At 47.8% G+C, this 52,365-nt stretch overlaps 1 non-coding gene and 2 pseudogenes across 1 annotated transcript; 1 reads left to right on the top strand and 2 right to left on the bottom strand.

Moving 5' to 3' along the window:
* Window positions 1–5,003: 5,003 nt before the first annotated feature.
* On the bottom strand, window positions 5,004–5,137 carry LOC116906447. The gene has a single exon (XR_004388706.1). It is a non-coding gene; the product is annotated as a small nucleolar RNA SNORA17 (small nucleolar RNA).
* A 1,668-nt stretch (window positions 5,138–6,805) lies between these two features.
* LOC116906408 lies at window positions 6,806–6,872 on the top strand (annotated as a pseudogene).
* A 16,693-nt stretch (window positions 6,873–23,565) lies between these two features.
* LOC116905590 lies at window positions 23,566–23,907 on the bottom strand (annotated as a pseudogene).
* Between the last annotated feature and the right edge of the window lie 28,458 nt (window positions 23,908–52,365).

Genomic DNA, 52,365 nt, shown 5'->3' with positions numbered 1-52,365 from the left:
ATGGAATTGGGAAGGTAGGACAGGAATTATCTTCTTCCGTGGTTCAGATGGAACCTAGCTGAGAAAGTTAAGCTGTTTTCCCTTTAATGAGGCAAAGCAGGGCTGAGATGATGTGACAGTTAACTTTCCATCACTGTGACAAAAACGCCTCAACTTAGAACCATGGCCGCTGCCACTGCTGCTCCCGCTGCTGCTGCTGCTGCTGCTGCTGCTGCTGCTGCTGCCACTGCTGCTCCCGCTGCTGCTGCTGCTGCTGCTGCTGCTGCTGCTGCTGCTATGGCTTCACAGTCTTGTCCGTGTCGTGTTCAGGCTGTTAGTGGAGGAGAGCATCCTGGGGGCAGCAGGAGAAAGAACCAAACTCTTAGCCTCCAAGAAGCAAAGAGAACTTGCTTTTATAACCAGGCCCCTCCCCGCTCCCAAAACCATTAATCCATGAGGCCGTGAATGAATTCATCTATCCATGAAGTCAGAGCCCTCCCAATCCAATCACCACCAAAGGTCCCAACTCTTGAATACTGTTGCCTTGAATACCGTGCCTGCCACACGTGAGCTGTTACAGAATACTTATGATCTAGTCCACGGCTGGAGAGATGACACGACAATTAAGAGCTCTATCTAGCTGTTCTTTCAGAGGACTAGAGTTTAGTTCCCAGCACCCATGTTGAGCTGCCTACACCTCCAACTACAGAAAAGCCAGTGCCCTCTTCTGGCCTCTGCAAGCGCAGGTACTCATGTGTGCAAGAGGGCACACGCACCAGCACACACACACACACACACACACACATACACACACACACACACACACCCCAAAAACCTGACTGCTAACAGACAGGAATCCAGCCAGATCATAGTTTTTCTACCACATTCTCAGCTCAGTGAGGGTTGAAGAGTGTAGGAAGTGAAGCCATTACCTTAAAGGCTTATGCTGAGATGGGAAAAGTTGAGGGCCTTCTAATTTGATGTCCACACACTGCTATTCTTTTATTTGATCATCAAAAATGTTTTGAATATTACTTCAGGGTGCTTTTCCAATTGAGTTGCTTAGAACTGATGGATTTTCTGAGATGTTCAACATTCCGTGTTAAAACCAAACACTTCCAAGGAAAATTGGGGTGTTTGGTCAACCTAAAAAGCTTTGACCACTCATTCAATAAATATCAATATGGGCTGGGAATTTAGCTTAGTAGTAGAGCACCATTTGGTCCTCAGCTCCAGAAAGAAAAAAGAGAGAAAATAAAAACCAATAGCCTATCAGACATACCTCGATAAACTGACAGGCGAGGGAGGGAGGCACTCTCTACAGTGTCATGCTTAATAACTTATGCATTTTCTGTTGATCCAACAGATAGATCAAGTAAAATATAAGGAATTTGAGTTCATCTCACAGTTGCAGAGCTGGGAGTCTGAGAACATGGTTCCAGCACTCAGTGTGGTATAAGAACCTTCCGGCTCCCTCATAACGTGGTGGGGCTTCTCCTGGTGACGTAGGCCATGCACACTTGTTTGTTCCTATCTTCTTATAGAGCCACTAAATGCATCCTGATCTGATCTAATACTGACTACTTCCTGAAGTAGTAACATGGACTTGGGGGTTAAATGTCCACGTGTCAGTGTTCAGAAAGCCTATCCAACTCATAGTACACAGGAATGTGGCTAGAGGTGGGAGGGGGAGGGGCGCTTTAGGCCCCACGAGAAAGGACAACGGAATGGGAGGTGTGGTCATTGCCACAGCCAGCACCCATTATCTTCGGAGCAAATGTGCATCCCTCAGAGAGTAGGCTGAAGAAAGAGCTTACCGGTTGGTCATCTGAGCCAGGAATTCTCTGGTCCTGGGGAAACAGAGTAGCCTCGAAGGTGTGTATGCTGGGGTTTGATCTAGGTAGGAAAGTGCCCCTCGGTCCTGTGGGAGGGGGTGTCTACAGGAGGGCCAGAGCAGGACCTTCACAAGGTAGGCCCTATCTGGAAATCTTGAAAATGCTTCTGTCCTCTGCTCCTGGGGGTCCTAAAACAACCATATCCCAAACCAAAGTCATCACCTTCCAGTCTGGCCTGTCTTTTCTAGTTTCCCCCGTCACTCCCCGTAAAACATCCGTGTGTTTGTGCCTGTCTTTGCTACTGTTGCTCCGTTTTCTTTCTACTCAATGCTGGCTCACTTGGCCCAAGCAAGGCTGACTCCCCCATCCCTACAATGTTTTTCTAACTCCACCAGCCCTGCCTCATGAGCCCAAAGAGAAATAATCATTTTCTCAAAATATCTTTTAAATGCAAATGAATGAGAAATGAAGAAGGGATTTTAAGAGGTTGGAGGGGGGGATGGGACAGAGGGAAGACAATAATAGAAAGTAACAAAGCTCATGTGGGAGTCACTGGGAGGAAGAAAGGGACCAGCGGGAGAGGGAGGGAGCAGGAGAAATGGGAGGGGACTGTGGAGAAGGATGATTAAGATAAAGTATAATATCATGTGTATGAAGATGCCAAAATGAAAACCATCACTTTTCCTAAGACCATGATGCCTATGGCCCCAGGATTAGGAGGCAGAGACAAGCAGACCCTGGACATTCACTGGTCAGGCCACCCAACTGAAGCATGAGCCACAAAGGAAAGGGCAGAGTGACAGGGACACACAGAGACACATTTACTCACACACAGAGGAATGTACGTGTGCACACAGAAAAATCACTTTGTATGCTAACCCACAAAGTAGTTTCAAACAAAACAAGTTTGCCAGATACAATTGTGTACACCCCTCCCCCTCTTTATTTTTCTTGAACAGGGTCCCACTTTGTACCTCTGGCTGTCCTGGATCTTGCTATGTAGACCAGGCTGGCCTCAGACTCACAGAGATCCTCCTGCCTCAGAAGTGCTGGGAGTCCTGGAATCAAAGGCATGCACCACCCCACCCCACCTTTCCCAGGGTTTTTGTCTTTGTTGTTGTCGTCATCGTTGTTTGGTTTGTTTGGTTTGAGTTTTGTCATCGTGTGAGATGTTATTTTTAAATTTGGTGTTTTAATTGTTTTTGTGTCTAGTCTTATTTAGAGAATATATTAGCATCGTGAAATTAAGAATCAAAGCAGCCAACCACCGGATAATTAAGCTTAAACAAACTGTGCTTTCATTCTCTGAACGATTGCACAGAAAATGAGTGATTTTGTTATGTCACTGGCAGCAAATAAGGCTGCATGAGAGACGTGCCCCTCTGCAAAAGTACCTCAGAGTTTTACCTCATTTTCTTTGTAGTAGCTTGGGTTCGTTTGTTTGTTGGTTGGTGGGTTGGTTGGGTGGGTTGGTGGTGGGTGGGTGGGTGGGTGGGTTGGTGGGTTGGTTGGTGGGTTGGTTGGTTGGTTTGGTGGGGTGGTTGGTTGGTTGGTGGGTGGGTTGGTTGGTGGGTTGGTGGGTTGATTGGGTTGGTTGGTTGGTGGGTGTGTGGGTTGGTTGGTGGGTGGGTTGGGTGGGTTGGTGGGTGGGTGGGTGGGTTGGTTGATTGGTTGGTTGGTTGGTTGGTGGGTGGGGTGGGTGGGTTGGTGGGTTGGTTGGTTGGTGGGTGGGTGGTGGTTGGTTGGTTGGGGTGGGTTTGGTGGGTGGGTGGGTGGGTGGGTGGGGGGTGGGTGGGTGGGTGGGTTGGGGGTGGGTGGGTGGGGTGGGTGGGTGGTTGGTGGGTGGGTGGGTGGGTTGGGGGGGTTGGTTGTTGGTTGGGGGTTGTGGGTTGGTGGGTTGGTTGTTGGGTGGGTGGGTTGGTTGGTTGGTGTTGGTAAGTTGGTGATGGTGGGTGGGGGGTGGGGGGGTGGGTGGGTGGGTGGGTGGTGGGTGGGGGGTTGGTTGGTGGGGTGGGTGGGTTGGTGGGTGGTGGGTGGGTGGGTTGGTGGGTGGGTGGGTGGGTGGGTGGGTGGGTGGGTTGGTTGGTGGATGGGTGGGTGGGTTGGTTGGTGGGTGGGTGGGAGGTTGGTTGGTGGGTTGGTTGGTTGGTTGGTTGGTTGGTTGGGGGGTTGATTGGTTGGTTGGTTGGTTTGGTTTGGTTTAGCTTTTCATTGGTTCTTCATGAACCAATCATGATTTCACATCATGGACCCCAATCCCACTCATCTCTCTCTCTCCCCCTGTACCCCTACTCCACCCTTGAAACCTCCCCTTAATGAGAGAAGTCTTGTTGTGGAAGCTGTAGTGTTTCACAGTGTATCCCACAGTGTACCCCTTTGTCCACATTTCTCTGTAATGAGTCATTGCTCTGACTCTAGGCCTCTGGCTTCTGCTACTCTATCAATACTGGATCCTCATAGGGACTCTTCCCAGATACCCCTGTTATTACCCTGAGTCATAGAGTTCCTGTAGCTTTGGATCTGCAGGACCACCAGTTTGCCCATGGGGTAGATGTTGGTGTGGCCCAATTCAAAGCCCTGGATCTGGGCCTGAGAGATATCTGAGCTGGTCAGCCCACCAGCTCTCCTGCTCTCAGGCCCTCAGAGCCAGCTCGCCAGCAAGCCCAGCATTACAGCCAGCTCTATCCTGCTGCCCAGGTGAGGTGCAGAACCTGCTCTGTGAAGTGTCGCAACCAGTGAGGGACATTGCCTTCTCTCCTGCCTGCCATAGATGCTGAGGGATGAGGGACGGGAGAAGGGCAGGGCTCTCTTTCATCCACAGCAACCTCCCAGCAGAAGAGAGGCAAAGCTGGCTCTTGGCTCTCACTCTTTCAGGACCTGCTCATGTGCAGCGCCCCCTTTCCAGGGCCAGCTCTACTGTGCAGCCCAAGCAAGGTGCAGACCTTTTCAGGCTACCTCTCTGTCTGAGCCCCATGGCACCAGTCTGGTGGTCGTCTAGGGGCCTCACTCCTTTCCCAGCCCATTCAACTGGCCTCATTCAAGGGTTGTCTGTCTTGGGCTCATTCCTGCCTAGGGCCAGCAATGCCAGGCTGGGTTCTTCTCATCTCTGGCTTGCTCCCTGCCCTGGGAGCTCCTCTGGGCCTGTGTGGGGCTGGTCTGGGGGCTATCTCAGGCTCACTTTTTTCAGGGAATGTTTGGCTACTAATCATTCAGACGTTCACAGGTCAGAACACTGGGCGTAGTCATAGCCTCTCTCCTCTCTGCCATCTACTGACGCATACTCGAGCCACACCAGCCATACGTACAACACCCCTATGGGCAGGTTAGCTTGGTTTTTGATGCTTTAGACTGACGGGTAAAACTTGGGGTGTCTGTCCTCAAGACATGAAGTTGACATTTAGAGATAGCTCTCTTCTTTCTCCCTCTCACTGATGATCCAGCCGATCTTTCTAGGCTCCCCTTGTGGGAGTAGAGGGGATCACTGTCTGCTTTGAGAAGCTTTTAAACATTCTAACTGAACTGCCTTACATGGAGGAAGCATTGGTTTTGACTGTGGGTTTTCTTCCGTGCTCCCTTGATAGCGTTGCTTTTGGAATTGTGGTGAAGCACTATGTCATGACCTCGACAGCTCACAGCAAAGGACATCTGTTCACGTCATGCTGACACAGAGAAGAGGGCCTGGGTCAATGTCCCTCTCTGAATCGTTTCTGAAAGTGTTTTTTTTAGTTTCTATTTTTCTCCCCTAAGGTCTTATTTTACAAAAGTGTGTCTCTTTAGATTGTTTTTTCTTGTTTGTTTATTTCGGACAGGGTCTCACTATGTAACCTTAGCTAGCCTGGAACACACAGTGTAGAATAGGCTGGCCTCAAATTCATAGAAATTCACCTACCTCTGCCTCTTGAATGCTGGGACTAAATAGTTGCCCTTTTTATTTTAATTCTTTTAATTAGGTCAATGTATTAGTCAGGATTCTCTAGAGTCACAGAACTTACGCAGCGTCTTTATATATTAAGGGGAATTATTGGAATGGGTTAAAGTCTGCAGTCCAACTAACCCAGCAATGGGCAGCTGTGAGTGGGAAGCCCAAGAGTCTGGTAGTTGCTCAGCCCCATGGAGCTGGTTGCCTGAGCTGGTCTTCTGTATAAGCTGGGATCCTGAAGAATTGGGTTCCACACATGTGCTGGCAGGTAAGTGCACTCAGGCGAAGAAGAGAGCCTTCCTCCTTCCGCTGTCCTCATGTAGGCCTCCAGCAGAAGGTATGGCCAGATTAAAGGTGTGCACCGCCAGCCTAGGCCTGAGCTTCACATGGCCACTCTCCCTCAAGATCCAGATGAAAGCACGCGTCATTGCATGTCAGGATCGAGATCAAAAGCCTGTGTCTCTCAGCCTCAAGCTCTGGATCACAGGTGAGCCCTCCATTTGTGGATGTGGCTCATTCCAGATGTCCTCAAGCTGACCACCAGGAACAGCCACCACACTCAATGTTTTCACTGTTTTGTGTTTATGACATTGCTATTTCTGCCTCCATGCACACCAGCCACACACTTTGCCAACTGAGCCCCAACCCCTAATCCCCAACCATATTTCTGCAAAACTCAGTAGCTTTCCTGTGAAATGTCTATACTCTAGGTTTGATTGTCTCCTCAGCGCATCAGTGGCTCTGTTGTTCTACTTCTCGTATTTCTGATAATCTGGGATATAGTTCTAAAACCCTGACAGGATCCGAGCCGAAGACCCCGGGAGAACATTTCACTCACACGCACTGTTTGTGTGTTCCACAGTCTGTAATGTAAGGAGCAGAGGAGAGCGTTGTCCCCTGGAACGATGGTAACGTCGATCACGTAAGATGGCAGACCACTGGATATACCTTCCACCTTTAATTAATAAGCAGTGTGTGCGGCAACACTCTGTCCCTGTGTAAATATCTTATTACTCTTTGCCTACTGATGCTCTTGTCTGTGAATGACTTGCCTAAGCCAATAATTACATCGTGGGTTAGAAAATGATGTCTCTCTGAGACATGCATGATGACTACAACATTGCGAGTCTGAGGTCCACATCATAATAAAAAAAGAAAACAGAGAGAGAAAATGAAGTCGCTCTATTATGGAACCACTCTGTATATTACCTAGAATTCGTGTAAAGAAGCACTTTCCTCAGCCCTCTCTTCTTTTATAAACATTGAGTGATGCAGCTCCCTCTCTCTCCCACTCCCCTATCAGTGTCATCGTTTTTGATGCTCAGGTCACCAGATCTGGCTGGTGTGAGCAGTTTGAATGAGCTCCTGTGTGTGTCTTTTTGCCGTGGCTCTACCAATTTTAGGGTTCTCCTTTGCTTTCTGGTACAAATGTTCCAAGTGCATTCTTGCATTCTCTCTGATCACTCCTGGGGCAGCCATCTTTTTCAAGGGTCCTCGGAGACTTCACAATGCATCTTCTTTTCCTCACTTTAAACGCATCTAGTCATTGCGTTCGACTACCTATAGGTTCTCGTCCTGCTCATCAGTGCTGGGCCGGCTTCTGCTGCTCCTCACAAACTTTCCGTAACACAGCCTTTATCCTGGCGCCTTGATCTCTCGGCGTTCTGTGTGGCCCTGAGGAGTTCTTTCAGTCTTTCCCCATGCCGTCTCATTTGAGGGACCCCTAAGCCCAACTGGAAAACAGTCTCACAAAGCCCGTGGGAAGCCGGTGAGAGGAGCCTTAGAGGGGCAGGACTTGGAGGAGGAAGCGGCATGACCTCATGAGCGGGCACATCAGAACTTCCTCTGCAGATACCTCATCTCCTCACCACTCAGTCCTCATCACATGGGCACTGCAGAGGGAACAGGGGCTGGGTTTTACTTTGGAGGTCAAGAAGTCATTTTTTTAATAGAAGAAAAGAATAGAATAGAAGTGGAAGTTTCTATTCTAAATGTAAATGTAAAAATAAATGTAAATACGAAACTAGACTAGACTATAATCCAAGGTAACATGTATGACTTAGGAATCCAGATTGTAAAAAGGTGTGTGTGTGTGTGTGTGTGTGTGTGTGTGTGTGTGTGTGTGTGTGTGTGCTGGTAATCTAAAAACTTTGAAGGTCAAGAATTAAATTCAAGGGCGGTTTTGTTGTTTGTTCTTTGTCTGGGGTTGTTTTGTTTTGGTGTGGGTTTGGGGGTGGGAAAGATGTCCCAGCAGCTAAGGGCAGTTGCTACTCCTGCAAAGGACCCAGGTTCAGTTCCTAATGTTCACATGGCAGCTCACCACTGTCTTGTCCAGTCCCTGGAGAGTCAAGCTCTTCTGGCCCCTGCGGGCACTGCGTGTAGTTACATGTAGGTAAGACACTCGCAGACGTTAAATCAAATGGAAAATTCATTGTTTTTAGAATACAGACACGGCTAATGAAGAGAAATAATCTCTTGTCACGTAGAAAGTAGAAATTAGTTCTGAGAGAGTTTGCTGAGAGTCAAACTAAAATCCTAAGTTTATGCATTGTTTGCAGATCCCACTAAAACAAGGTATTAGGTATTATGTTATATTTCTATATGGACTAATAAGCTGTCAGTGATCAGAAAAAAACAGTAATTTTATGTATGCTCTATGCTAAGTGTAGGAATGGACACCTACGAGATATTAAGACAAAGAAGATAACCAGAGACCTCCATCCAGGGACAGGTAATACCAGACTTTGTTAAAGATCATGGATGGAAGCCGGAGAAAGTATTGATCCTAAAATCCTGGCACTTGTGGGGCAGAGGCAGGAGATCACGACTTCAAGGCTAGCCTGGTCTACATAGTGAGTTTGAGTCCAGCCAAGGACCGTGTCTCAGAAGGAAAAGGATGACAAGCTAAGAACACAATTCCCAAATGAGCTACAAGTGGTCTTCACCAGAGAGCTTCCCGGAGCTGAGGCTTTCTTGAATAACGCATGACTTGCCCTGGAGGGTTAAGTAGCCGGTGTATAGGTACTGAAGCTTGCTCTGTTCTCCAGGCAGGCATGGAATGAATCCGGTGGAATACCTGGCTGTAAACGTGATCAGGAGTAAGGTTAGCTGGAACATGGAAGAAAGAGAATTACTTTTCACCAAAGAGAGAAATGATCAATTTGAATTCCTTGGGGGTTGAAGAGGGAAGGAGGAATGTGGGGTCTGAAGGGAAGCCTCGAATGCATGCCAGGCCGTCTCCAGGCCTCTCTTGCCTTCTGCCTCAAGGGCCCTTAAGACCTTAGCTTGCCTTGATTTCTTGTGCTAGTCTTGGCTGACTCATTCCTGAGGCATAACACATTCAAGAGTACATATTTTAACTATGTGTCTTTTACTACAGAATTATCGAAGCAGCTTAAAACCCTGGTGACAATAAATGTCAAAGGAGTTTGGACAGTGGCCCAGTTTAATTTGGACACCCAGGCCTTTTGTTAGAGATTGCTTTATTGTTCTCTGAACTAGCTGGAGACGGTGGCACAAGCTGGCAATCCCAGTTCCCAGAAGGCTGAGAGAGGGTGATAGCCCAAAGTTTGAGGCCAACCTGATCTACATAGCCAGTTCTAGGTTAGCCGGGGCTGTATAAAGAGATCATTTGAAGAAGATAGAAGCTAATTTGAAAAATAAAAATGAATTTAAAAACCGAAGGTTGTTACAGTGTAGACTGGACACGATGTTGCCATTAGCAGCTAGGACTCATTTCTTCTGAGACTGAAATTTGGTGATGAGTCTCAGTTACTGGAATTTTACATCTTTCATTCTGGAGCCCATAGTGCAATAAAATAACCACTCAAGGGACTTTCCTAGAGTGGTAGGAAGCTCTCTTCAGACATTAACATTTCTAGCCCTTCACACAACAGCTTTAATGTATTAAAGAACACCAACCTGCCTTGAGGGAATTGAATGAAATGGCCTTCCAAGGACCTTCCCAGCCCCAGCGCTCTGAAATACCCAACCTAGACACCACCATGTCCCCTGCCCCCACCCTTGTAGCATCTACTTTTGTGCACTGCAGCCCTTGGGGAAGTGCAGGGAACTGCTCTCCTGCAGGCTGCCTCTCCCTGCCCGGGTCTGCTCTGTGTAATTTTCTAAATTAAAAATGCAGTCTTTTTCATTCACCCCTGCCCCCCATCTCTGAGGGCAGTACATTGGTAGTTCAGCAGTAGGCAATGAGCTAAGTCTGTCAGTCTGTCACTATGCCACAAAAGCAAAGGTCAGGGACCAGTCCCTGCCGTGACCCACAGCAGCTCTCCGGCCTTTCGCAGCAATCTGTTGTGGAAAGCAGACACTTTAACAATTCCAAAGGGAAGCAGAATTACCATTGCAGTGATAAGCTGCCATGCAGGCAGACAGACATTCTCTTAGGATTCAGTGAGTGCAGGCCTTCAGAGGTTATGCATTCAGTCTCTGTGTTTATTAAAGAGAGTGACGACAGATAGATCAGAAAACAAATCCAACACTGCACATCAGAGAGGCCAAGCACAACAGAATAAACGTCCAATATTAATATACAGGCTCCATAACCCACAGGGCAAACCCATGTTTTATTCAAGAAAACAACAGATCAAGCGATCTCTCTCTAGAAAGCCATTTACAGCTCATTGGAAATTGGAGTCATAATCTTTAATAAAGGCTGTTTATACCCATGATGAAGGAGTTTTGAATAAATCAAACTGAAAGCAATGATAAATTAGCCCCTCGGCCTTTGTGTGTTTATTACACTGTAATCACTCAGACCCATGGAAGTCAAATTTGTTTTGCCAGTTTCCTAAATTCAACCCAAATGAGCTCATGGTTCTTACACAAAACCAATTCATATTGTCAAGTGACAGCAAGAAAAATTAATATTATACTGCCTCTCCTTCTCCAAGGGGACTTTACCAAGTGTGAGAAATAATGCACTCCACAGCCATCCCGAAGTCGATTGCTTAGATATAGATTCTAAACACATGCTCTGATCCTCTTAAAACGGCAATGAAACAAGCTGACCCTGGGGAACATGTCATACCCAATGAGACGCTAAAAAGGAAGCCCGGGGCCTTGCTTAGAACATAAAGAGCCAGGCTAGAATTTTATGGAAAAGTCCGGATGACAAAGCCCTTTCCAGTTAGCAATCACAGCTCGTCACCATCATGGAGTCAGTGGCTGGAAGCGGGTGGAGGGCTTGCTGTCTCTACTTGGCACTATCAGCTGCAAACCAGGGAGGAGGCTGTTTAACCAAGTCCCTGGAATGACAGGATTCTGCCTTGGCAGAGGCCCCATTTGGGCTGAACCTCCCTGCTTCCTGCCACAGGCCTTCCTACTGATCCACTCTCAGCTCCTGGGATGGCAGTTTCGCCAGGAAACACAAAAATACCTTCTTCTTGAGAGCTGCATTACACCCCTCCCCCCACCTTCCCCAGGGGAATGGACGAGGCTTCCAAGACACCGGGTCCTGCTCTGTCCACCTGACTAATTGACCGGACGGTATTTTTCTTCACTAGAATCTTTGCTGTTTGGAACGCTACCTGAGGCCACGTGGGACAGATTCGAGACAGGCTTTCTAACGGCCACGCACTTTCCTTCGTTCCACTCTGCCTTGTTTTCTGTTGAGAGGACTTAAGGGAACCGAGGCACGATGATTCCTCAGGGGGGAATGTGGGAGGATAGGTAAACAGTGCGTGTGAGCTGCCAAGAGCTGCCCAGGACCAAGAAAGGAGCATTCTCTCCAGCTCAGTCACGGGGCAAATATTTACCGAGCCGGGACTCTGCACAGCCCAGTACGCAGCTGGGAATGACTTTCAAGGACCTAGAGTTAGGACTCCCGAGGCTTTCGGCTTTTCGTCTGGTTGAGCGGGCATGGATAAGAAACAGATCTCAGAGGCAGGCGGCCCGAGTTGGTGCAACTCCCTCGGCAACACATAAATAGCTGTGGCCTTTGTGTAGCTTCTCTGAGATTCGATTTCCTCATCTACAGTGAAGGATAATAATGTTTATCTTGGAGTGTTACTAGAATGAGAGAGTTGGTGCACGTGGCTTGATACCAAGTCGCCCTCTCTCCACCACCCTGACCTCACGGTCCCAGACCTTATACGGATAGGACATTTGTCATCCGTCCAGGACTCTCCTTTCTCCAGGTAGTCCTGTTTCCACATCATTGTTGTGAGGCCCAAGAGAGCAGGGGCTGTAGCCTGCCAACTTGACAGCTCCGTATTTCCCTGCGGGGACCAGTGGCGGCTCCCTTTGGCTCCTCCACCATTCTGAAATGGAAGAGATACGCTCCTTCACTCTTTCCCGAGCTCCTCTCCTTTGCGTTCTCTGCTGCATTCCGGCTTGCAGCCAGCAAAAGCCCACAGTTCTCTCCTTGGTGTTTCTTATGCCTCCACACTCCTGAGCCATATGGAGGGAAGAAATCACGGCTATGATAACATCACGCTTCAGTAGCCCCAGCCGCCATCCACAGTCTCTTATGAGGAAGGGGACAGGCCATCCGCTGGAGTTTCCAGTTACTCTGCAGTATGTCCCCTCCCCTGGCATTAAACCAATGCAGTGTTCTGAAATTGATGGCATTTCCCAAGTACCATGCAGGCTTTTACAGAACTGAGCTAGCCTGGTCCTTCGAACCCAGACACAGGCTACATCCTGTTAGCTCCGGCTTACGAATGTAGAAACTGGGGTTCAGGAGGTTAAGGGGCTCCTCCAGGTCACATCCAGAAGGCACTTAGGCTGGTACTCAAGGAGCCCTGGCTGGCCTGAGCACAGGGCCCACCCCCTAGGCTTCAGCAGGCTTTCTAGCAGGTGGCAGGGAGGGAGGGAGCGCGTGGCTTTGCGTTCGCTCTTCCGTTCCTTCCGTTCTGTTTTCTGCCTTCACATTGCCTCAGCCTAATGAACCAATCACACGATGCGTTTCTCACTCTGCAGACATCTACTTGAGACTGGTTGCCTGCAAATCCAGAGTCGCAGCATTGCACTGACAGATTAACAGCCTGGCTTGGGGGTGAGCTTAAAATAGAATCCGCAATGATCTAAATCAAGGATCCTTAAGCAAAAGTTCAAGACAGGAGGCTTCTGGGGAGACCGCGGAGCCCTGAGTTGTAGGTACGCATACATCTGTATATGATCTTCCTAAGACACCGTCCAGAACCTTCCACCGGATCCTAAAGAGGTTGCGAACCCCAAAGGGTTAAGAACTGGCCGTGGTCTAGTTAAACCCAGAGCTCACACTGCCAGGTCTGCTCCTATGAAGCAGCACAATTTGTGGCAGAGACATCCCAGCGCTAAATACCAGAAGCAGAATCTGATCTCTGGATCTGGCAAATGTTTTAAAGACTCATGAATTATTAAAATGGCTAATTAAGTCAGCCCTCACCGGAGAGTATCTGCTTTTCCCTTCATCACTGAGCTCACAGCTGAAACTCGACTTCAATCCGTCCTGTGCTGCAGGGCCAGGTCACTTGGCTCCTTCCTTGCTAGTCTAAGGAGAACTGGGACCAGACCGCTGTGCTTGTACCTGCCTGCTGAGCCTGTGTACAGACCTGGAGCTCAGGCCCATTTTCTCTTCCCTGCCCACTATGATTCAGGCAATTCTCCAGGGAGCTCACTGCTACTCTGAGCCCACACCATCTCTTCTGTTGGGCGCACAGGCCCATGTCAATCATGAGCGTTCCTATATCTTTCTCTCTTGCCAAAATCACTCTCCTGACAGAACACCATAAATGAGCAGCCTGGAGCCAAAACTATTCTGTGGTCCTCAGGTAAGGCTGCGCTGGAAGGCCACGCTGCCTTTCCTTCGCTGGGTGACGAGGATCGTGCCCAATACTGCATTGGGAGCACGTTTCTCAGGACTTTGCTCACTCTCTCTCATTCTTCGTTCTTACTGCTTTCTGGTTCCCCTTCACTAGGGAAACAGCATTGTTTGCGCCTAGCCAGCTATACTTAAAAGCTAGATTAAACAAGAATCCTTTATTCTACCACTCCCCATCCCCAGTCTTCGAAGATGATCACTGTTCAAGAAGTTCTGTTGTAAAATGGTGAAGTAGAACCCACGGAGAATGAGAAACCACACGGTCATCTCTGAGCTTAGGCAGGACACACACATCACCAGCCACATGTGCGGAGGCATCTCCATCCCAGGACAGAGGAACACAGACCTCCTCCACTGTCACCCCCTAGTCACTTCCCCAAGTGAGGGGTGGCAGAAACCACAGCATAGGAAGAAGGGAAGAGGCCTGGCAGGGGACAGGATGTCGGGGAATAGGGAGAAGGAGGTCCTGACTCAGGACCACAAGAAAGTCAAGATTCCATTGTCCCCTTAGACTTCATTTGCAGAACACAAATACAAAGGCAATAATAAGAGTTCCCCGGTGGCAACCAGGCACGGTGGTGGTACACAGTTCATGATCACAGGCTTAGCGGACAGAGGCAGGAATACCAGAAATTCAACGCCATGCTCGTGCTGCAGAGCGACTTTGTGGCCAACCTGGGCTACCACGAGACTCCATCACAAAGCAAAAATAACAACAAAGAATTCAAGATGTCAACGGCAGAATTCTAAACCTCATGTGTTGCACTGATGGGGGGAAACCTGCATGCCCACTGTTGCCCCTGAAGACAACCTGCTTGCCAACCCATTCCCAGAGAACCGTGGCACAACTTCACCCTGTAAAAATTCTGAAGAATCTGAGGACTCAGAAAGTAACTTAGTGGTGATGGCTGCCACCCCTTACGGTACCCACATTCTTGCACAAACACAGGGTTGGTGCCTTAGAGATATAACCCCACAGATGTGAGGAGAAAGACCTCTGACCCGAATCATCATGGCCAAATTAATTAAAGCAAGATTTTGTTTATTCCTGTTCACGGGCCGTCTCTCCCTAAAGGCAGGGTTCAAGAGATCAGAATTAGATATGGATAAAATAAGGGCTTTTATAGTTGAGGAGCAGGGGGTTTCCGAATTTGGTAGGCGAATAGCGGAGGGTTACAGAAGCAGAAGAGCATAAGAAGTTGGTTGTAACAACCGCCTTGCAAACATGGTTGCAAGGTGGTCATAACAAGTTGTTCATAACAACTTTTGAAACAAAGGCACGGTGGGCATTTCCCAGAACAGGCACTTCAGAACCATTTGTAGTTAAGGTGACAGGTGGGTCATAGCCCAGTCCATGAGAAATAGTGGTTTAATCATAAACAGGGATGAATCGAGTTGGTCTTTACTATGAGATGGCTTCCAAGCCTAAAGCGGGGGCAGACTGGGTCATCAGAGACACATCTGTAGGCAGAGTAGTAAAACAAGCCAGGAAGGCACCTAGTGGACGTAATCAGACATAGCACCAGGAAATAGAAAGTTCTGGGCTGTTGAAAGTATGATTTAGCTGTAATTTGCCTCCCCACTCCCACTGGAGCCATTTTCCTTTTTATTTGCCATGAAAAAAAAAGATCTAATTTAAAAAACTTTTGTGAGAACAGCAATGGCTAAAACCAATCGTAGTGCATCCTGTCAGCCCACCCTCCCCGTGCATCCTGTCAGCCCACCCTCCCCGCAGCCCACCCCCCATGGAGGAGAGGCTGGGACCTCACACTTCTTCCGATGCACACATAGTGCTAACCACCAAAAGCTGTGGGCTTCTCTCCCTCACAGATCCTTGGGCCCTGGCCTGGAGCAGATCCCATAACGGATAACGCTGTTTGTTTTTGTTTTCACACAGGCGAATAGTCCTGGTCCTCCATTCGAAGGCTTTTGAATGAAGCCACTTCTCCTTAGGTTTTGGAGCTTGCCTGAGCAGAGGCTGCAGCCTGTTTGTACCGGTAATACCCGACGAAGAGAACTGGATACTTTGATTCTGAATTTCTCTTTTAACCATTTTGGGCACCAAGATGGCTCAGAGGTAGAAGGTTTGCCAACAGGCCTGATGCAGAGTTCGATTCCTTTTTTTTCTCTGTGGGTTGTTTCTCTAAGCGGATGAAGAATTAAGTTGCAAACTGAACTCCCATTGAGCCAATATTTGCTTCCCTTCTCCTTTGGTGGAAGGCAGAAATGAATCTCATTTTAGAGAGTCTTCCCTTTAGTCCCTCTGTTAATAAACCCACGGCCATTCCTGAAATTATATTAAATCATTCGAGTCCCCATCGTTTCAGAAGTTTGGCTTTGCCTTTCTTGAAGAAGCAGAAATTATTTCTCTTTTCCCTTCTAATGGACATGAAGCAAAGTCACAAAGGAGGAGTGGACAGGAAATGGTAGAAAACCTCGGTAGAATGGACTAGCTGTGTAGCCCCAGGTCTCTCGGAGCCTCAGCGCCTTTGTCGTGGAGAGTATCTGCAAAGGGCTCGGGATCCGCAGAGAGACCAGAGTTCTGTCTAAGGAAACTGGTTTATATTTTTGTTTTCTTTTGTTCTTGTTTTTGTTTGTTTTTTCAAGATAGGGTTTCTCTGTGTAGCTAGCCCTGGCTATCCTAGAACTTGCTCTGGAGACCAGGCTGGCCTCTAACTCAGGAATCCACCTGCCTTTGCCTCCCGAGTGCTAGGATTAAAGACATGGACCACCACCACCCAGCGGATTTTTTTTCTTCTTTCTTCATCCTCTATATTTCTTTTTTAAGTAGAATAGAACAAGATGAGCTCACACTATAAGGTCAGGTGCTTTCTAAACCACAGGACTCATTTCTGGAAGTTGCTGTCTTTTCTTTGAAAAACCCCAGCAATTACCATGTCAGGTCTCTGTGAAATAAGGAAAAGAGACAACTTTAGAGGAGGCAGTGACTGAGCCAGGCCAGGGCAACAATGGTGGCTGACAGGCACCTGTGCATGCTTCTCAGGATGTCACAATCGCTCCCTCCCTACTATATCCTCATGTGCAGAGCCCTTCCCAGGAACTAAGAAAACAAAATGCTATTGGCCAATCAACCCGTCAATCAACATTTTCAAGTAAGAATTAAGAGTAAAGAAATGCCCTCCCCCCACCTTATAATTTTAATGTCACAAATCTTAGTTCTCGAAATCAGAATGAGAAAACCATATTACCTGGATTTATCTGTTTATGTGTTTTGGGGGAGCATGAGTGTGAGGCATGTGTGTGGGGGTCAGAGGATAACTTTCAAGAGTCATTTCCTTTCACTGTAGATTTGGAGATAAAGCTCAGGTCATACAACCTAAGTAGCCTCATCATCATCGTCATCACCATCATCATCACCACCACCACCACCACCATCACCACCATCACCGTCATCATCACCACCGTCATCATCACCACCACCACCACCATCACCACCATCATCCCCACCATCATCACTACCATCACCACCATCACCATCACCACCACCACCACCACCATCACCACCATCACCACCACCACCACCATCACCACCATCATCCCCACCATCATCACTACCATCACCACCATCACCATCACCACCACCACCATCATCACCACCACCACCACCACCATCATCACCACCATCATCATAATCATCATTCTTATTATTATTACATTTTGAGACAGGGTCTATGTATCCCTAGGTGGCCTAGAACTCTTTATTCAGACCAGGCTGGTCTCTAACTTGTGAGTAAACGCTCTTGCATTTGCCAAGTGCTAAGATTATAGGTGTGTACCAGAACACCTAGCTGGTAACCAGGATTTAAAAACAATGGTTTCATAGGAAAAGGTGATCTCAGAAAACGGTAAAAATCAAGATCACAAACTTCACACTCATCACATCAGCTCTGCCCATGGCCCTCCATTCGCCGGCCGTGCAAGCTTTCAATGCCTCTGGCTTCAGTGTCTCAAAGGTGAAATGAAGAAATAAGACCCACCCCCACGAGCAGGGGAACCGAAATGAATTATGAAAAGTGCTTGGCACAGCGCCTGCCGCATAGTAAATGCTCAGTTGATTCAGTCATTATTAATAGTGACGTGGCATTAACAATTCATGAGAAAAGTGACCCTTAGACCCTAGCAGAGCAGCCGCTGCCCCAGGCTGGAGCAGAACGGAAAGAGCACTATGGCTGGTACTGTGTAGGGTGACATATTTCTCTGAAACATCTCAACTTACATTTTTGAAAAGTCGAGTTCTTCGGAGACACAGAGAGAAAAGAACCCAAGCAACTTGAAGAAGTGAGTTGCTTTAAAGACTGAGAGCTGTCTGGGTCCATTACTGATGCTCTGGGCTAGCCTGGACTCCTACTCTCAGCTGAGACTGGTGCTGTGGCTCTAGTCAATGGAAAGGGAGTGACTGACAAGCGGAAGGGAGGTCATGAGGACTGTCAGAGGCACCTACGGCCTGAAGATGCTCAGACCTCTGAAAGTATTTCTTCTTCTGTTGCCTCCACTCCCGTCCCTGGAAATCAGCCTGTGTTCGAGAGAGGGCCAGGGCAGAGGGCAGGTAGCCACTGATCCTGAACGGGGACAGTGTCCTAGGGGAACAGCAGCCCTTGTTTTTACTTTAGGCATTCACACTTCTTGTGGATTTGTGAGCCACAGCCAGTGGAGGGCTCCTGGTAGGCTTCGCTTATATTACTCAATGTACAGCAGATCCAATCTGGCCCCAACTCAGGCAGGACTTGCTAAGCACAGAAGTGCGAAATGGCTTTATCAGGCTGGCCAGGGTCCGAATGATGAGATGTCTCAGACTGGGATGCAGCTGGAGAAACTCCAGCCTGGCTGCCTGGATCCAGACAAAAGATGTGACGTAGAGAATTTACACATGAAGAAGTGAGGATAGCAGGAAGTGGGACCTGTGTGGCCCTTCCGGCACCTCGAGAGGTCATTTGAATAGGGGTGGGGAAGGAGGGAGGGAATGAGGGAAGGAGGGAGGGAGGGAGGGAGGGAGGAAGGAAGAGGAGGAGGGAGGGAGGGAAGGAGTCCCTAATCTAGCTGGCAGGAGGGAACACCCAGCAGAACAGGAAATGTGGATGTAAATCTAGGAAGCTTCCATTAATGGCTTCCCTGCACTTAGAGCAGAGATTTCAATTCCACTAATGGGGATCAAGGCCGTCGCTGTAGGAAGAAAGGATACCAGGTTAACCTCCTGTTGTTTCCCGACACAGCATCTAAGGGAAATGGCACAAGGGCAGCCTAGGTGAGAATTAACCTAAAAATACAGAGAACAAAATTTTGTTTAAAAATGAGCCTTAAAGGTAATGGCTCCCAGACTTGTATATTTGAATCATTTAGGGGGCACTTTTAAAACATTCAAAGTTGAGGCTACCGATCCAACCAAGTATGTCACACTCTCCAGAAGTGGTTCACGGACCTGAGAAATCCTCAAAGCCTTCCGTTCACTGCAGTGTGTTACAAGTTTGGAAACAGCAGCACATCTTTCCAGTTCCACATTATAGCACCAGAGAACACAGGCGGGTGGATTGAAAGTCCAAGCCGATCCTTGACTTCATAGTGAGTTCGGGGCCAGTCTCATCTACATAGCAAGTTGCAAGTGGGGGTACAAAGAGAAACCCATCAAACAACAGCAGAAACAAAAACCCAGCCCAAACAGGACAGGCTGCATGTCTCTTGTTTGTCCTTTCTTTTTAATGAATTTATTTTTATCTTAAGTGCACTGGTGTTTTGACTTCCTGTATATCTGGTTGACGGTGTCAGAAGCTCTGGAACCGGGGTTACAGACACGTGTGATCAGTCATGTGGGTGCTGGGAACTGAACCTGGGTCCTCTGGGAAAGCAGCCAGTGCTCTTAATCGCTGAGCCATCTCGCCTGCCACCCCTGTTTCTTGTTTTATTTATTTGTAATTTTAAAAGTGTTTATCATTGTTCAAGAAAAGTGGATGAAGAGACAGACCCATCCTTTAAAGCAATAAGAGGTAAATTCCAGTAATTACTGGGTGAGTACTTTGAGCTTGGTGTCGGGATGTGGGAGCTCACTGCTTTGTTTTTATGGATACAGTAATTTATAATTTTTTGCTTCATAGAATGCTCACATCCATGACATAATTTTAACTTGCATCTCTGTGCAGACAGAGAAAGTATTATTTTTCTCTTCTACTTCCACAGATGGGAAAACAGTCTCATGACTCGCTGAGCAATGCAGAGTGAAGCCAGCAGCAGGAATGGAAGCAGAAGCAGTGTGTGTGTGTGTGTGTGTGTGTGTGTGTGTGTGTGTGTGTGTTTGTGTGTGTGTGTGTGTGTGAGAGAGAGAGAGAGAGGAGGAGGAGGAGGAGGAAAGAGAGAGGGAGGGAGGATGAGGAGGAGGAGAGAGAGAGAGAGAGAGAGAGAGAGAAAGAAAGAGAGAGTGTGTGTGTGCATGTGTGTGTGTGTGAGAGAGAGAAAGAGAGAGAGAGAGAGAGAGGAGAGAGAGAGTGTGTGTGTGTGTGTGGGTGTGTTTGTGTGTGTGTGTGAGAGTGTGTGTGAGAGAGAGTGTGTGTGTGTGTGTGAGAGAGAGAGAGAAAGAGAGAGAGTGTGTGTGAGAGAGAGGGAGTGAGAGAGCGTGTGTGTGAGAGAGAGAGAGAGAAAAAGAGAGAGAGTGTGTGTGAGAGAGAGAGGGAGGGGGAGAGAGAGAGAGAAGGGAAGATTGCCAGTGATGGCCGAAACAATAAAAGATGACACCTGCAACCAAGAACATTCAGTTATTAGGGAGGAAAAGTCCAGAATGAATGTCAAGAGTCACATCAAGGTGGGAGCAAGAGCTGGCTGCTCGTCCTTGAGGATTCAGCATGCATACTGGCTGACCTTGACACAAAATCTGCATCCAAATTCCACTGGGGTGATAGACAGAGACAAGGTCACTAAAGTCACACAAAAGGATTTCTAGGGGGAAAGCACTGGGAGTCACTTGAAGGTTTTGTGCTCCGGTTTACAGCCTGAAGCTCTCCTTGAGTTGTGAGAGCAGCAGACTGCTGTCCTGGGTTCTACATACTTGCAAGAAAAATTCCATGAAAAGGCATAACCACAGTAGGCTAAAAGGACAAGATATAGGGCTGAGAGAGGAGTGCAGCCCAGCCCAAGCAAAGACAGAAGCCAGAAACTTAGCCACTGTGAGGGACTTAGAAGGATCTCAGCACAGGGTAACCATATATGTGTATGAAATGTCAGAGCAAAACTTATTTCTCTGCATGCTAACTAAAGTTAATCTTAAAAAAGAAAAAGAAGCCAGGCGGTGGTGACAGATGCCTTCAATCCCAGCTCTCAGGCTGCAGAGGCAGGCAGAGATCTGTGAGTTCAAGGCCAGCCAGGTCAACACACTGAGTTCCAGGGCTGTATAGTAAGACCCAAACCAGACATTTGAAACTATAAAATTCATGTTTCAGCTATGGGAACTACACCCACATCCCCACCCCTCAGCCACATCAACTGGGTGTACCTTTCATCCTTGTCAAATATACTCCAAAGGCAACCTTGGACCAGTCAGCTATGATCTGGTCAGAGCAAACTGCTATGAACAGCTACAGGGAACCACTTTCTGAGGTGCAGTGAGACACTCGCTGACAAGACTGCTTTAAGCCAAGTGTGTACCTCAAATCACATCTACTGCTCATACCTGCCAGGCAGTCTACACTCAGAAGAAAATGGAAAATAAGAAATGTTCTCAATGCAGTGGAGAAGGGGAAACCCTCACGTAATAGAAATCGTAGAACAGAATTAACATAGCACAGTTACTATGCAAGCCAGTTTTGTGTTCAATCAATAAATAAAACATGGAGTCTCCACATGGTCTCACAGCTCCATTGCAGGGTACAAAGCTAAAAGGACTGAAAATACTTATTTAAACAATACTTGTTTTCAAATGTTGATGGCTATGCCATTCACATAGCCAAAAAGAACGAAAGACCTCAATGTCCATCATTGAAACAATGGACAGAGTGACAATAGCCATTCAGTGGAATACTGACCATAGAATGAAGCAAATATTGGTAGATGCTAAGACCATGAAGACACTAAGTCAAGTCAAAGGGCTTAGACACCCGCCTCCACCCCACCCCACCCCCACCCCCACCCCCAGACACTTCAGAAACAGAAAGGCAGAGGATGAGGAACAAGCGGGTTCAGAATGACAATATGTCCTTAGGGAGGCTGGGGGGGGCGGGGGGCGGGGGGACGGGGTGGGGGAGTGCAGCAGTTCAGAGCACATTCGGGTCTCCCAGAAGACCTGGGCTCAGTCCTTATCAGGTGGCTCACAGCCATGACAACTCCAGCACCTTCTGTAGGGACCGGTATCCACACGATGCCCGTACAGACAGACAGACATTCACACATACACACCAAATAAAACAAGCCTTAGTGGGTAGAAGATCTCCACATGGGACAATTAAAAATGTTGAACTTGAGTGTATGTTAAGCCCAAGAATCACAAGAGAAAGACCAGTTCCACAGTCTTTGAGCCAAATTTGAAGCAAGCTTTAATTAAATAGTGGTCAGGATGATGGACTCTGACCAGGTCCATTTCTGGGTTCCCAGAAAATGGCTGTCCGTCACATTTTGCAGAAGCTTTAAAAAGGCAAAGCAATGAGGTTGCCATACTTCTGGTCAGGTCCAATCAGGGACGAGAATGAATCCGTGTTTCCTGCCTACCTCTCCCCTACACCCAATCAGAGACGAACATGAATCCAGGCTTCCTGCCTACCTCTCCCCTACATCCAATCAGGGACAAGCATGAATCCTTGCTTCCTGCCTGCATCCTCTCTCCTATACCCAATCGGGGACAAGCATGCATCTTAACATATTTCCTGCCTAGATAGTTCCTGTCTACATGTGATCAGGACATCTGGTTGGTATAGTTGGGTCAAACAAACTTGTTTAGGGAAATGAAAACCTGAACAATGAAATGCCCCCAGCATTTCAGGAAGGATCTGCCTTTGGGCCGGTGACTTACAGTTAGAGGTATTTTTATTCTGTGGATCTCTTAGGCACAGTAACTAAATCTTAAAGCCTAAGGTGGCGCTCACATGAGGTGGTGCAGTTTCAGCACTTTGGAGCCTGACGATCCTGTCTCAAAAGAACCAACCAACCAACCAACCAACCAACCAACCAACGTCTGAAGTGCATTGCCGTGGTAGTTACACATCATTTGAAACAGCAGATACCTCCAGGCTCCATGCCTCAGACTGGCGGAATGATAAACGTGGGTGTCATCACGATGGAAGGGGGAGGGGGACTGGCAAGGTGAATTCTTAAGCAAAGGCATTTGTTGCCAAAACTGACCACCTGAGTTCCATCTCTGGGGTGTACACATGGCGGAAAGAAAACTGACGCTATAAGTTGTCCTCTGAGCTCCACGTGTGTCTGTCTCTGTCTCTGTCTGTCTGACTCTCTCTCTCTCTCTCTCTCTCTCTCTCTCTAAATAGATAACTAACTAACTAAATAAATAAACAAACAAACGTACAAAAACCCTATGAGAGACTAATTGCATTCGCTACATCAGTACCCCAGAGTAGCCTGGTTGGGGATTTGAGGTGACATGATGTCATCTATGCAGTCAACATGAACATAGGGCCCATGGTGTTCCAAGCTGTGCAGGCGTGAAGCGCGCTGTAAAATGCCCAGTCCCCAGTCTGTAAGAGATAATAGATGAACAGACACATAATACATAGTTTTTTTTTTTTCAGAGTGGAAATTTTTATATCAACTGGTTTCAATAAGAAAACAAGTGAATCCCTAGAAACGTGAGCAGTGTTTCTCGTAACAGCGGCCAGGGGAGGAGTAAAAGGGAAGTCTGCAGGTTTATCCCTTTGTCAAAGCAGAAGCGGAACCCCAAAGAAAGGGCCCACTTCCCTCCATTTAGCTGGGAGTCCAGAGACCACACTCAGGCAAGTTTAGGACAGCAGCGGAGGGAGGGTGGAGGCAGCCAAAGGCTAGACCAGAGAGACGACTGTGGGTGGGCCGGAGTCGGAGAACCAAGCCTCCTCGGTGGCATCACCATGGGGGCGTCGTGGGCTGAGGATTCTGCAGATAGGACATCACCACGGCGGAGATTGAGAGCATGAAGCTACTCGTCATCTGCTTAGTGTCTTCCGAGCTCCGGGAGTTGGCAGAGCTGGTAGAGGAGCAGCAGACAGCAACCCAAGCACGAGGCCCGCACGTGCTGAAGATCATGGCGAGATGTAGTCCGGAGTCGGGCCATCCAAAGCCGGGTTGCACTCACTTGGAGGAGGCTTATACCTCAGCACTTTGTTGGGCCTCCGTGGGTCCGACGTTGTTGGTGGACATAGCAAACTGAAGACCATGCCATCCTCCTTTCACCGCTATAGTTTTTGTTTTTAAGGAAAAGTTTCTCCTATATATCCCAGACTGGCTTTGAACTCATGATCTTCCTGACTCAGCCTCTGCAGGGCTGGGATTACAGGCATATACTATTAAGCCCAGAATAATAGGGGATTTTAATCCCGGGCATTAAGGGAGAAGTTGTAGACACGCTCGGGGTGTCTGATCTGGTTTGCTCTGGAATACTTCAGGAGGGCGAGGGACACCCAGCACATTCCTAGGCGGTGAGTAGGAGCTTCCCCACAAGGTGGCAAGAACAGAGGAGCCCTCCAGACAGAACAAAGCAAGGCTCAAAGGTACACACACAGAGGAGGTGAGACATCTTACGGCTAAGCCAACCTTCATCAGAGATCGTAGCATTCCACTGAGTCAAGAGAAGAAGAAAATCCAAACGAAAGGTCACTGGGGTCATATCTTCAGCCAGATCAAATAAGACAGAGGCCAGACGTGGCCACGACTGGACAATGAAAGCCAGTCTCAGGCCGTGCACATCTCATGGTCATGGTGGGCCTTGAGAGTGAAGTTTGGCTAGGAAGGGAGCCCCAGCTCTGGAAAGACAGACTGCACTATGTACCCAGGAGAGGGTCAGCAGAGATAAAGGGAGAGAAGGGAACAGACGAGGTACCAAGCCGGTAGACTCCTCAGAGTGACCCGGCACACTAGGAGGCACTGGCTTCTCCAAGATAGGGAGCCCGGGTACAAATGCGAGGAAGATACCTTCCCTGCTGGGCCAGAGGAGCCAAGTGCTTCCCCCCTCCCCACCCCCTGTTTTCTCGGTGAGCTTCAAGGGTGAGAAATGCTCTGAAAAGCCAATATGGGAGTGGAAAAGACTTTGCAGGCTGCCGAGCAGCCCGCGGAGGCTGCGGATGACTTTGTAGTAGCGCCAATCTGCGTGGGCTGTGATTTTCTCCAGCGAGCTCCAGAGCCTGGGAGCCCAGATGTCAGTCAGGGTGGAGGGCTGGGGAGTGGAGGGAGAGCTAGGGGCCAGCCTCACAGGGGCGGGGCTGAGGCAGAGGGACTAGTGAGGGGAGATGGTTAGGGAAATGGGGTGGGAGGCTGAGGGGCTGGTGAAGCCCAGGCTAACAGGGAAGGAAATGAAGTGTGGGGAGGAGGGAGGGCGTTGACAGCGCACGGCAGTAACTGGGATTTGAGGAGGCGGAAAGCTGTGCACACTGGGAGTTGCGAGTGGGCGGGCTGGGAGGAGGAGGCCCTCTTCACAGTGGGTTGGGGAACAATTCAGGCAATATGTAATCAAGTGCTAGCGAGGATGGCTTGAAACCTAAGTGGGCTTAGCGGGGAGGATAGGAATGAGAGCTGAGCATGGGTCGAGGGCAAATTCAGTGCAAGGCAGACTGCCAGTGAGGAAATCAAGGTGACGAGACGTCTTGATGCCTAGGAGTCCCTGGGCGGATGGAAGCTCGCAGAGGACTTGGCCTCTATAGTGTCAGTGAAGGAGGAGCCTGAAGAGTGGGAGAGGCTGGAGATTCCGGGGCTTCGGCCTCTGTACAGCTAGGCACTCTGGGTAGCACTTGCCATCCGTGCCCTTCCTCCTGCCTCTCACCCAGGCTCTCCAAGCCCTTCTCTGACGCTCTTCCCACCTCACCTTCGGCCAGTCTCAGCCTTTCAAAGAGCCAAACACAGTGTATTCTCACAGGTCAAAGCCCTCTGGCTTTTTGCCCAGGTGGTCCTTGGGCAAAACACAATCTACAGCGTTTGATTTGATCTTCGATAGCCTGAGATCAGAAAGGTTAAGCTAAGGGATGCTCAGTTTAGTTTGGGTGCGGGCAGGGCAGGTCAGCCCGATTGTTAGTCAAACGGGGAGGGAAGTCTGCTGATTTTTTTTTTTTTCTTTCTTTCTTGCCTACTTCCCCGTAACCCAAACCCCGAGCCTGCTTTTACTTCCTACCTCCTGGGCTGGATTTAGAGTAGAAATTTTTCTGGGACTCTTGTCTAAGCGCATTTGCCCTCTGTCACCACTTTGGCCCAGGTGAGGTACCCCGCAATGCGGTTCCACGCAGTAACGACAGTGGTCCACTGAGGTCAGCTCAAGGCTGTCTCATTTAAATTTCATTCCAGAGGTGAGAACTTGCAGCTGTTAGCCCCAGGAATGGGGATCCACCGGAAGGCCCAGCACATTCTTTCAGAACCTGCTTCTAAAAAGCTGTTCCTTCATGTCTGTGAGGTACTGCATATTCTTCCAGAAGATGCATCCTTTGTAATCTTACATGAACTGGGCTTGATACTTAATGTTAAAATACCTGGAGACTCAGTATTGGGTATGGGGTAGGTGGGGGAGGGGGCACCAACAGCCAAGCTGGAAATGTGACTTCATAGTAAAACACTTGTCCACCATGTGTGAGGCCTTGGTTCAGTCCTCAGTACAGGGGATGTGTATGTATGTATGTATGTATGTATGTATGTATGTATGTATGTATGTATGTAGTGTGTAAGGAATGTGCATGTAGTATATATTGTGCATGTACATGTATGTATTATGTATGTATAGTGTGTGCATGTATGTCATGTGTATTGTGTGTGCGTGTATGTATGTGTGTATATTGTGTATGTATTATGGTGTGTGCATGTATGTATGTATTGTGTGTGTATATATGTATGGTGTGTATGTGTATGTATGTATTGTGTGTATACATGTATGTATGTATTGTGTGTGCATGTGTGTATCATGTATTATGTATGTATGTATTGTGTGTATGAGTGTATGTATGTATTATGCATGTATGTATTGTGTGTGTGCTCATAAGTGCTCTTCACCACTGAGCCTTCTCTCCAGTCCCACCCCATGTGTATTCAAGAAAAGTTATCATTTAAAAAGTCAGTACAGCACTAAAGGTAGTGAGTGGGTTTTTTGTGAGGCTCCAGGTTCCCTCACAAAGGGAAGTGGGCTTGGCGGGGAAGGGTTTTGTTCTGGTGAGATGGGTTTAAAGTAAGAGCTCTGGAGAGGAGGTATTCTGGGAAATGTCTCCCTTGGCTCAGTGCTTCCAGATCTCCCTGGGTCTTGCAGTAATTGCCCTGAAAGGTGTTTGCTTCCTGGAAGAAGCGCACTGTAAGTTATAAAAACAGAAAACCAGGATATTTTTATAAGACGCTCAGTTTAGTTTGGGGCGGAGGCAGGCATCTGAAGGACAGAGTGCGCCAGCTGCAAACTTATCAAGATTTCCAGACTGTGCAGGCCCAGACTGTGCAGGACCAGAGAGTCCTCCACCCTGCATCCCCTAGGGTGGAAGGATGGGAGCTGAAGGGACCAGAGAACGCTCAGAGACAGTTCCCTGGCCAACCCCCACCCAGGCCCAGAGACTGCCTCTCCCTGGCCTCAGGTGCTCTTTGAATTTATTGATGCAGAAATAGACTTTTCCTGGCTTTTTGTGATCTTATCTTTCATCCTCATTCACCCAGACCTAAAAGAGCAAGTGTACACCAAATCCACAGTCCACCCATGAAACCCCAGAGTGCCTCCCTACCTCTGATACAGAGAAGGCTAACCAAGTTCACCTGCAGTGTTCGGTGCACTTCCTGCCCTTCCCCCTTCCTTCCTTCCTTCCTTCCTTCCTTCCTTCCTTCCTTCCTTCCTTCCTTCAACAACCCCTCTCAGGGTCAGTTGGGTGACCACTCACTGACATTTCGGAATTAATTCCGAAGCCTGTGTGCCCTCTCTTTCAGCAGTGTTTCTTTTCGACAGACGAGATCAAGAGAGGCAAAGGACCCTTCTTTATGTCTCCAAGATATTGTGACTCCAGCTCCCACTTACTGTCTGCTGTGTACCTCCTCCTGAACCAGATCTTTGTACCACTTAAGCAGTGAGCTCAGATTAAACCTGCTCAATGTCTGAAAAACATTTAGCAATATATCTGGCACATAATGCTCAACATACTCTCGGCGTGATGGCCCAAACCTGAGGCTGAGAGTTTGACACTAGTCTGAGCAAAGTAGCGAGTCCCAAGCCAGCCTAAGCCACCCCCAAATCAAACGAAACTGTCGCTCTGGCAAAGGACCTGGGTTCGATTCCCAAAACTCTCATAATGGCTCACAACCATCATAATCCCAGTTCCAGGGGATCCTACAGGCATTCATAGTGTACACACCTTCATTCAAACAAAACACTCATACGCACAAAGTAAATAAATAGAAATTTTTAAAAAGAAAAATCTCTGTAGTATGCTGATGAGGCAGGCATTAAAAAAAAAGAAAAAGAAAAAAAAACAAAACCCCAAACTGCTGGGCAGTAGTGGTGAGTGTCTCTAACCCCAGCACTCAGGAGGCAGAGGCAGGCGGATCTCTCTGAGTTCTAGACCAGCCTGGTCTACAGAATGAATTCCAGGACAGCCAGTGCTACATAGTGAAACCCTTCAAACACCGAACCAAACAAACAAAACCATTATTTGTTAAGAGCGTGTGTCCGTGTGCACACACACACTGATGCAGATACATGTGGAGGCAGAGATTCGACGTCCATTTGATTAGACTCATTGCCTGACAACCCCTGAAATCCTTCTATCCCATCCCCAGCATTGGAATCACAGATACACGCTATCATGCCTGACTTTACTCTCTAAACCAGTGGTTCTCAAACTGTGGGTCTCAACCCCTTTGGGAGTTGCATATCAGATATCTTGCATACTGGATATTTACATTAGGATCAATAACTGTCGACATCCTGTCCAAGGCTGTCCTGGACTCCATAGCAAGACTTAAAAAAATGTTTGTTTTGAAACAAAATTCTTTAACATGAGCAGCCTTTCCATCAGCTTTCTCCCTCATTACCTCCCAGAGAAAAGGAGGCTGTCTCTCCCGGATGCTACTTACGGCGTCTTACTGTCAGGGAAGTGACAGCCTGTGAAGAGAAGAAAGTCCCTGGAGCCAGCAGAGAATGTCAGAGGCGAGCTCCGGCATAAGCCTCTTTGATTTATCCCTGTTCCCAAGAGTGAGCTGGGAAAGAGACGAGACTCGGTCTATTTTCTTCTAGAACATGACCCATGGCCGAGGGTCCTGTGAGTTCCAAAGCTCATCCACGCCCCTCCCACCCCTTCCTCACCCACCCACCCAGGCACCCTGTCATTTGATGCCTCCTTCAGGAGACACGGTCTTCATGCATTTCCTGGGAAAGGTGTTTGGCTTCCTCCAAGAATGGTGGGAAATTTGGTTAGAGGTTAGTGTTAAGAGGAGGCCACCTTGAATGAGCCAGATGAGACAATCCCAGGACAGCTTCCTGATTCCAGGACTAACTCCTGATCGGGTCTGTTGACCTGCAAAGGCAAAGGCCGACTTCATGGCTGGTGGCTAGAAAAGTGGCTCAGAGCCCAGTGCCTAAGGCAGGACTGGGAGTCTCTTATCCACTCTGATAGGTAGAAAGGACAGCAACACACCCAGACAACTCCGGGGCTCCTCGCCCACTTCCAGACAGGAGAGGCGTGTAAATGAGGAGAGGGGGCTCCTTCTAGGCAGTCTCCATTATCCACAATGGTTGCGTAGAGCTGACCCTGTTTGGTTCTTAAATCACACAGGATAGCTGAACTTTGTCGTGCTACCCCTGAATAGCCAGGCTTCAAAGCCTTTCTCTCCATGTGGAAGAATACTGGTCCACAAGGCTGGGAGTGGTCCTGTTCACTTTGTCACCCACCAATACTTCTTTTCTGCCCAATCTCACGTCTGGATCTAATGAAATTCTCAACTGGGCTACCAAAGAGTTAAGGGCTGGCTCTGTGGTCTCCAGTACCAGAGTTTCCTGAGTGAGTAGGTGGGGAAGCCTGCTGTGCTTGGCTTGAGCAGGCCATGTGCAGCTCCCTCTCTCCAGGCCTCTGATGGCCTCAGGCTGCCAGCTACAGATGGGCTCAGGTGCTGGGCGCAGAGCCCAGGCTGGAGCAAGGCTAAATGCAGTCTAAGGGGTAGACGGGGCATTCAGTGGAATCTGGAATACAAGCCGGGCATGCTAATGCACACCTGTTATCCCACCACTCAGGACATAGGAGCACGAGGACAGAGAGTTCTAGGCCAGCCCGGACCACATAGGGACTTCTAGGCCAGTATGAGCTACATAGGGAGATGCTGTCTCAAGCCCAAAACAAACTAACTAGCACGCTCTGGGACTTTGTCAGGCAGTAGGGAGGGGAAGCTAGGTCTGTAGAATGGTAGGAAGGGAGTCTATCTAGGAAAACGATCCGTGGATACTAGAAGGCTGGAGCTGAAAGTAAATTCAGAAAGCGGGCAAAAAATCCCAGTCACTAGATATTTGCTCAAGGTATCAACACAAGCCAGTGGGAAAGGAGTGGATCGTGTCAACAAATGGCAAAGGAGTGTTTAAGCATGTGCAACATGACCCTCAACCTTTGCTCATCTTAAAGTGTAGAATTGATCTGAAATTGACCTGTAAGCATTGAAACCACGAAGACAGTGTGAGAGAAAAAATTAGCCCCCTTGAATTTTGGGGAAGTCTCTTAGTGTAATGATGTGACTATACTTAATGCCACTGAATTACACACTTAAAAATGATTAAAATAAGCTGGGAGGTGGTGACACATGCCTTTAACTGCAGTCCTTCATAGGCAGAGGCAAGTAGATCTCTGAGTTCGAAGCCAGACATAGCTACAGAATGAGTTCCAGGACAGCCATGTCTACACAAAGAAACCTTGTCTCAAAAAAACAAAAAAAAAAAAAAAAAAAATAACAAAATAACAACAAAATATTCAAATAGTGAAATTTATAATATCTATATTTTACACACACACACACCAAAGTATCTTTTGTTCTGATATTTACCAAGAGAAAAAGCGTGGACGTGGGCACCCCCACATCCCTCAGCATATTAGACTTCATCAAAACTGTAAATCTTTCAGGTACACTGGTTCTTGTTTGTGATTTCAGCATCAGGAGAAAAGGACAGAAGGTCCTTTGCAAGTCTGAAGCCAGTCTGGTCTATATAGAAAGTTCTGGACCAGTCAGGGATAGGTAGGGACCCCGACTCAATTTTTTTTTAAAAAGGAAACCTTTGTTCATCAAAAGGCACAAAAATAAAAGAGACAAGAAAACTGACTAAGGGCATATCTGACAAAAGACTTATTCTAGAATATATAAAGCGTTCTTACAATTCAACAATAAGAAAAATAATCCAATTTTGAGCTAATGTGATGGCTCAGAGGGTAAAGCATTTTCTAGGTAAGCCTCACAGTCTGAGCCTGATGCATGAAACCCACGAGGAAAGAGAACTACTCTAGAAGCTGCCCTCTGATCTTTACCCATACACTGTGGCATGGGTGGCACAACCGTGACAGACACATATGTACATACATGCACAAATACACGCACTCATGCCTGCGTGCACACACACATATGCACATATGCACGCATACCCGAGTATACACCGATAAGAATGACTATGATAAATAAAACTAAAATTTAAAAAAATCAGTTTTTAAAAATTGAACCAAAGTTCTCAGCAAAGGTCTCCTGAAAGGTTCAAAGACAAAAAGACACAAAAAGACCTTTGCATAACTAGTTGTTAGATACAAAAATGCAAATTAGAAGCTAATGAGAAACCAGTATGAGCCTACCATAATGGCTTAAATTAAAGTCTATATCAAAGATTTTGGAAGCAGAGTGACTGAACCTCTTCTACACGGTAGCTGGAGACGTAGAAAGACCCGACCGCTTTGCTAAATAGTCTGACTGTGTCTCAGGGAGGTTTAACACATTTGTGCGCTACGACCCAAATTTTCTCTGTCCCTAAAGAAAAGGAAAGCATGTCTGTGCGAAAGACCTTACTTGAAGGCTCGTAGTGACCTTGTTTGTAGCAGTCAAATATCGTAAACAATACGAATGCCATCGGAGTCCTGGGATGAGCTATCGTTACACGTCACCACAACAGGGGCGAATCTCGAAATAACTGTGCTGACTTAAAGAAAAAAGAGAGAGAGTGCATGCTGCCTACTTCCATATATAAAACTCTAAAATGCAAATTAATCTATACTGTGAGAAAGCAGGCAATGGCTTGCCTAGGAACAGGAGGAGGCAGACAGTGAGGGGTGGGTTACCAAGGACACAGGAAGCTTCGGGGATGAGGGACACACTCATTCTCTTGTTTGCAGAAATGGTTTCACGGGTGATTTATACGCCTGAACCCGTTAAATTGTGTCCTTTAAATACACTATCTGCTGGTTATGGGTCAATAAAGCTTTTCCAAAAGGAAGGAGGGCGCCCTACTCTGCCATGATGGGCAGAGACCATGGCTAGAATGTGGGCTCTGCAGCTTCACTGGGCTTGGATTCAGTCTCCGTAACCTGCTTACAGGCTGTGTGACCTATGTAAATCATAGAGTCGATCTAAGGCTTGCTTTTTGCATTTGTTAGAGAAGAATAGTAGTGTTAAGACAAAATATCTAGTATTCCTAAGGTACTTAGAAGAGCCAAAGCCTGGTACATGTTGGCTGTCACAACCACCATCATCGCCACCAGAGCCGCCATCAAAGCTGCCAGCTGCCAGCACCAAAGGAGACACAAAGGGGTAGGTGAGAAGTTGGAGGTCAAGGCTGGCCTAGCGTGGTATCACAACCGCACCAGGGGCTGAGGCAGGAGGATCATGAACTTAGGGCCAACTTGAACTACACAGTAAGACCTTGTCTCAAAAGGAAATAAATAAATATATGTACGTATATATGTATACACACACACACACATATGTACACATAAATGCCTGGTGCAGTGGTGCATCCCTTTAATCCCCACACTTGGGAGGCAGAGGGAGGTGGATCTCTGTGGATTCTAGGTCAGCCTGGTCTATATAGTTCCAGAACAGCCAGAGCTACAAAGTGATATCTTGTCTTGAACAAAAAGTAAAATAATAAAATAAACTAATTTATGTATGACTGAAATAATCAAAAGCCCCACCATGTCAAAGAATGATGTTTTGTGGTAAGTCCTGACCAGCTTGAGACTAGTCCCAAGTTTAGAGACCACTGGGGCGACAGGTAAGCAGACAAACCCAGGTAGAAGTGGGTGGGTGCTGTGTAGGGATCCTTCCGGGACTTCCCAGGCTTCCAGCCAACACCCCGTGGTTGCATTCACCAAGTGGTAAGCTGTGACTGTCCCTCTTGCACAGAGGGTCTTTCTGACCCACCAGAGGGACAGCTTTTCAGCATTCTAAGGTTTTCCAGTTAACTGCCCTCCTGAGTTCACACTGGGTCATCAGAGAAGTCCCCAAGGCCTCAGTCCCTGCCACAGAACAGCAGTGGGGCAGCAGAAACCAGTGGCTGGCTACTCATGGAGGCTGTGAGGTCAGCAGAGTACAGTGACAGGCCTGGGCGGACATCCGGATTGGTGGGGTGGAGGGTAGATAGCCAGTCAGGAGAGAAAGCAACTTTCTCGGAAGCCACTGTGGGATCAAGTAAACCCACAGAGGAAGCGGGGGCCCAGGCAATCCTAGTCTCTGGGATGTTCTCACAGAGGCGTAGACAAGAAAAGAAGTTAGAGAAGGGACTGTTCAGATGTGGGCGCCTCCGTCCTGGAGAGGGCTTCCGTCCCTATTAGGTGCTACAAGGAAGAACAGGACCAGATTAAAAGAACCTCAGCTAAACACACATGCTCCTAGCAGAGCTGTGTGTTAAATGTAGCCCCACTGTGTGCATTTACACATTTAGTGCCCCTGTTCCTCTTCCCCCTTGCTCTGCACCAGAGGACTGTTCAAATATGCGGGATTTCCCTTATCTCTGGATAGGTTCTGGGGTGGGGCTCCCGGGAGCGCTGATGGGTTTGGAAGAGCAGAACACAGAGGTTGGAAGTTATGCTTCTTTGTTTCCTCTTTCCTTTGGAATCTGGTCAGGAGAGAGCCTGTATCTCTCTGGGAGATTAAAGCCACTCACGTGCTGTGAGTTTTCAGTGCCTTATCAGGTCCAAGTGTGGAACGTCCTTGACCTGTTATACAGGAAGGTAGGAGTTTCCTGCTCTAGGCTTGGGAGCTTTGGATCCTATTCCTTCCCAGACCCTGTCTGACACTGGTCAGCCACATCAGCAGGAATTTGCAGCCCCGAGAGTTCAGTCTCCAGCTTTGCTTTCTCATTTTTGGTGAAGACTCTGGACAGAACCCAGACAGTTAACAGCTGCCTGTGATCTCAGGTGATGCTGCAGTCCAGGGCCCTGGGAAACGTGTCTCAGGGATTCTTCAGGCCTCCTAATCTCTCCCCGCACCACCCCTGAGCCCTTCCTCCACTTAGGTAAACACTGTGCTCTCAGGCTGACAAGGGAGAAGAAGCAGGTCCCTCCCGCCTGACACAGGCTGGGGAAGACAGGCTCTGCCAGCCCAGTACATCAGCTGCCCCAGGAAAGGTCAGACTGCCCATAATAAGGAAGTGCTCACAGCCAAGAGAGGTAAATCCAGAGCAAACACACAGACTCAGAGCATGTCGCTCAGCCTGATACAGAGTCCTCGCAAGAACACTGTCGTTGAGGCAATAATTCTTCTAAAGGACCGTAGGTTGGAACCAAAGGTCTCCTTGAATGGCTTATGCTAGACACTGCTAACATGGGCTCTAGGAAGGTTAAGGGGTGAGAGGAAATCAGGCAGATGCTCCTGGGAAGACTCTAGGCTCAGACATGGCAACCTGAATCACTAAGACACTCCACGGCATTGTGGGAATTAAATTATTCCTGCTGGGTACACAGTCCAACTTCTGCTTCTAACACTTATTCTCGTCATCTAATGTTGGCAGGTAAGCAACCAAGTCTCTGAGCCTTAGTTTTGCCACCTGTGAAATGGGGGTAAAATAATGATAAAGCTGGATATGGTAATACATGGCTGCAAGCCCAGGACTCAGGAGACTGAGGAAAGATGTCCCAGACCTGGCTGGGCTACGTAATGAAACCCTGTCTCAAAAGCAAAACAGCAGTAAAAACTAGTTCTACACAGGTCTACCACCACTCTGTGAGTTTGTATCCTAATAGCCAAGTGTCATATTCAAAAACTCAGCCATTACCAAAAATGGCATTGCTACACCATGACTACCCACCTAGCCAGTCCTCTTCCAATTCAAAGAGCAGAAGTTCCCTTGGGGACTAAGAGGTGACAGCCCAACATCTACCTCTGAGAGGCCATCAAACAACTGCTAACTTCAAACCAGGATAAGCACCCAGAACCCAGCTGAGTCCGCAGTCAGGAATGTGCTGGCCCTAAGTTTACTCAGAGCCTCTGGCCCACAGGGCAGAGCAGTCAAACCACAGAGACCAGGCAGTAACTGGTTTTTCCTCAGTTGAAAATGGCAGAGCTAGGAGTGACAGTTGAGAAGTCCTTAACCTTTGTAGAAGGCAAGAGAGCTCCTCCTAGTTTTAATGCTGGATGATGGCTCAGCGATCAAGAGCATCTGAGCTAATATACCCATAACCCTTGTAAAAACTGAGACACGGCTACACATACTGGCTACAAAGCTCTGAGGGACTGAGACAGACAGATCACAGGCGCTCATTGGCCAGTCTGCATAGCCAACAGCGCTGAGGGGCGGAGACAGTCAGATCACAGGCGCTCATTGGCCAGTCAGCATAGCCAACAGCGCTGAGGGACTGAGACAGACAGATCACAGGCGCTCATTGGCCAGTCTGCATAGCTAACAGCGCTGAGGGGCGGAGACAGTCAGATCACAGGCGCTCATTGGCCAGTCAGCATAGCCGACAGCGCTGAGGGGTGGAGACAGTCAGATCACAGTCTCTCATTGGCCAGTCTGCATAGCCAACAGCGCTGAGGGGCGGAGACAGTCAGATCACAGGCGCTCATTGGCCAGTCTGCATAGCCAACAGCGCTGAGGGGCGGAGACAGTCAGATCACAGGCGCTCATTGGCCAGTCAGCATAGCCGACAGCGTGAACTTCCAGCTCTATAAGAAAACCTGTCTTTAAAAGATAGAGGGATCAGAAGACGGCGTCCACATGCACGCTCTTCTACATATGCACAACAACAACACACACAATTTGTTTAATAACAAAAAATAGCATAGTATTGGTACAAAAACAAACATGCGGGAGACCCAGAAATAAATCTACCCAGCCAAAACCCCCTAATTTTCTTTTTAATATTTATTTTTATTTTATGTGTTTGGATTTTTTGCCCTTATATATGTATAAGCACTGTGTGCACACAGTGCCCTTAGAGACCAGAAGAGGCCATCAGATCCTTTAAAGCTGGTGTTAGAGACTTTTGTGAGCTGCCATGTAGGTCCTGGGAATTGAACTTGGGTCCTGTGGGAGAGGAGCAAGTGCTTTTAACTACTGACCCATTTCTCTAACCCCTATAATCCCCTAACTTTCAACAAAGATGTCAAAAACGTTGGTTTTGGGCGAAAGATAGTACTTTCGACAACATGTTCAGCAAAGCCAATATTCACCTGTAGAGGAAAGGTACTGTCTACCACCCTGCATAAAAATCTATTCAAAGTGGATCAAAGGCCTCAGCGTAAGATCTGAAACCTTCAAACTGCTAAAGGGTCAGAGGGGAAATGCCTGAAGACATGGGGATAAAGAAAGGACTACACATAAAAGGCCATAATAGCAGCAGAAATAACCCGACATTAGCAAATAATGTTATACGGCACTGAGTCCACACACAGAGAAACTTGTAACACATCAAATTCGAAAGCTTCTGCAGAGTGGAAGAGACGGCCACCGTAGAATGAGAAGACCCTCTCAGTCAGCTCTGTCAGCCAAGGGATCCATACTTAAACTATAAAGAAAACTAAGCACACAGAACCACGTCCTCCATGCATGAGCTCAGCAGACACTTCTCAAAAGAAGAAACACAAGGGGCTCACTGGCTTTAAAGATGCTCAACGTCCTTAGCGAGTTAAATAGCGATGCAAGTTAGCACTGCCTTGAGAGCCCATTCCCTGAGACCGAAAGCAGGCACCAGATGCTGGTGAGGATGTGGAGAGGAAGCACTGCCCTGCTCGTGGGAACTTGACTGGCACCGGCACTTTGGAGTCAGTGTGGGAGTTCCTTCAAAAACGCCAACCACAATTGCCACGTGACCCAGCTGCACCACTCCTGGCCGTGTTACGTAAGGCTTCTAAGTCTATGTTCCACAGAGAAACTTCCACACCCAGAATTATTGCTACACTACTCGTAATCAATAAGATATGAAACCAACATAGCTACCCTTCAACAGATGAATAGATTAAGGAGATGTGGTACCCACACACAGTGGAATTTTTCAACCACAAAGAAAAATGAAATCACAACGTTTTCAGGAAAAATGGATGCAGCTGGAGACCACCGTGTTTAAGTGAAGTCAGTCAGTCAGACAAATACTGTTTTCCTGTTACATATGGACTCTCTATTTAAGGTTATACACACACACACACACACACACACACACACACACACACACACACACAGAGAGGGGGGGGTTATATAAAATCCTCACACAGCAAGAGCCAGGGGGAGAATCCAGCCCTCCCCACACTCAAGCCCTCTTACAACCCACAGATCCATTCAGACAGGCAGTGCTCCAACACCCACTTCACCTTCCAAACCACTAACCTCTTACCCACCACAGGAAGGTCTGAACTCCACCACAGGAAGGACTAAACTTCACGGGGAACTTTGGAGGGGATGATCACTGTCCAAAGCAGGACTCCAGCCACAAAGGGAAGTCAGCCCCAGGAAGAACGACCTCATCTTAAGGTTTCGGCGCTGACAAGGACATGACCCTGTCTTGGAAACCCAAATTGCACATGAGGGGAAGGGGAAATGTTCCATTACATTCTCTTCTGGCATTTTGAAATTGAGTCTCCATTTCTGTCTGGTTTTTGGTTTTGAAAGGTTTATTTGTGGGGGGGGGGTGTTTGTTTTTTTTCCCTAAGAAGGGTTTCCCTGTGAGCCCTGCCTGTCCTCCAACTCAGAGACCTGCCTGCCTCTGCCTCTGAAAGCCGGGATAGAAGGCGTGAGCCACCGCCTGGCTGAGTCTTCATTCCCTTACCAAGAGAGGGAAGCTAAAATGTCTCTAGAATCACAGCAACAGAGCCTAAGTTTTTATCAGCATGCAGTTAAAAAAATGGCTCTGATGGGGGCTGGAGAGATGGCTCAGGAGTTAAGAGCACTGGCTGCTCTACCAGAGGACCTGAGTTCAATTCCCAGCACCTACATGTCAGCTCGCTGTAACTCCTGTTCCAGGTGATCTGACAGCCTCATATGCAGTAAAAACACCAATGGACATAAAATAAAAAGGAGTAAATTTTAAAAAGTAACGCTGACCTCTCTGACAGCTAAGTTAAACCCTGTGCACTTCAGAGTTTAGCATCTTGCCCTTTCTAGGTTGCTCACTAAAGGGTCTTTAACCAAACACCCCCTGTTCCCTGTAGCTGATCTTCCAGCAGATGCTACTTGTCTTACAGATATACAGATCACATACAAAGGTAGAAACAGGCTCAGAAATGACCCATGAAGATTAAATGGGGGCTGGCATATCGCTTAGCTGATAAGATGTTTGCCAAGCCTGAGGCCCTGAGTTCAAACCCCAGAAGCACTGGGAGGAAAAAAAAATCCAGGTGTGGTGGGTACAACCCCAGCCAGCCTAGTTTAATTAGCAAGCTCCAGACCAAAGCTAGAACGTTTCTCAAAACCAAAGTGGGAAATTCCTGAAAACAACACCTGAGGTTGCCCTCCATTTCCACACACATGTGTGTGCACATGCATGCAAGACACCTGCACACCCACATGAACACACATGAACACACATGTATCCACACATTCCCAAAAAAAGATTTAATATGAGAGTAGGACTCAGGGGATTGGGAGGCCACTCCTGACTGTGAACATCTTCTATTTGCTTTGGTGCCTCAATTTTCCATCTGTAAGTTGGGAATGTGGGAAGTGTCACATTAGCATACAGAACTTCTCCCTATACTAAGATGTTTAACTCGACTCCCTAACTTCTTGCTGAGATGTTCCATAGACAGACTGAAGTAACAGAGCCCCAGTGGAAGCCATAATGTGGCCATCTGCCTCAGGACTCCGGTGTCTCTCTGTAGGCTGGCTCCTGTGTTCAGGCTTGGTCCCCAGCAGGTGGTACTGTGTTGGGAGGGGATAAAAACTGTAGACCTCAGGATGGAATGGGTCACTGGGGCAGTGCTTCGTGAGAGGACACCGGACCTTCCCTTTCCGTGCTTCTACTCACCATGAAGTGAATAGCCAACCTCACGTTCCACACAGTTTCGCCTCACCTCAGACCTGAAGCCACAGAGCTAGCCTTGCCATGCACTGAACCCTGGCCTGACAAACATGGAGCCTCCTGTTGCTTCTCTTCAGTCCAACTACTGTACTAACTGTAATTCGTTCAAAACCTATATTTAATGATGTCTCATAAAGACTTTAGCCTCTCTTCCAGCCCACCACCAGAAAAGAAAGAGTATGGGGAAGTGGATCTGTTTAGAAAGATTCTTAGGAGCAACTCCCATCTGTATTGTCTGGAAATTGGCAGTCCAGTTCACAGGTTAGCGGTGGCATCTCGGTCCAATCGCAAACACCTTACGAATACACTAGCAGTCCAGTTCGGTAGTCGGGAGAGCAAACCGGAACCAGCAGCGGTTGCACTACCTAGCAGAGACCGCCAGGCCTCAGCCTCCCTCTGCAGGAGTTAGAAGGAGGGACCCAGAAGGACGCCAGAAGTTCTTGGCTGTGCCTCTCTCAGGAAAGCGAAGACCCACAAGCATTGCACAGCTAGCTCTATAGGCAAGCCTCGCTGAGCCTCTGTCACTGTCCATCGAGTTCTCTTTACACCCTCCAAACATCACGTGTCCTCCATGGATCGTCTTGCCTCAGCCTGATCTCTGCCTCAGCTGACATCACTCTGCCAATCAGCCTGACTGTGGAAGCACGAGAAACTGCAGCACACCACCAGAAGTTTTTTTTGGTGCATTTCTCTCTGTGGAGTCCCGACAAATGCAGCTCAACTATGCGATGTAAGGCGGACCAGTACATGCATGTTGTTAAGGAAGACTCCTTCATTACGTGTCCTTTCACTTGGCTTGCTTTAGCAGAACATTTTTTCCTCCTGTGTCTGCTTCAGTCCAACATTCTTTCATGAGTCTGCCTTAACCTTTCACTTGTGTGCACTTCAGGAAAATACTCCTTCATGTGTTTGTCCCAGCAAAACACCACCCAACACAACTGACTTTCCAAAGAACCCTTACGTTTCTACTTCGCCATGTACTTCCACATGACCCATCCTCATAAAAGAGCGTGCTCCCGCCAGCACTGATGTCAGATATGTGACTTGACTCCATACGATTTGACGATCCAGAGATGTGGAGAGAACCACCTGAAAGTGGTTTTGAGAGTCACTTGACAAGGGTTCCCATTGTTCTTGTGTTGTGGTTTGCTCTGAAGTTATCTGTATTTTGATGCTAATTCCACTGCCTCAAGGACAGCTGCCTAGTCACTACTCAGGAATCAGGTGACTTCACCAGAACCTTCCCATTGAATTTGTAAAGTACAGGTGAGGGGCAGGTACAGGATAGGAGGAGGACTGTCATTGGAGGAGAAGGAAGGATGGGCGGGATTGAAGTTTGAAGGAAGAGGAGGAGACTAGAAGAGAAAGGAGACAGAGAGAGAGAGAGAGAGAGAGAGAGAGAGAGAGAGAGAGAGAAGAGAGGGCTTTGTACGTTTAAGTGGGCAATTATATCTTATCAATTGGATCTGAGATTACTGTGTTGTGTGTTCTTTAATGTGCAGATTTAAGTAATGTAATGGAGTGTGTGGCGACTGGTCTGGGCCGCCGCAGAGTTGGGATGTTTTTCCGCCAAGAGTTATCTTGGGACACTGCAGTGCGGACCCAGCGAGGTAAAAGACAACCATGCTTTTTTTATTTTTATATTTTTACAACAATATTCTTCTGCATCTTCCCAGAGAGTTCTTGCTTCTTCAGCCTGGGGAGGAGAAGGTATCACATAGTGCTGGGCAATGTAATATAAGTGGGAAGTAATCCTTTGTGCTTTTGATTGTCTATTATACAACAAAATTGTATCCAAACTGACTGACAAAAACTTCCTGCAAGAAGTGCTAAGTGACCAGTTACACATGGAGTCTGCCTATCTAAAGGCGGTGGGAACGCTCGTTTTGCTTCGCTTTGTTTTTAAATAATGAAGGGGCTGTTGAGACGGCTCAGCAGGTCAAGTTGCTTGCCGCCAACTCTGACAACCTGAGTTTGATCCCCAGGACCTACAAGTTGTCCTTTGACTTCTACGTGCATAACATGTTGCCATACAGTTACCTTGGCACAGCCTGTGAGGTAATATGATCCTTTCAGGTAGGAAAGTCCCAAACCCAGCCCAGCTCTCCCAATTCACACTCTACATGGCAGTGTGACCCAGCACCTACCCAGATGCCTGAGATGGCTCCCTAAGTCCTCTGGTTCTCCCGGGTAGTTCAGGCTGGCTGTAGCTGGCTTAGCCTACCTAAGGGAACATGGGGTTTGTTTCTTTTTTTTTTTTTTTTTTCCCAGAGCTGAGGACCAAATCCAGGGCCTTGCACTTGCTAGGCAAGTGCTCTACCACTGAACTAAATCCCCAACCCCATGGGGTTTGTTTCTTAGGATGGCATTTTATCTACCTGTTCTCTGGGGGTGTTGAGAGCCTAGAGGGCATACAGGTCTGCAGGCTTCCTCTGAAGACCTTCCTGTAAGTTACACAGCTTATGTACCTTGGATGGGTAAACTGCTTCTGGAGTACATGGTGGAGGGATCTCCTTCACCGGTCCCACTATCCTTGGTCTGGTTTTCCTTTCTATGGTAAATTCTGTGCTTGAGGGGCTGGAAAACACTGGAGGAAGAAGAAAATGTAGGGAACAAATGGACCAAAGAATAAAAGAAAAAAATGAACCAAAATAACTCCTTGCACAGAGCTCATAAAGGTCCCAGAGTTCTGAGGAAATGGTGCTCCAATTCTGGTGCTGTGCTCTAACTCTGCTGGCGTCCTTCACACACCCAAGACACCTTATCCCTGAGCGTGGAAGGAAGGACTGCAGCTCTCAGTCCTGTGCACTGAGGCACAGCACGGAGGGCCCTTCATACCAACTGGGAAGTGATGTCTAGGGCTCTTTCCCACTTGCCTACCCTGGACTGTGGGGAATGACCCAGAATTGTGCTGCTCCTCTCCTAACTGCTTGTTGACGTGCTGGGATCCAGGGTCCTTCCCAGCTTACCTCTGCAAGATCCACTTTGACCTCAGCGATCTTGGTCCTTTTTGTTTTGTTTGGATATGGTAAGGACTTCTGTTTTTGTTTCTGTTTTGTGTGAGACAGGGTTTCACAGTGTAGCCCAGGCTGGCCTGAAATGTACTATGTAGCCCAGGCTGGCCTTGAACTCACAAAGACCTGCTGCCTCCCTCTGCTTCCTGAATGCTGGGATTAAAGCATGCACCACCATGTCCAGCTGCAGCTTGCCTAGTTCACATTTTGAAATCTTCAAAAAACCCACATTCCCTTTAGAGATAACATTCGAGTGCTGCCTGCTATGTACTAAGGTCTTTCAATGATTTAGGTCAAGACCATAACTTGTTACTGTTATGTCCATAGAACAGACAAGGAAGCTGAACATTCCTGATGCAGTTTTGATTACAATAAATTGGTCCATAGAGATGTCCTGAGGGGTCTGGAACAAAGAAAGCAGAAGAAACGCTCTGACCACACATGACAAACTGGCAGTGTCCCGGCCAACAGGAAATATACCCAAGAGATGCTCTGATCGTTGGAGTGGGTGGTAAGGGCTAGACTCTAAGATGCAAGTCCTTTCCTGATGGACTGAGTGACTGTGAACAAGGTACCTCTCTGAGCCTAGCTCTCCTACCCAGTAGCAGCTGGGGACTGGCATGGGACCTTGGCGCAGTGTGCCGTGTTTACCATATAAAGTCAATTGCTTGAGTCAGGGCTTCCCTTCCTAATCTCTGTCACACACACACATGCACATACCATACACATTCACACACACACACACACTCACACTCACACACACACACACACACACACACATGCACATACCATTCACACACACACACACCATATCACACATACCATACACACATACATACACACACATACACACACACACACACACACACACACACACACACACACACACACACACACACACACACACACACACACACACACACGGACTCTCCTGGAGCCTGTCTCCCAACTGCAGACCCAATTTGACTTCCTGATGGAGGACCCTTGACCCTAGCATGCTTACCTGGAGGTCGGGTTACAACAATCTACACCCTGAGGCAAGGAGAAGAATGACTTCCTTCTGCCAGGGAGTAGGTGGCCTTTTCAAAAAAATCTATTATTTCTGCCTCTGAGCACGAGTGGGTGAGTATGGCTTTGCTCTCATGGACAAAACATGTGTAGACACCTATGCTGCATTGTGTGTGAATTCCAGAGGACAATTTTGCGGAGTCTAGAATCTCCTTCCACTTTTGCATGGGTCTTGGGGGTCAAACTCAGACTGTCAGGCCTGTGAGGAGCACCTTTCTCTTGGGAGCTGTGTCCCAGGCCCGTGACATTTTACACCAGCGTTCGTGCACGGCCGCCGATTCTGCTCGTCTCAAACCGTCCATTTCGGAGATGTCTGCAGCACACCACATAGTGCTTTTTCCAAAACAAAATAATTTTCTCTCCCTTAGAGAGTTGTCCTCTCCCAGTGCCAAACCGGAAACAGTTGAAGATTTGGAATTACTCTGTGCTTTGCTTCTGGCTTGCAAGCTCCCAGCGGTATCAAGGTCAAATATGAGAGAGCAGCTGGTCACACGGCTGTGGACAGCCAGCCTGGGCTAGTCTCGGATGGAGGCGGGAACGTGGGTCAACCTTTAGAAGGAGTTCCTCCTACGAGTCAAGGTTTTAAACCAAGTATACAATTAGAATGGCCTTCAAGGCTAGCCCACTAGACTTCATCAGCCAGGAAAACAATTACCCCTGTGTTTATTTGTTAAAAGTCGGTGACCTGCGAATAAGCAGCTCTTGACATTGAAGATTGCCAAGTTAAATAACCAGCTCTTGCCCGACTACAACGGGCCCTAGAGCTCTCCTGCATCGTCACACAGGAGGAATACGCCAGCAAACAGCGCTGCAGAAGGAAGAAATCTGCTCTATGATTTTGTTAGCAGCTTCAGCGGCCAGCAAGGAGATCACTTATGAAAACGGACGCAGCGGCTCCTTATTAAAAATGCATGGATATCCAGTCTCTTGATTGTGGAAATAATCAGCAGACTGTATAATGTAACAAGACTCAGCCACAGAAGGAATTAATTAGGGTGAAATTGATTAAGGAGAAGAGGGCAAAAAAAAAAATCTATCTGCTACGATTCGGGCTCCGACAAGACGCTAGCATTCGTTCCCACATTCTTTTCAGAATAAGAGCCTCATCCGAATGATCTGCATGCTGTATCCCAACCCCTTCTCAGCCACAACGAAATGCAGGCATTTTCAGTAAAAATTAGATAACCTGCTCTTGAAGACTCGAAAAAGAGTTTGGGGGAGGCTGAAGGTTTTATTATCATTTTAAATAAGGGACGGGAACAAGGTCAGTAGTAAGGTCATCTGGGTTGCTTCTAGTCCTGAGCACTGGACACAGGTCTGTTAGGTTTCCCTAATGCTAAAGGAAGCATGGATCATGGATGCTTACGAGGCAGCCTCCTGACTCCTGTGGTGGTAACACAATGACAGGTAGGGGACCTTCACATACTCCATTGCTTGCCTTGAAACAGAGTCCAGTCAAACCAGAGACCCAGACAGAATTATCTACCATCTACTGAAGGGCCGCTGGGCACAGGGACTCCACCAGTCTCGGTAATGGGGATGGGGCTCACTAACAAGCTGCTAATATATTCCAAGCTCCAAGCTCCCTCTCTCTCTCCTGCAGCTGTTCTAAGACAGGAGATGGTGGCCACACCATTGATTTTTCTCTTTCTGTTTGCTTCCATTAGTAACTGCTCTGAGTCCCTGGCTCTCCCTTCTGCTGTGCTTATGTATGGCATAGGTCACTGGCCTTCCCCTGCCCCTCCCTCTGTGGACTGCTGTCCCCGCCTCACTCAGTCCTTCGCTGATAGGGTGGGGTGCATCCTTTGTCTAGGAAGCATCTGGAGGGCTCTCTGCACGCTCTCCAGCCGCTCCCACTCACCACCTGGAACAGTCTGGTTCCATTCCACCTGGGGCAAGAGGGGAGGTTCGAAGTCACCAGCCTTATTGGCACAGTGAGGTGGATAGAGAGGGAACATCAAGTCTTCTTTTTGCCTTCGTTTCTCTTGGCTCCATTTTCCCTAGAGGTTGAGCCTTTGGGCAGACAGAGCAAGACTATCAAAACAGGAAGCAGAATCCAACCCTGTCTGGGCACGTTGTCAAGTAATGTCCCACCAAACAAAGAAGCCTTGCCCACCAGAGGCAACCGTGTTAGAAAACCCAAGAAGAGCCTGCAAGTGGGACCTCTTCCTGATCTTACAAGGAGGCTATCCAAGGTACTCCCATGCCCACACAGCCACACTGCCACTCTCGACCGCCTCAAGCACAGCCGGGCAGATGACCCAGGAGGGTACTGGGACTATCTTGAGTAGAGGATCCATTACTCAAAGGCGGGGAAGATCCAGACCCCTCCTTAAATTGCAACCTCTTAGGGGCACTGCCCACACCATCCTGCTCACTGAGCTTCCCACACCACCCCCATTGTCACCATGCAGGACTTTGAATGACAAAGGAGGAATTCAGAGTGGAGGAAGGCGGCTTTTCTCTCAAGGGTTAGGCTTCATGTAAATTTAGGATGCAAATGATTCTGTGGGAGCATGGACAGCTGGGAGGAGACAGCCCCCAAATACAGAGAGTTCTGAAGTACCTAGAGTACCTAGAATATCCTTGCCCTGTACACACAGCTACAGCCAATCCTTCCTTCACCCCCTGCACACTCTTTGCTTTGACCAAGATCTGACTTGAGCCTTCGCCTTAGTAAAGAGGATGCAAGAGAAATGTGACTCTTGCTGTCAAAAGTGTCACCAGTTGGGCAGATAAGATGGTTCAGAGGGCAAACATATAGGAAGGCCTCACGGCCTTAATTAACTCCGCAGAAGCCACATAAAAGGGAGAACTTTGGTAACCTGTAACCCCATCATTCTTACCTTGAGATGGGGTAGCCTTCCAATCACTTGTCACGAGGGGAAGATTGAAGGTCAACCCCAACGTGCCGGAAAATCAACCTCTAGCGTTTGTATTGAACTCCAACCTCAAGTCGCACTTGGGGGTTCTCCCAGTAGCTAAGACTCATTTGAGACTTAGATAGTCTATCTTCCCAGTACCCTCCTGGGTCATCTGCCCGGCAAGCCGGGGTCTCCCCACTACCAAGATGAGGGACAACCAAGTGAGCTCGCAGGCCCGATTTAAAGCACATTAGGGAATTCTGGGATAGGCGGCCTCTATGTTAATCTGTTGAGTCCGGGGGCTGGAAACTGTTGCTGGGGAAGTCTGGAAACTGCTGCTGACCCTTTGTCCTTGCCTCAGGCCAAGTGACAGGGCAGTTTATGTTGGTAGGGCAGATTAGTTGCCTGAAGCCTGGGTTTTTTTTCCTAGTAACTGACTTGCCTGAGCTTGCCTGGGCCTGTCCAGTTCTTAGGCACAGTCTCCTAACCGCCAATATGAAGCCTGTCATGGAATCAGACCCGTCTTCTCAGTTGCGTGATCAAAGAGAAAGTCCAGCTGGGCAGTGGTGCCTCATGCCTCTTGTGCTGGTTTGAATATACTTGGCTTATGAGAAGTGGCACTACTAGGAGGTGTGGCCTTGTTGAAATAGGTGTGACCTTGTTAGAGGAAGGTGTTACTATGTAGGCAGACCTCGAGGACTTCTAGTGCTCAATCTCCACCCAGTTTGAAAGATTCCCCTTCTGCTGCCTGAAGATCAACATGTAGAATTCTCTTCTCTTTCTCCAGCACCATGTCTGCCTGGATGCTGCCATGCTTCCTGTCATGATGATAATGGACTGAACCTCTCAAACTGTAAGCCAGCACCAATTAAATGTTGTCCTTCATAAGAGTTGCCTTGATCATGGTGTCTCTTTACAGCAATGAAACCCTAACTAAGACAACTTTATTCCCAGCACTCAGGAGGCAGGGGCAGGCAGATCTCTGTGAGTTCAAGGCCTGGTCTAGAGAGTGAATTCCAGGACAATCACGGCTCAATCCTGGTTGTCAATCGTGTCTCAAAAAACAAAACAAAACAAAATGTGAAAGTTCTAGCCAGGTATGGACATACACAGTTGTAATCACAGCCGTTGGGAAAGTGAAACAAGTGGATTGTTTTGAATTTAAGTCTAGTCTGGGCTACAGTACAGTGTGTTCCAGGCCGATTTGAGATGCATGGTAAGGATCCGTCTCAAACAGTAACAAAGGAGGCTCTCTGTACCCAAGCCCTGTAATGACACAGGGGCCTTTAAACAAGGGGACTGGGGTGGCTCACACGTGCTGCATTTGCTGAAGGTCCTTTTCTTGCCCTCTTAGAGCCTGTGGGTATGGTGGTCGTGGCCTGTGGGCATGGAGGGCGTGGCCTGTGGATGTGGTGGGCGTGGCCTGTGGGCAGCGCTTGGGCTGTACTTACACCATGAAAATCACCACAGAGATAACCCTAGCCTCTACCAGATGCTGACCTTTGTCTCCTAGGAACCTGGAGCCTAGGGCAGGGAGCTATTTTGACTGCATCATAGCTGAAAGGGAAGTAGTCCTAAGGCAACCCTGCTGAGCTGCCTCTCTCCTGGGCCCTCAGGCCCTCTCTCCTGCTTGCTAAAGGCGTAGTGAACAGAAGATGGTGGACTCTGGTTTAGATTTTGAAATTGCTCATCTGTAGGTTCCCTTAAATGGTTCTTCCCTTGGCACCGGAATGTTCACTGAATCCCAGACCTGACCTTCAGTAAATCCGCTCTATGGTATGTTTCTTTTTTTTTTTTTTTTTTTTTTTTTTTTTTCTTTTTTTTTTTTTTTGAACTGGGGACCCGAACCCAGGGCCTTCGTTTGCTAAACAGCGCTCTACCACTGAGCTAAATCCCCAACCCTATGGTATGTTTCTTGCTGGTTGCTTTTTGTTTTTGTTTTTGTTTTTTCTTTCAATTAAATCTCGTTGCACAACATTTTGATTTTTCCTGGGAAAATTTCAAACACAGGGGACAAAGTTGAAAGGACAGTACAGAAAACTTAGAAATCCCTCATCTATGGGGATGGAGAGATGGCTTAGCGGTTAAGAATACTGGCTGCTCTTCCGAAAGACCCAGGTTCCGATTCCCAGCACCCACATGGCAGCTCACATCTGTCAGTTACTCCCGTCTCAGAGGACCCCAAGCTCTCACACAGATGTACACACAACCAAAACACCAATGTCCATTAGGTTAAAAGAGGTAAATCACTGAATAAGAAAAGGAATCCTTCGTCCACACTCACCTTTTCTTTCATGTTTTAAGACAAGCTTTTTCTGGGTAGCCCTGGCTGCCCTGAAACTAGCTCTGTAGACCAGGCTAGCCTTGAACTCACATGGTGTACTCCACTACCACCTGGCCTTTCCTTTTCTTTTTATTCTTTTGGATTCACCACCTGTTATCTATTATTCACACTATTATTTGTATGCATACGTGCTCTCGATATATTCGTGTACCTATATATATGACAGTTATGTATTTGTTGATGTATGTGGGGAGAGGTTATTTGTTTTGTTTAACCACCTTGAAAGCCACAGGTCTGAGGACACTTAAATATTAAGAACAGAAACGTGCAACCTATAACTCCTGTTATAACTATGGTGTCATTGTCCTACACAATAAATTTGACGTTGATTCAGTAATATTAGTTAACCTAGAACATAGACTTAAATTTCCCTGATTCTCCAAAAATATCCTTTATGGCATTTTGGAAATGCAGACCACAATCAGGTTTTGCATGGTGTCTTTAGCAGGCTCCTTAGATCTTTCTAGAACAGTCTTCTGGTTTCTATAACATTGACATTTTTTGAAGAGTCCAAGTGAGTTTTTCATAAAATGTCTCATAATCAGTGCTTGGGTTTTTTGTTTGTTTGTTTGTTTGTTTTTTGGTGTTTTTTTTTTTGTTGTTGTTGTTCTGATTAAAAATGCGTGGCCAAGAATATCCTGTAAGTGTTACAGATCTAAGGGGAAAGGTATCCTGGCAGTTGGGAGCCAAGGAATACCATGAAGTCATAACAGGCAAGAAACCTCACACAAGAGAAACAGGGAGAATAGAGGAGGTGGCCGCCTCTGTGTGCGCAGGGTAGGGATGGGGGTGAACAGGAACCTGCAGAAAACTCAGCGGGAGACAGGCTTTGTGTAGGACTTCTCGTGGGTGGAGCTTTCTAGGGTAGCCTAGGATTGGCTGGGTTTTGTGGCTTGGTCTTGAGTTTTTACTCCGTAGGGTATCGGTTGGCCTCCTGCATTAGAGGGGTTGGGTCTAGTCATTAGGGCTCTTAGAGTGTTCTGGGGTAGATAGGGGCAGTTGGAGGCCCTCAGCTGTGAAACTTAGCTTGTTTTGTGCCCCAAAGGGCTTGGCTTGGCCCTTAAAGTATTCTAGGGGACGGTCCCTGCCATTCCAACACCTTGAGGGGCTTACCGTTCACTACAAAGGTGATGTCGTGCCGTCCTATGGTGTGTACTGTGTCCAGAGACACATCATAGATTTTTGTGCCACCAGAGGTGATGCTGAGCTGGGTCAGTTAGCTGAGGAAAACACTATATATATCCCCACAGTTGGTCCTCGACCTAAGGACCATGTAACACTTACTGACAACTTGATAAACTTTAAGAGTCTTTCAGGGCGAGAACGGAGTCTTCTCTTTTAGAAGAGACTGTAATACAGTTTTCAAGACTTTTCTCTGCAGATTACCTTGTTTATTCACTCAGCTCCCAAGGGAGACTTTTTTTCCCCTGCTGGAATGAGTGCAGACTCGCACTGAGCTTGGGCTCTCTGAAGTTGGATCTCCAACGTACCGTTAGTAAGTGCTTTACAGCAAGCAACTTAACTTCGCCTGTCTCTGCGCCTGTAAGATGGAATGATAGTGCTTGAAACATTGAAGGGAAAATGCTTGGTTCCTAGGGGCATAAATAACTAAATAGCCCAGGGTTTGGTCCCTAGCACCAAGTAAGAGAGCTAGGGAGGGGGGAAAAAGAAGAAAAGAGAAACAGGACATGCTTGGTATTGTGATTATCATATAAAACATTCAAAACTGAAAAGTGCTAGAGGGGAGCTAAGCACATACATGAACGTATGTGCACATGCATAGTCAGCATTTACATATCAGTGCAAATGTTTAGGAAGGTCATGGTGTAGCCTGTGGTTACTGGTCTGCATTCCCAACAGAGCTCAGATCCAAAGCGCTATCTACTGGACCCCTAATCTGAGTCATCTGACCATGGTCTGCACACCATCAGGTTAGTACCACCTTTATCCAAATCATCTGAACGGTGTGTACAGAAATTAGACATCATCTTACTTACCCGTAATTTCAAGATGTATGAAGTTAACCTCCACTGCATTCGTTGGACAAGGTTGGCCCTTGGGTCCCTCACCCAGACCCTATCTCCCAGACCCCTCTGCTCACTGTTGCTGTGTTGCTTGAGAATCATCACCACGTGGGACATCCGTTACCACGCGTCCAGCAGGCACACAAGCTAGATACTGCTGTATAACCTCGAGCATGCCTCCGCCTTGCTGTGCGTGCCCATACCCTAGACCAGAGACAAGAATGGTCCTTGGTTAAAACTGAATGACTTTAGAGTTCAGGACATGTAGGGGTCTCTGGAAAACCCTTGTTGGCTCATCTCTCCCCTCCTCTCCCTTCCTTTCTCTCTTTCTAGGGATAGAACCCGAGGCCTCATGATGCTTGGCAGGCACTCGGCTACAAGCTATACCTCCAGCCCCATTCCTATCTTTTATTTTGAGATGGGTCCAGCCATGTCTGTCATGTAGCTCAGGCTACCCTCAGAGGAAGTAAGAGAGAGCTTATTTTGAATCAAATATTAATGGCCATTAATTAAAGCAAACTTTTAAAATTTGTGTACGTGGGCTGCCCTCCCCTAAGGAGATTGAGAGGTCAGCATTGGATGTGAGAAGACAAGGCTTTTAGAGCTCAGGGATAGGGGGTTCCACATGGGGATTTGTCAGGAGAGAATCTAAGCATAAGGAGTTAGTGACCTCCTGAAATGAAGACACAGTGGCAAGGCGGGCAGAGCGAGGTCGTCATCGGTGGGCATGGAAACGTTTGAAACAAAGGTAGGCTTGCAAGATGGTCATTACAACCTTTTGAAACTAAGGCATATTTACTGCTTCTTGAACAGACCGTGCAGAACCATTTGTAGGTAAGGTTACAGGTGGGGGCAGAGCCCAATCCTTGAGAAACAAATGTAATCATAGGTAGGCATAAATCTAGTTTGTCTTTGCCGTAAGATGGCTTTAAGCCCAAGATGGAGGCAGGCTGGCTGGTTCATCACATGGCCCAGGAACCTGGGATCCAGATTATTCTGAATAGCACGAATACAGAAGCAGTTACGTGTACTTTTAAAGTCACCAAATAAAAGAAAGTTTTAAATCAGCGTATTTCCTAAAGATTGGTGACAACCTCAGGTAGGCGTGCTACGGCAAAGCAGGGGGCTTCTGCTGAAGGTTCTAGACATTGGCTGACTCTTTGCCTTGGTGTTGGGTAGAAGCCGGTGGTCGTTACATCAATATATTCTGAGGCTTTTATCCGACAGTGGAGGGATCTTCTATGTCGGCCACAGATGACTGATAAAAGACTACCAAGGAGACTAACGATAGCCAAACTAACATGGCTTCAAATATGCAGCATTTCAACTCAATAACCAAGCTTAATCAATAACCAATCAATCATGTAGAATCTTTGGCTTTGTGTATTTTTCCTGGAACCTTCAGTTCATCCCTGGAACTGGAGAGCCTCCAGCTTTAGCCTCCTGCATGCTGGGATTATGGAGCCACCAGCCACCTCACCCCATGGCTTTGTCATTGGAGATTTCCACTCCTACTTCCCACTCAGGACCCCAGCCACGACTGTAGCTGTCACAAGGGAAACCAACGTCAGCAAACTAGCCATTGCCTCAGGTCAAAGGTCTCCATCCCCTGTGACTGAGGGAGGAAGGAGGTGATATTCCTGATTGGAGGGTGAGGGACACGTTGTGCTATTAAAATCTCCCAGGTGTGAGGACAAGGACCTGACGGGAGACCGAGGGATGCTTCCAGCTGGGGTGGTCGGAAGGGACCCTTCCCTTCTGGACAGGGCTGAGGAGGCTGCAGAACCTCTGAATATTTCATTAATGGAAAATTGGATCAGGGGTGTGGAGTGGAGGGCTTGCTCACTCGGGATGGGGATTCTGGTTTCACGGTCAGCACACCAGACAGCTGATCA

The sequence above is a fragment of the Rattus rattus genome, chromosome 7, assembly GCF_011064425.1.
Source record: "Rattus rattus isolate New Zealand chromosome 7, Rrattus_CSIRO_v1, whole genome shotgun sequence".
Classification (NCBI taxonomy): Eukaryota; Metazoa; Chordata; class Mammalia; order Rodentia; family Muridae; genus Rattus; species Rattus rattus.
The sequence above is the reverse complement of the archived record's forward strand: the minus strand, read 5'-3'. Positions and strand labels throughout refer to the sequence as shown.